This window comes from Oryctolagus cuniculus, chromosome 8 (genome assembly GCF_051225735.1).
Source record: "Oryctolagus cuniculus isolate XC-2025 breed Fujian yellow rabbit chromosome 8, ASM5122573v1, whole genome shotgun sequence".
NCBI classification, from domain to species: domain Eukaryota; kingdom Metazoa; phylum Chordata; class Mammalia; order Lagomorpha; family Leporidae; genus Oryctolagus; species Oryctolagus cuniculus.
Window position 1 is genome coordinate 120051898 of NC_142874.1, and position 72089 is coordinate 120123986.

The window sequence follows — 72089 nt, forward strand, 5'->3', positions numbered from 1 at the left end:
TTTTTTTTTTTTTGACAGGCAGAGTTAGTGAGAGAGAGAGAGAGAGAGAGAGAGAGAGAAAGGTCTTCCTTTGCCGTTGGTTCACCCCCAAATTGCTGCCACGGCCGGTGCACTGTAGCTGGCGCGCTGTGCTGATCCGAAGCTAGGAGCTAGGTGCTTCTTCCTGGTCTCCCATGTGGGTGAAGGACCCAAGCACTTGGGCCATCCTCCACTGCCTTCCTGGGCCACAGCAGAGAGCTGGACTGGAAGAGGAGCAATCGGGACAGAATCCAGCGCCCCAACCAGGACTAGAACCCGGTGTGCTGGCGCTGCAGGTGGAGGATTAGCCTATTGAGCCGCGGTGCTGGCCAGGCATGGTGTTTTAACCTTGCATCTCCATTCCCACATGAAAGCCAATCAAGGCTTGTGGGAAGGTCCTATGGAAACTACAGAATGTTGGAGCCTCTATGCCAAGGTCATCTCAAGATCCAAGATAGCTGCCCAAGCTTCAAACTCACATCCACATTCCAGCTTGCAGGAAGTAAGCGAAGGGCAGAAGAGGAAAAAGCAGATGCTGGGTAGTTTCTTAAGGATAATCCACAGGGGCTGCCTTATACTTTATCTGAAACTTCATCTCATTAACCCATTAACCAGAGTTTAGTCATGTGATTCCCTCCACCCCTAGCCATAAGGGAGTCTGGGAAATGTAATCTTTTTTTCTGAGTGACCACATTCTTAGCTATGAAAGCATGGATAGTGAGAGATCAAAAGGAGGAGGCTTTTCCATACTCACACTCCTCTCTGTGAGTGCGAAATGGACTAGCACTTTTATCACTATACTTTGTTCATGTTATTTGTTTATCATGGAATGTCCTTTTATTCCCCTTACATCTTAAACACCCCTCGAACTCCAGGTTGTCTACTGAAATTTTACTCACCTTCCAGCTTAATCCAATGCCTTTTCCTTTAAGTCATCTTCTTGGACTCTGGAGCTAAAATAACTTTTACTGTGCTCCATGGAACTTCTCCTCTACTCTTATTATAGCAAAGTGTTCATTCTGCTTCACATTAAGGGCAGTTGTTTATTCTTTTAGATTGTACATTTTTTGATGGAGTTAATCATCTCCAAATTCATACAGTGCCTACATGAAAGAGAAATAAGCTCCTATCTTATTCGAGCCAATGCAATTTTATACTTTTTATCATTCACAGCCAAGTGTAATCCTAACTAATGTAAGATCCTTATCTCTTCCCTTTACAGATATGGGTACCACTCTATTTTTGAGCTGATGATTATATAGATAACATCTAAAAAGGGTTGGAACCGTAATGAATGTTAATGAATGGAAAGAAAAAGATTGGAAAATATTCTTAAACTTGTTCCATAGTATATTCTCAATGTTCAGTGTTGGAGGGGCTAGTGGGATGTGGAGGAAGGATGTGTGCTTTGAAATCTGCTGTTTTTGATTTAAAATGCTGGTTGAGTGACTTGGAGATGTGTGACCTTCGTCAAGGAGATTATTTTCCCCAAATCCAAGTGTCCAGATAGGCATAATGGAAATGGGAGTATTGGCTTAGTAGAGTTATTTTGAGGATTAGATAAGATGTCTGCAAAGAGTCTGACACTTAGAAGGTACTGAGTTCTCAGTCATTATCATAATTATCACATCATAGTCTGGAAATAATTAGAAGAACTCTGCATTGCCTTTCCCCAGGGTCACAAAGCCGGTTACACAGAGTTCAGGGCTTCATGGAAGGAGATTTTCCATGGAAGTCAAGAAATGTTATTATTGGGGACAGAAACTGAGGGCATATCATTTATATCTGTGTGACTGAAATGAAATTTGGCATGCTGACCTGGACAATAGTCCTCCAACATCCACTTAAAGTCTCCAGAGGAAAAACCGAGATACAAAGTACAAGCGCTCATTGATGTTCTTGATAGTCACAGCGACGTGCGGGGTAATAGTAAAAGTGATGAACGTGGCAATTCCATTGAAAGGTGGACCGGAGCATGCCTATTAAATGGGATTCATGGCTAACACAGCCCAGGCCTTTCATAGATCTCTAAGGAGGAGCATTTAAACACCAGGTTTTGTCTTTATTGACAGCAATATAGAAGTTATGCATATCACAGACCAAAGGCAATCAGTGACACAGCTGTCAGAATTTCAAGGTCAGAATAAAGGAACAGATGCTGTAATTTTGAGGAAAATTGGAAAAGTTTATGTGAAGGCTTGGCTGAAGAAAATGACTTTTGGATTCCCCAAAGCATAGGAGTAATTTCTTTTGGTTTTGTATGATGTAAAGTCACCATGAAGCTTCTGGAATACTTTGAGGCTCAGCTCTAACATGTACATGGTACTTTACAGTTTATAAAATACTTGTGCATGTATTTATCCATTTCATGATTGTGTTACTTTTCTGCATAACACATTGCTTCAAATGTCACAGTTTAAAACAAGATGTTTATTCTCTCACAGTGTCTGTGGGTCAGGAATCTGTCTGCAACTTAACTGCTTAGGGTCTCACAAGCTGTAATAAGGCATCAGCTGGGCTCTGTTCCCATCTGGTGGACTAACTAGGAAAGCATCTGCTCTCAAGCTCCTGCAGTTTATTGGCAGAGTTCATTTCCTTGTGGTTGGAGGACTGAGAGCCCTGGCTTCTTGCTGGGCCCTCAGTTCCCAGAGACTGCCACATGCTCTTGGAGGCTGCCATCAATACCTTGGCATGTGCGCTGTTGACTTCGCTAAGCCTGCCAAGAGACTGTCCAGAGAGTCTTCAAGATGGAATTATATACATTGTCCCATGGCATCCATGGGGGTTGGTTCCAGGACGTCTTGTGTACCACGTCCTCAGATGCTCAGGTCCTTTACAGAAAATGTCATAATATTTGCTTATAACCTATGCACATCCTCCTTTATACTTTAAATCATCTGTAGATGTTCTATATAACTAATACAATGTACATATTATGTAAATTGTTAGACTATATTGTTTAGGGAACACTGACAAGAAAAAGTCTATACATGGCCAGTGCAGATGCAGGTTTTTCTTTCTGTGGTGTGGGATGGATAATTTCCATCCATAGTTGATTGAATCTGAGGATTTTGAACCCAAGGATACAGAGGACTGATTGTGTAATGTAATCATGTGAGCGACCTTCTGTTACTTTTGTCATATTCTATTGGATAGATGCTGGTCACATGTCCTGTCCACACTGAATGGGGGAGGATTGCACAAGGTGTGGATATCAGGAGACGGGGACAAAGGGGCCACATAGGGTCTGTCTACCACAATTTCAATCCCTTCCTTTGATGGGTACATGTTTGTTCTTAGTTCTGTTGTCAGATGCAGACATTGATGTTCCATTAGAGAGGTTATGTGGACTGATGCTCAAGACTACATGCTTAAAGGGAGGTTAGAGTGGATCCAGGTTCCCTGACTCCTAGTTCCATGCTCCAAACAGGAGTTTCTACCCATCTATCGTTCATTCATCCAACCGTCCTAGACAAATGTTCTTTTCATTTCTTTAAGATACTTCTTGTATAAATATGAGCAATATTTGGCAAACTCATCTCCCAAACCCAGCAGAATGACCCTTTTGTTACTGTATTAAATAGGATGCACTAGATTGTCTGTGGTAACACACAACTCCAAACCTCAATGCCTTAAACAACAAAGGCTTATGTCTTACTCATATAACACATTCAGTAAAGATCAGCTGAAGGCTTCGTTTTACACCTTTTTCCTTCAGGACCCAGGCTAATGATATGACCACCACATTGAACATTGCTAAGTGCTATTCCAGAAGGGAAGGAGAGCTCTGGTAATATTTCAGTGGCAATTAAATGCCATGACCTGGGAAGGATATGTATGCCACCTGCTTAATAACTCACTGGATGGAACTACTAACACAACTCTACCCAACTATAAAGGAGCCAGCAAGTCCAATCCAACACTATCCCTAGAAGTGAGGAGACCCAGAAATAATAATTAATTACTATCACAGTCACAAAATTAGCTGCAGTGGACTGACTGTTCTCTTTCAACCTCAATAAATTCATATGTTGAAATCCTAACACCCAAGCGTTGGTCGTTGGTACTAGGAGGTAGGGCCTTTGGGAAGTGGCTAGGTCAGAAGGTAAGAGCCCTCAGGAATGGATTACTGCCCTTATGAAAGTGATGGCCCTTACACTTCCACCATGTGAGAATTCAATGAACCAGAAGGTAAGCTTTCACCAGATGCTGGATTTTGCTGGTGCATTGGTCTTGGACTTCTCAGCTTTCACATCTGTGAGAAACAAATTTCTATTGTTCATGAACAACTCAATTTATGATATTTTTGTTGGAGTAGCCCAGATGGACTAAGACACTGACCTACTTCAATAAGAGCCTATAGAATGTTTGTACTGCTCATGGCCTTGGCCCCAAATCCTTTGGCTGACCTATCTTACACTTGGCTCACAGATTTGCTCTTAAAAGCCCCCAGCTTTGGACCTCTTGACTGACTTTTTCAGACTTGTATCTCTCTCTCTTTTTTTTAAAATTTTTTATTTATTTATTTTTTGACAGGCAGAGTGGACAGTGAGAGAGAGAGAGAGAGACAGAGAGAAAGGTCTTCCTTTGCCGTTGGTTCACCCTCCAATGGCCGCCGCGGCCGGCGCACCGCGCTGATCCAATGGCAGGAGCCAGGTACTTCTCCTGGTCTCCCATGGGGTGCAGGGCCCAAGCACTTGGGCCATCCTCCACTGCACTCCCTGGCCACAGCAGAGAGCTGGCCTGGAAGAGGGGCAACCGGGACAGAATCTGGCACCCCGACCGGGACTAGAACCCTGTGTGCCGGCGCCGCAAGGTGGAGGATTAGCCTAGTGAGCCGTGGCGCCGGCCAGTATGTCTCTCAAATATTGCGGCTTGTAAGTACTTCACCAGGTCTGGGTTCTACTCCCCTTCTTAGTAGCAATTTTTACTCTGTATTCCTTTTTTTTAAAAAATAAATTTTCATTTTATTTGAAAGAAGAGAGAGAGAGACAGAGACAGAGAGAGAGAGAGAGAATCTTCTACCCACAGAATCACTTTCCAAATTCAACAATAACTATATAACTATGGCTGGGCCAGGCTGAAGCCAGGAGACTGAACCTCAATCTGAGTCTCCCGCATGGGTGCAGAGACCCAAGTACTGGAACCCTCATCTACTTCTTCCCAGGGTGTAGATGAGAAGGAAGGTAGATCAGAAACAAAGGAGCCAGGACTTAAGAGAATAAGGAAGATTATGGGTTAGAAAGAACAGAAATTCTGGCAAGCAACTCCTTTATTAAGGCAAAATACACTACCTCTATATTTAGCTCCAGATGAAGTTTTTTTTTTTTTTTTTTTTTTTTTGGTGAGGAGGGGACTGGATATCTGCCTCTGTTGTGTTCCTAATGTGATGTTTGTGATTCTAGCAGAATTATGTGTGCCATCCGTTCAAATGCAATTCCTTATTGGTTCTTCTCCAATGTCTTCTCTTGGAGTTATACCTGGTTTTATTACCAGTTTTCATCCAAATCCACTGGGTAGTGGGGGTAGTTTTGTTTCTTTTCTTTTTTTTTTTTCCAGGAATCTCTTGATTCTGAAGGTCTTGTGAGGACATGGTGTGGGAGAGTCAGGTACACTCACCATAATGGTGGAGGAAAGGAGAAAAAAAGGGGGCAGTGCATGATTTCTAGGAAGCTCCAGAGGGCAAAGTGCACACATCTTTGCCACTGAAGAAGTAGAGGCTTCTGGTCCTTTCTGCACAGTGAGGAAGTAGGGAAGGAGGTAGGTAAGTAAGTGGGAGGTGTTCAAGGAGTCAGTGAAAGGGTTCCCATGTGCACTGTGGGGTTTAGTCCCACTGCGGACCCTCTGAGACAGTGTGGAACACACATTGGAAGTGTCCCAATGAAGGGAGAGGACAGCAGGATGTTTATCCTCTAACTCCCAGCCTTCCCTGCTGGGAGTGCTGGTCTTTGGGCTGTGAACTGTCCAGCACTTCCAGGTGGCCCTGCAAGGGTGCTGAGCCCATTCCTTGAGAAAGCCTTCCACAGAGCTGGAGGTGCTGACGAAGGAAGCCATCAGGAGATGTGTGGGAATGTTCTACTGAAGCTGTAGCTCACCTCCCGGTGGGCCCAGGGGACATAGTCAGCTTTAAAGAACCCTAGAGGGCTAGAGAAGCCCCTGCAACCTCTCCCAAAGATTTTTCACTGCCCTGCTCCTGGTCTCTGTTTCCACATAATACTCTCTCTCATCAGAACTGGTCTCTGGCAGCTGTAGTTCTTAAAGAATGGTTCATGCCCCACTGCCCTCCTCACACCCCCACAACTTTGCAGAAGTAGTTTGTGGGACACCTGAGATTTTTTGTTTCTCATAATTTCCCATTTCCCTTGCTGTTAGGAAGTATCTTTGATATGCCATCATAGTGAAATTTACTCCTGCAAACACTGCCACAAATATACAGAGTACAAAACAAGTAATGCATATGAGCAAAATCGACATTTTGAGGTTTGAATATTGTTTATAGTCCTTATCTACGCTCCTGAGGAACAGTGGCTTTCCTACTTACGACCTGTTGAATTCTTTATTTAGTGGAGGGTTAAGCTTGTGATTATAAAGCAAATTGAAAGTATGTTACTGTACAAATTAAAAGAAAAATAAGAAAGGAAAGAGATTGAGAGTGAGTGAGAGCAGGAGGGTATGGTGGAAAGTATCATTATGCTCTTAAAACTGTACATATGAAATAAAGATATATTATAAAAATTAAAGGAAGAAAGAAAAAAGAAGGGGATGGTTTGAGGGAAGGAGGAATGGAGACAAGTATGGTTAACTTATGAAATATATGAAATCTATTCTCTTTCTATTAAAAAAGTAAACAAAAACAAAAACTTCAATTTAAAAATGAATTTCAGAAGTTACTTTCTGTTTTCTGCTTGCATGAAGCTTGAGAAAAATATTTTTTTCTCATTTTCTCTAGGACTCTCCAAATTGTTTACGTATGGTTTAACTTTATCAGACTTTTCCAAGCAATGTTGAATGTAAGCTGTTGACAATAGACTTATATTGAACAATATTAGACATTCTGGTTTCTTTTTTCCCCCCAGAAATATTTTATTTAAGGTGTACAAACTTCATGTATTTCACAAATACAACTTCAGAAACGTAGTGATTCTTCCCACCGTACCCACCCTCCCATCTACTCTCCCACTATTTGTCCTCCTCCCTTTCCCTTTCCTATTCCCATCATTTTTTACTAAGATCTATTTTCAATTAACTTTATACATAGAAGGTTAATATATACTAAGTAAACAGTTCAACAGATAGTATGAAAAAAATTAACTGTTCCTCACCAGCTTTTTGATTTCTCTTTTGATTTCTTCTATGACCCTCTGTTTATTCAGGAGCATGTTGTTCAGTCTCCATGTGTTTGCATAAGTTCTAGAGATTCTTAAGTTGTTGATTTCCAGCTTCTTTCCATTGTGGTCAGAGAAGATACATGGTATGATTTTGAAATTTTTGAAGATTCTGAGGCTTGCTTTATGGCCTAGCCTGTGGTCTATCCTAGAGAAAGTTCCATGCACTGATGAGAAGAATGTGTATTCTGCAACTGTAGGATGAAAAGTTCTGTAGGTACTTTTGGTCTATAGTGTCAATTAACTGTTGTTTCCTTGTTGACTTTCTGTCTGGTTGATCTGTCCATTGCTGAAAGTGGGATATTGAAGTCCCCCATTACTATTGTATGGGAGTCTATGTCTCCTTTTAGATCCATTAACATTTTTTAAATAACCAAATGCCCTGTAATTAAGTGCATATACGTTTATTATAGTCACATTTTCATGTAAAATTGACCACTTAATCATTGCATGGTGCTGTTTTTTGTCTCTTTTAACAATTTTGGTGTGAAAGTCTATTTTCTCTGAAATTAGGATGGCTATACCAGCTCTTTTTTGGTTTCTGTTAGCATGGAATATCTTTTTCCATCCTTTCACTTTCAGTCTGTGTGTATTTTTGTTGGTGAGATGTATTTCTTGCAGGCAGCAAATAGATGGACTTTGTTTTTTTAATCCATTCAGCCAGTCTGTGTCTTTTAACTAGAGAGTATTAGATCATTTACATTCAGGGTGACTATTGATAAGTAATGACTTAGCTCTGCCATTTCCCCATAAATATTCCTATTGTTTACTTTGGATTTTCTTTGTACTTTTACTGGGAGATTTTCTGCTTTCACTTTTTTGTAGTAATGACCATGTTTCTGTGTTTCTGTGTGTAGTACATCTTTAAGCATCTTTTGTAAGGCTGGATGAGTGATGACAAATTCTTTACATTTCTGTCTGTTATGAAGGTGTTTATTTTGCCTTCAGTCCTAAGTCAGAGCTTTGCAGGGTACAGTATTCTGGGTTGAAAGTTCTATTCTTTTAAGACTTGGAATATATCTCACCGTTCTCTCCTAGCCTGTAGGGTTTCTAATGAGAATTTAGCTATGAGTCTAATTGGAGATCCTCTGAAAGTAATCTGGTGTTTCTCTTGTGCACATTTTAGAATCTTTTCTTTATGTTTTATGTGGAGAGTGTGACTACCAAGTGTCATGGTGAAGATCTTTTCTGGCATGTCTATTAGGAGTTTTATGTGCTTCCTCTACTTGGGTGTCCCTTCCTTTCTCCAAATTAGGGAGTTTTCTGTAATTATTTCACTAAAATCCTTCTAATCCATTCTCTTTTTCTACACCTTCAAAAACTCCTAGAATCCATATGTTAGGTCATTTGATAGTATCACATAAATCTCCAACACTGTTTTTTAGTTTTCTAATTTATTCTTTTTTTTTTCTGGTCTGACTGAAATATACAGGGATTTGTCTTCTTTTTCTTTTTTTTAATTTATTTGACAGAGTTAGACAGTGAGAGAGAGGGACAGAGAGAAAGGTCTTCCTTCCATTGGTTCACCCCCACAAATGGCTGCTATGGCTGGAGCTACGCCAATCTGAAGCCAGGAGCCAGGAGCTTCTTCCTGGTTTCCCACGCGGGTGCAGGTACCCAAGCACTTGGGCCATCCTCCACTGCCTTCCCAGGCCACAGCAGAGAGATGGATTGGAAGAGGAGCAACCGGGACTAGAACCCGGTGCCCATATGGGATGCTGGTACTGCAGGCGGAGGATTAACAAGTGAGTTATGGTGCTAGCCCCAGGGATTTGTCTTCTAACTCAGATATTCTTTCTTTTGCCTTACTGAGTCTGTTATTAATTTTTATTTGATCTATTGAATTCTTCATTTCCAATATTTCATTTTGATTTCTCTTCAAAATCTCAATTTCATGGGAAAATTTTTCATTCATGTCATGTATGGATTTCTTTAGTTCGTGATTTGCTTCTGATTACTTCTAAGTAATACTGTGATCAATTTTTTGAATTCCATTTCTAGCATTTCTTCAATCTCTTCATTTTCATATTCTAGTATTGAAGTGTTGTTGTGTTCCTTTGGAGGTGTCATGTTGTCTTTCTTATTCTTGTTTCTTGGATCGCTGTGTTAATTTTTAGGCATTTGTGGAGGTACTTTCTTTCCCCCCTGTGATGGCTTTTATCTTTGGACTATGTAACTCTGTGGCTTAGTAGAATGTCTTTTCTTTCAGTGAATACCCTGAGGCACTTGCTGGATGTAGCCAGGGAACTCAGTTCAGTGCTCCATGGTGAGGGGAGTATCAGAGGTAACACTCAAGTTAGGTGTGGTAAATCTTTTAATTATTATTATTTTTTTTTAAATCAGAGGGAGTGTGTAATATGCTCTGTTGGCAGTCTAATGCTCACCTCCTCTTCTCCAAGGAGACTAATGCCTGATCACCAGCTCCAGTGGGTACAATATTCATCTGCACTGCCACAAGAACCACACAAAGGATCCATGCAGTCCTTGATGTGAGCATGGATCCCACTGCAATGACCCTCACCAGGGAACCAGGGAGCCCTGAGCATGTGGAGCTGCCCACAGTGACTGCCCAAAGACTCAGCCACACCCTGTACCCTCCCATGCAGCCACAGTGTTTTCACAGTCCCAGCACACAAGGCTCCCACAGTCATGAGCACTCAGTCCCCTGTCAATTCTCCCAGCCAGACTCAGGCATTTCCCCTTAGCTGGTTGTTGGGTGCTCAGACATGAGCTGGCACAGCATTATGTATGTCAAAATGGCACCCACACCCTCTCATCTAGTTACAGGATGCCAGTGCCAGGTGGTTGGAGAGAGATAAATGTGCCCCCCCCCCTTTCCCTCTAGGTTGGCAGGTACACTGTCTCCCACAGGGCTCCAAGCCTGACTCTTGACAAGCACTTCCCACAGCTTTATTGCTAGTGACTTGGGCTGCTGTAGCCTGGTCTCACCTCTCTCTCCAAAGCTGGTGCTGAGGCTCTCTGCTGCTGGGGTCCTGAGTTGTGTGCACCGACATCCTCCACATAGGTCTGTATTGTCTCCATAATTTGTAAGCAGTTTCCTCTGTGGTTTTCTCCCTAACTCTTCCCTGAGACTGCACTCTCTCCATGGTTTTTTTTTTTTTTTTTAACTGTCATTCCCTAGACTAGAGCAGTACACTCCTTCCCTATTCTGCCATCTTGGTTTCTCTCCAGGAATGCTGGTTTCTAAACTTAGCAAAGTTTCACAAGCCAATTTGAATTATACTCAGATATTAACTATTTCAGCAAAATACTGGCTAATGTTAAACAGAAAATTTCCTGTAGATGAAACTATCAGGCTAGGATGCTGCAAGCACAGAGGTTTTTGCTCGTGATGTGGTTGAACATTTTCTTTACACTACAGGCACAGAATAAAGAAGACATATAACTGACCCAGTGGTCTTCCCAGATCCCTTACCCTACTGAGTAGTGACTGAAAGCTTAATTGTACTGATAGAGGGAGTGGGAGATGGGATGGCTGTGGGTGGGAGGGAGGTTATGGGGGAAAAAGCCACAACAATGCAAAAGTTGTACTTTGTAAATTTACATTTATTAAATTAAAAAAAGACAAAAAAACTGATAGTGTGCTCAGGCTAAGCATCTGATTTAGTCTCTTTTTTTAAAAAAATTCTTTTTAAAGATTTATTTTTTTTTGGAAGTCAGAGTTACAGAGAAAGAGAAAGAAAGAGAGAGAGATATTTTTCATCTGCTGGTTCACTCCCCAGATGGCCACAATGGCCACGAGGTGGGCCAGGTTGAAGCCAGGAGCCAGGAGCTTCTTCCACATCTTCCATGTGGATGCAGGGGCCAAGCACCTAGGCTGCCTTCTGCTGCTTTCCCAGGCTGTTAGAAGGGAGCTGGATCGGAATTGGAGCATCTGGGACAAGAACTGGTGCCCATATGGCATGCTGGCATTGCGAGTGGTGGCTTTACCCACTACACCACAATGCTGGCCCTTAAACAGTCTCTATGGGTGATTCAGAAGTTCAGAATTTCCTTGTCTGCCTTGCACCTCTTCAAGATGGAACCCAAGGTGACTTTATGGTATTGGTGGCTCATGGTGGTTCATGCTATGCTATAACTGCTGTCCTCTGACAGGTGGTTGATCTTATCCTGTTTCTGGGTATCCCGCCAGTTCTGTTTCTTATATTATCCATTTTTTTTAAAAACAAGTCAGCTTTGTAGGCATCCAGTCATTGTCCCAGCTGTGAGTCCCACCCAGTTCCTGGCTCAGATCATTCACCCTACTGCCCTCCACTGAGGGTCATGCTGCTTTGTCATGCCAACCTTGTTGGGAAGCTGGCCTGTTGATGCCACTAGTACTACCCCCATGGGGCAGGTGGAAACTTCTGTGGACCTTCTTGGCACCTGGGATCTGTAGGAGACTTTGAATTCCTCCCCCAGGAACTCCCTTTGCATAGCACGCTCTACTGCCCAATTTGTACTCTCTAAATTCCACTTGAGCTGTCACCATGGAAGATAATGGACAAGAAAGAATAGACTCTCCAAGAAGGAAAACCAGAGGCAGTGAGGACTTAAAGAAGAGAACTCCTTTCAGAGAGCAGAAACAGGGGCTGCTAGGGTTGCCAACCAAGGAAGTCAATGCATGCCAGGGCAGGGACCACTTCACTCCTTCTCAGGGAGTGTGACAACTGTGGCATTTATCGCCAACACTGCACACTGGGTATGTTGGGACAGCTCGCTTGCTTTTCACTTTGGATGTTGCCAGACCTGGAAATGGTATTCACACCTAATGGAGATGCAGCACAGCACCAGGAGATCTTGTAGGTTGAGGTGGATGATAACATGTTCAGATTTGGGGGTGATCGCCCTTGGATGCTCAGGTGCTCATGGATATTTGGGTTGTCAGGGGGAAACTGGCAGAGTTTGGGTAGGTACCTTGTTGCTATGGCAACCATGTAATTTAGGGTCTGAAGTGGGACACTGGTGAGAGTGAAAGGAGGTTCTCAAAACGATGAATGTTGCATGAATGTAAGTAATTCAGAATAAGAAAATAATCACTAAAAATGACATCAATAGTTGTAGATATACCCTAAACATAAAATGACACAACCACTGTAGCGAGAGAATTGAGACCACCTCTTGTAGACTCCATGCTGAGAATGTTTCTTCCACATTTTACCCCTACTGGCTGGTGGCCTGGATGGAGCCTTTGTGTAGCTCACAGCCTATGGCACGGGCCACAAAATTGCTGGCTGAGCCACCACGTGGCTGGCAGGGCCCAGCATCCCCTGGAGGAGTTGTCTCTCAGAGCTGCTTTTTGCTGGACACATCCTGTTTCACCCACGTGCTCCCTGCACGTGGAGCCCCTGCAGGCTGGTACAGCTCTGTCTGGAAAGGATCAAGAAGAAAGAAGCGAGTCGTTGCCACTCGTCTCCTGGATTTAACCACGCGTTCGTGTGAGACTGCACAGACCTCTCACGCACTGCCAGACAGATCCACAGCATGCAAATGCAAAGTGGAGGTCTGCAAAACCCTTCGCAGGTTATCTTAATGCAACATTTTGATAGCAATTACATTTTGTAAAAAAACAAAAAATCCAGGACCAATGTTCAGCTCTTTGGGATATTGGAACAACAGGCAATGAATGGCACCTGGCACAGTCTCCTGCCAGCTGGGGCCAGTTGCCCCACCCAAATCCATTCTCCTCTCATTCTTTAGTAATAGAGTCCCCACTTTCTAGCTGAACACAGGGCCCACCCAGGAAGAATTCTTCCTATTGAGGATGGCGACCGAGACCCGAGCCATCTGGTTTCCAGGTGCAGGGTGGTGGTGATGCCAGTGGGGACGGCCAGGGTCCATGGAGGGTAGCAGCTGCAGTAGCCAGTGTTCAGCAGTGGCTCTCCAGCCTGATTTTATCCCTGACTCTGGGTGCTTCTCTTGTTTCCTGAGCCTTGTTCTCTGGCCTTCCTGGCTATTCTGCTAACTTTCTAATGCTCTTTGAATAAACTTCTTTCTTCCTAGGCCAACCTCCTCATTTCTGTCCCATTCATGTAAGAACATTGACGGGTTTAGGAAGCTTACTATTGCCAGGGAGAAAGAAACTTTTCCTAACATGCGTTAAATCTGAAATCAGACATTGGTTGTTTTGGTCTCTCAATGTCTTTTTATTTTGGGAAGCACACCTGACTTTGTGTAGTTCAGGAGGCCTTCTTGGCAAATAACCCAGGTCTTCCAGTCACATGATGTACTCCAGTCTCTGACCATGGGCTTTGACTGTGAGGGAGACATATCTGGGTCAGACCAATCCGTGTCTTCCTTGGGTGCACTGGGTTAAGCTGTTACTCACAATGTTCGTATTCCATATTGGCGTGCCAGTTTCAGTCCCAGCTGCTCTGCTTTTTTTTTTTTTTTTTAAGATTTATTTATTTATTTATTTTGACAGGCAGAATGGACAGTGAGAGAGAGACAGAGAGAAAGGTCTTTCTTTGCCGTTGGTTCACCCTCCAATGGCCGCCGCGGCCGGCGCACTGCGGCAGGTGCACCGCGCTGATCCGAAGGCAGGAGCCAGGTACTTCTCCTGGTCTCCCATGGGGTGCAGGGCCCAAGCACTTGGGCCATCCTCCACTGCACTCCCGGGCCACAGCAGAGAGCTGGCCTGGAAGAGGGGCAACCGGGACAGAATCCGGCGCCCTGACCGGGACTAGAACCCCATGTGCCGGCGCTGCAAGGCGGAGGATTAGCCTAGTGAGCTGCGGCGCCAGCCTGCTGCTCTGCTTCTGATCCAACTTCTAGTTACTAAGCACCCTGGGAGGCAGCAATGATGGCCCAACTGCTTGAGTTTCTGCCACCCATGTGGGAGTCCTGGCTCCTGGCTTTGGCCTGGCCCAGAGCCAGCTGATGTGGCCATTTGGGAGGTGAATCAGTGGATAGAAGACTTTCTATTCTTTCTTTGCCTGTTACTCTGCCTTTCAAATAAATAAATCTTCAAAAAATGTCCTAGGAATTGGGAATTTCACCACTGATTCCTGAAAATATGAGCACATGCTCTCTTTTCTCAGTTGTGAGCTGTGTGGATGCAAGTCTGGAATGTTGGCAGCAATGTCTCTGCCAGCCTGTTTTCCAAGTGACTGACCCTTTGACATCCCTGTCAGCAGTGTATGAGGGCTGCAGTTTCTCTACGTCCTTGCCAGTGCTTTTCCCTCATATTTTTGGTTCTAATTTTCTGAGTGAATGTGAAGTGGTTCCTTGCTGTGGTTTTGATTTGCATTTCCCTGTGGCTAATGATGTGGAGCCTCTTCCCACTGCCTGTATCATACTTGCAGAAATGTCTGTTCAGATCCTTGGCCCATTTTATAACAGGATTACTTGCCTTTGTATTATTGAGTTGTAGCAGTTCTTCGTAGACCCTGTATACAAGCCTCTTGTCGGATACGAGATTTGAAAATATTTTCTCCCATCTATATGTTGGCCTTCCACTAATTGATGATGTTCCTCATTCTTCAATTCTTTTTTAGTATGATGAAGCAGAGGATGATTTTATGTCTTTTTTCTCTCTCTTTTTCTGCACCCATGGAGTCTCAAGTCAAACACAAGCCCCCCCCCCCTTTTAAAAAGATTTATTTTATTTTATTTGAAAAACAGTTACAGAGAGAGAGAGAGAGAGAGATATGTCTTCCATCTGCTGGTTCACTCCCCAGTGGCCACAATGGCCAGAAGCCAGGAGCTTTTTCTGGGTCTCCTACACGGGTGCAGGGGCCCAAGGACTTGGGCCATCCTCTACTGCTTTCTCAGGCCAGAGCAGAGAGCTGGATCAGAAGTGGAGCAGCTGGGACTCGAACTGGTGCCCATATGGTATGCTGGCACTGCAGGCCGGGGCTTTAACCACCTATGCCACAGAGCTGGCCCCAAACACAGGCCTTTGGATCAGAAAGTACTTAATTAGGGGTGGGCATTTGGTGCAGTGGTTAAGCTACTGCTTGGGAGGCTTGGATCTCATATCAGAGTACCTGGGTTCAAGTCCTGGCTGTGCTCCCAATTTCAGCTCTCTGCTAAATGCACACCCTGGGAGGTAGCAGATGAGAGCTCAAGTACTTAGATGTGGAAGACCTGGATTGATTTCACAGCTCCTGTATTTGCCCTGGCCCTGCTCTGACTGTTGAGAGCTTTTGGGGGAGAGAACCAGCAGGTGGGACATCTCCATCTATCTGTCTGTCTGTCTCTCTGCCTTTCAAATAAACAAAACAAAAATAATAAAAAAAACCTTACTTATTGTGAAAAAAAATTGCTCCGGGTGCTTTGCTTTGGTCTTCTAGGTTAGGAAGAGACACGATAGGAAAAGAAATGCTATTTCCCAGTGTCCTTCACAGTTTATCTTTATAACATGACACAAGTTTGGTTAGCAATTCCCAGAATATTGAAATGAATTTTATAAGTGGTATTTATAAAAGTATGGTTGTTAACAGATTAGAATGGACAACCAACCCTTGAAACATGAGCCAAGAGGAAAAAAGAAAACAAGTCTCTTGATACCCAGGCTAAAGGAGTGAACCCAGCTACTCAGTCCAGTGTCTGGAGCTACTTCTGCAGTCTAGAGAGTGATTCTGTGACCAGCTGTGGAGCACTGTGATGTGAAAGACCCCGTAGGGGAAAGGAGAAGAATACACCAGACGAAGCCTGCACTTGGTGGATTGCTGATCACCAAGGACATCAGAAGAGAACTGAGGGAAGGAGCATGGAGTTACAATGTTCTAAAGGCAACAAAAGTGATACAAACAACCTGGAGCCCCAGTGCTGGGATGTCGCTCCCCCTCTTCGTGGAGGAACGACACTAAGCCCTGCCTAGGCTTCATATCCGAGTCACGGCACCATTATGTCGCTCCCCCTCTTCGTGGAGGAGCAACACAGGACCCTGCGCTGTTCTTTTCGTCTGCTCGGCCCTCCCCGGGTTTGCTGCTGGTTCTTCCCGGGTTGGCTACTATCCCTTCCACCTCCGTGGAAGGGCAGTTCCCCCTGGCCACATTCCCCACTTCCGCAGGGGAGCGGCACACTGCCGGCCGGCTTTCTCGGGGGCTGCACAGGTGTTCCTTCAGCTAGATGTTCCCCTTAGATGTTCCCGGTGCATGCCGTCTCTCTCCTCCTTTATAGTCCTCCTCCGCCAATCCCAACTCGGCTGCCCACACGCCGAGTACGCTGCTCTCCAATCAGGAGCAAGTCCTACAGTTAATTGGTTGAACTGGAGGCAGCTGTGCGGAAGCTGTTTACTTCTCTCCCAGCGCCATATTGTGGGAGAGCAGATGCATAGAATAAGTCTTAATTCTAGTAACTCAGTCCAGTCCGGGCTGCTCCCCACACTGGGACATGAAGGAGTTCTGAAAAGATTCAGGATTTTAGACTAGTCTGGAGCCAATGTGGGGACTTTCCCAGAGGGAAATCAGGAGAGCGCCGCCAGCGCCTGTGGGGCTGGAGGGAGAATTGGAGTTGGTTTGGCTGCAGTCCTGGTGTGTGCATGGGAGATGCTGGACATGTGGCTGGCAAGGGTGCTTTGTCCCAGGGTAAAAACTAGAGGGTAATGGGGCATCACCACCTATCATTTATGATATCAGGATTGGCCCCCTAAAATATGATATCGGAATATCATATAAAGTTCCCCACAAGTCCCCTCTGAGGTGCCATATGAAATCGGAATTTGGGGTGCCGTACAATGTCACTGTGTGCTTATTAATAAATTTCCAATATTAATAAGCCTGTGTGGGTTCTTGCCTAATATTCAGAGAAGAATTCTGAATACCGGCATAGATAAATGAGGCAGCATGGTACATTTACAGCTTATTTAATGAAAGAAATGCATAGAAGAGGGAGGGCCCTATCTATAGAAGAAAGGTAAGTCTGGGTTCATACCAAGCACTAGGAACCAGCCACGCGGAGGAGCATCTAGGCCAGAAAGCATGGGGTGTGTGGCCCAGGGCCGCAGCAAGCCCCGTACTGGCAAAGGGCCAAGGAAAGGAGAGGGAGAGCACACCCTGTCCCAGACTTTTAATCCACTTCCAAAGGAGAGTGGTTAATTAACCTGGTTGGCCAGTGGATATACAGGTGTGGCCAGGTAGGTGTATGAAGTCACACAGGGGTGTGGTGAAGGGTGGTCTTCCAGCTCACAAACCTAATCAATTTTATTCTCTATGCCTGCCGACAACATTAAGACAGTGAGGAGCCATTGACAGCTGCTGACAGGAGAGTGTGCTTGGAACAGGTGCTTAAAAAGATGCATTTGACAACTTGAGGTAGGTGGGGTGGAGAGAGCAGTGCAGGATTCTCTGGGAACAGTATGTGTGACCCATGTGAGTCTGTGTGGTCCGTGTGAGCTCAAAGGGTGTCCTGGTGGAACAACAGGCTGCTTAAGCCAACAGCAGCCACCAGGCAGTCCTCCCTGGCTGCAGCGACCTAATCAGGAGGATGACAAGCTCAAAAGACAGGATTCCAGCAGCCATCACCCCCACACTCAACGTTCACCAACCACAGAGTCCCATGGGAGCCTGACTGCTGGAGCTGGGGAGTTGGAAGTACTAGAGGGCGAAGCCCAACAGCGCATGGGATGAAAGACTGTGGAAATGTTCACCTCCCAGGAGGACATGCCCAGGGAAGTAGGGGCTGCGGGGGAGTCAGGGAGCCCTCCTGCCATTTATGCTGCAGGCACATCACATCAGAGCTGTGTGTGTGGGAGTGCAGTGTGGCAACTCTGCCACCTCTCTGTGATACAGCCACAGAGCAGAGCCCCGGGCTCTTCCCCTGTGAAGCAGCAGGCATTTTGAGGATTAAAGTAAATGATTCACAGGCAGCGGGGGACAGAGGGCCCGGAACATGGCAGGCTGTTGGCACTCCCTGAGACAGTGTGCCTGTGGAGCCATGGCAGGAGGACCTTTATTTCAGAGCCCTGTCCCATGTCCCTGGCAAGTGAGGGGATGGCTGGGGTCTGCCTTTGAGGGGCAGCCAGGGGAACCAATTGGATGCTGCCTCTTCCGAGTTCTGGCACAGCACTGTTGGGCAAGTCCCTTATCTGCTGTGAGGACTTCCCACTCCCTTCCCCACTGGGCTGACCCTCCCTGTGTGCTTCTGCCCTGTTTTCTGCCTTCTCCTCATACCTTGGAGCAACTCTGAATTTATGATGAAGGCTCAGGAACCCGATGATCCATTCTGGGACTGTCTGTGGTTCTAAAACAGGGAGAAGAAGGTAGAGAGTATAAGAATGCATCATTTGGGGCCGGCGCCGCGGCTCACTAGGCTAATTCTCCGCCTTGCAGCGCCGGCACACCGGGTTCTAGTCCTGGCCGGGGCGCCGGATTCTGTCCCGGTTGCCCCTCTTCCAGGCCAGCTCTCTGCTGTGGCCAGGGAGTGCAGTGGAGGATGGCACAAGTACTTGGACCCTGCACCCCATGGGAGACCAGGATAAGCACCTGGCTCCTGTCTTCGGATCAGCGTGGTGCGCCGGCAGCAGCGCGCCGGCTGCGGTGGCCATTGGAGGGTGAACCAACAGCAAGAGGAAGACCTTTCTCTCTGTCTCTCTCTCACTGTCCATTCTGCCTGTCAAAAAAAAAAATGCATCATTTGGGACAGACGTGGAACATCTTACACCTGCATGAGGCCACGCAGGTGTCAGGCCACTGCCAAGCACCCTGCTTCCTTCTCTCGCTCCCCTCCCGGACCCAGCCCTCTCCCTCTCTTCCCTTCCTTAGTATGACAAAAAACACAGACCCATGAGAAGGAGAGTGACAATCGCATAAGTGACCCCTGCTGGGAGTGACAGGTATCCTAGAAGAGGCTCAGATCCTCTTAGTCTGTTTTGTGCAGTGGTAACAAAATTCCCAAGATGGGGTGACTTATTTGCTCACAGTTCTGATGGCTAGGAAGTCCAAGATCAAGGTCCCGGCAGGTTGCCTATCTGCTGAGGGCTGCTCACTGCTTCCAAGATGGACCTTGTTGCATTCTCCAGAGAAGAGGGCACTGTGTCTTCACATGGCAGAAGGGCAGGGCACGAGTCCTGTGTGAAGCCTGTTTTAGAAGGGCCTTAGTCCTACTCATGAAGGGGGAGTCCCTCAAGGACTAATCACCTCTTCAGAGTCCCACCTCTTCATAAATCACATTGGTAGCGCCTGGATTTTGGAGGGGGTACATTTAAACTATAGCACAGATGGTGCACTCCGTGAGTTCAGAGTGGGAAGCAACAGCTGTCTATGGTGCCTCTAGAGGTCTTTAGGTTGCTGGGGGACTGACGTCCTGTCTGTACTCTCTGCCTCCTGGCTCACCATGGAGCCTTCCTCTGCGATGCTCTGGTCCAGTTCAGGACTCTGCCATCCCCAGATGCAGACACAAAGGGGTCTCCTGATCTTGGACTGTGACCTTCCAAATCATGAGCAGAATTAAACCTTCCTCCCTCCTAAGTAGCTGGTCTTGGGTATTTTGTTGTAACGAGAAGCTAACAGAGAAAGAATACAGAAAGCTTCAAGGAGTAGATGGCAATGAGGCTGGTTTTGAAGGATTGGCAGGATCTGGACGTTTGTAACACAGGGGAAAATGCGTAATTTCAAACATTATTTTTTTCCATGGTGGGTGGAGGGAGTCTCAGTCTCAGCCTGGCTCTGTGGCTCTGCCCCACGCATCTTGCCTGCTTTGCATCTAGGCCACGAAGCTGCCCTAATCTTGGTCCTGTGCAAAGGAAAAGAGCAACGAGAGAACTAAACATTGGACTCAGAGTTTCTGCTCATGGTCAGACAAATCACTTCAAAGTTTCTTTTTTAAAATTTATATATTTTATTTAAGAAATACGAGTTTCATATATTTCCTTTATACCGTTTTAGGAACATAGTGCACTCCTCCACTCACAACGCGATCCAACCCTTCCTTCCCCTCCTTCTCGGATTCCCACTATTAATTTTTAGAATGATATTTTTTCAACAGTAGACTGGATAAAGAAATTTTGGGGCATGTACTCTATAGAATACTATACAGTAGTCAAAAACAATGAAATCCGGTCATTCACAACAAAATGGAGGAATCTGGAAAACTTCATGCTGAGTGAATTAAGCCAGTCCCAAAGGGACAAATATCATATGTTCTCCCTGATCAGTGACAACTAACCAAGCACCAAAAGGGAAACCTGTTGAAGTGAAATGGACACTATGAGGAACAGTGACTTGATCAGACCTTGTCCTGACTGTTGATGTACAGTTTAATACTTTATCCCTTTTAGTTCTTTTTTTTTTGTTCTAGTTAATACTATTGGTTGAACTCTGTAATTAACACACAATTATTCTTAGGTGTTTAAATTTAACTGCAAAGTGGTCCCGGTTAAATATAAGAATGGGAATAAGAGAGGGAGGAGATGTACAATTTGGGACATGCTCAAGCTGACTTGTTAGAAATGTGCCAGGGGATTCCAATACAATCCCATCAAGGTGGCATGTACCAATGCCATCTCACTAGTCCAAGTGATCAATTTCAGTTCACAATTGATCACACTGATAGGTCTAAGAGTCAAAGGGATCACACAAACAAGACTAGTGTCTGCTAATACTAACTGACAGAATCAAAAAAGGAGAGAACGAACCACATGGGAAGTGGGATACACAGCAGACTCGTAGAATGGCAGATGTCCTAAATAGCACTCTGGCCTCAGAATCAGCCCTTAAAGCATTTGGATATGGCTGAAGAGCCCATGAGAGTATTTTAGGCATGGAAAGCCAAGACACTCTGGAAAGAAAAAAAAAAAACTAAATGAAAGATCTCTGTGAGTGAGATCCCAGTGGAAAGAACGGGGCCATCAAAGAAGGAGGTACCTCTCTCTGAAGGGAGGAGAGAACTTCCACTTTGACTATGACCTTGTATGAATGAGATCGAAGTTGGCGAACTCAAAAGGCTTCCATAGCCTTGGCAACTCATGACTAGAGCCTAGGGAGATTACTGATGCCATAAACAAGAGTGTCAAATTGTTAAGTTAACAACAGGAGTCACTGTGTACATACTCCTCATGTGGGATCTCTGTCCTTCATGTGTTGTCCAATGTGAAGTAATGCTATAACTAGTACTGAAACAGTATTTTACACTTTGTGTTTCTGTGTGGGTGCAAACTGATGAAATCTTTACTTAATATATCCTAAATTGATCTTCTGTATATAAAGAGAATTGAAAATGAATCTTGATGTGAATGGAATGGGAGAGGGAGCGGGAGATGGGAGGGATGGGACTGGGAGGGAAGTTATGGGAGGGGGAAGTCATTGTAATCCATAAACTGTACTTTGGAAATTTATATTTACTAAATAACAGTTAAAAATAAAAAAATAAAAAAACAAAACAACAGAACACTTTTCCTCAATGAAAGAGACAAGGGTTATAAACAATCATTGCTTCTCAAGATCAAAGTTTCTTTTTAAAAATTTTAGTTTTTGACTGACACACATGTATACACAGAAAAATAAAGGCCGTCGAGCTCTTGCTAGAAAGTACACAATTCAAAAAACAAATGAGGCTTCAATTTCTTTCTTTCCTTTATTTTTTATTTGACAGATAGAGTTAGACAGTGAGAGAGAGAGACAGAGAGAAAGGGTCTTCCTTCCATTGGTTCACCCTTCAAATGGCCGGTACGGCTGGAGCTACGCCAGTGCTTCCTCCTGGTCTCCCACATGGGTGCAGGCACCCAAGCACTTGGGCCATCCTCCACTGCCCTCCCAGGCCACAGCAGAGAGCTGGACTGGAAAAGGGGTAGCCGGGACTAGAACCTGGTGCCCATATGGGATGCCAGTGCTGCAGGCAGAGGATTAGCCAAGTGAGCCTCCGGTGAAAATGATAACATTTTAGACACTAATCAGCTAAGTAATTGTGGGCAAAAGGTTTTTTTTTTTTTTTTTTTTTTTTTTTTTTTTTTACAGGCAGAGTGGACAGTGAGAGAGAGAGACAGAGAAAGGTCTTCCTTTTGCCGTTGGTTCACCCTCCAATGGCCGCTGTGGCCGGTGCGCTGCGACCGGCGCACCGCGCTGATCCTGATCCGATGGCAGGAGCCAGGTGCTTCTCCTGGTCTCCCATGGGGTGCAGGGCCCAAGTACTTGGGCCATCCTCCACTGCACTCCCTGGCCACAGCAGAGAGCTGGCCTGGAAGAGGGGCAACCGGGACAGAATCCGGCGCCCCGACCGGGACTAGAACCCGGTGTGCCGGTGCCGCAAGGTGGAGGATTAGCCTAGTGAGCTGCGGCACCGGCCTAAAAGTTTCTTGTTTTTAGTCTTAATTTTCTAATTAATCAAATGAGGATAATAAATCTTTATCATTACTTTATATATTAAATGCGACATTATATATGAAATTTTTTATGATCCTCAAATTTTAAATTTGTTGATCAATACAAGATTGAGTTTTATTTTGGGCTGGATTAAAAAAAGTGTCGTTACCACCTGTCACCTGGTCCAAAAGACAATGCCGCATGTCGTAAGTCTCTGTGTGTTGTTCCAGTGGTGGACCACATTTGTACCTGTCAGCACTCCCCAGGTTATGCTATGGTAGAAACAACCGTCACGCCTCAGTGGAATAAACAGTAAAGCTGTCATTCTCGCTCTACACTATGCCCGGCTGACTTGCCAACAGGATGGCTCAAAGGTAGCTCTTAGTTCGTGACTCTGTTCCAGTGTCTTCCTCACTCTGGTGCCTCTTTCTTGGGCTCTTGGTAGAAGATAAAGAACCTCAGACTTATTATTTGGAATAGAATTGTTTGTCCGAAGTGTGGTAAGGTCCAGTTTTCATCTCCTCCTAGCTGCTTTCTTTCTGAGATCTCCATCCCAGAACCTTGGCACAAAGCAGACTGGGGTCATGGAAAAGAGTGAAAAGTGTTGGAGCCTCTCTTGGCATGACAATGCCTTTGGTTTTGCTGGTGCTAGCATACAGCCAGGTTTCAGGTTTCCCTCGGGACATTTCTCTTGGAGACTGGTAGCAGAGTTCTTTGCTCTTTGTCCTCTCTGCCCCAGAAGGACTACATGTGCAGGGACTGAAGCGTCAGGAAGGAAGTAGGTTGAAAAGATGGTGGGATCATGGGGAGAGACAGTAAGAGGGAGGGAGCCCAAAGGGGCTGGATTTCTTGACGATCACCTCCGGAAGACTGAGGATCCAGGGGTCATGACAAAGCTACTCTGCCCAGCTCCTGGTCTGTGGCTTGTGTAGGTTTGATTAGCTAACCCTAAGGGATCTGGAAACAGTTGGACCTTGCTGTCTTTTTTTTTTTTTTTTTTTTTTTTTTTTTTTTTTTTTTGACAGGCAGAGTGGACAGTGAGAGAGAGAGACAGAGAGAAAGGTCTTCCTTTGCCTTTGGTTCACCCTCCAATGGCCGCTGCGGCCGGCGCACCGCCCTGTTCCGATGGCAGGAGCCAGGTACTTATCCTGGTCTCCATGGGGTGCAGGGCCCCAAGTACTTGGGCAATCCTCTACTGCACTCCCTTGCCACAGCAGAGAGCTGGCCTGGAAGAGGGGCAACCGGGACAGAATCCGGCACCCCGACCGGGACTAGAACCTGGTGTGCCGGTGCCGCAAGGCAGAGGATTAGCCTAGTGAGCCGCAGTGCCGGCCAGGACCTTGCTGTCTTACCAAGAGCTAAGGGCATAGGCCCACAATCCCAGATAAAAGTAGGGCTGCTTTGGTTGCGGATGGAAGACCCCATAATCTCTGGCTCCCAAGTGCCTCCGAATCCTGGGGCTCTGAGAAGTAAGTACAGAAACAGTCATAACTCTGTGGTCTAATATCACAGAGCGATTAAAAAAGACAAATATTGGGTTTTGTAGGCTGTGGCTGTGGAAAAATGAAGAGTAATTATAACATGAGTACTTGCAGAACTCGGGAAGAGGAAGGATATGGGCTAGAAGTCAAAGGTCACGTTACATGGGAGAGGTCATCTAAGTATTCATGGAAAATGCAGATGAGGGGAAAAAAACTATGCTTGGATTTCAAAAGTGTTTTGCACCGAAGCACACTTGTCTTTGACTTCCATTTCCCCATTAACTTCTTAAACTTCTTATTATAATTCATGCATTGGTAATGAAAAAGACATTGCTCAACACTAGAGAGGTTTTATTGTTTTTGTCTTTTTTTAAAACATTTATTTATTTATTTGAAAGTCAGAGTTATACAGAGAGAGGAGAGGCAGAGAGAGAGAGAGAGAGAGAGGTCTTCCATCTTTTGGTTCACTCCCCAATTGGCCACAATGGCTGGAGCTGTGCATCACTATCCGAAGCCAGGAGCCAGGAGCTTCTTCCAGGTCTCCCATGCAGGTGCAGGGGTCCAAGGACTTGGGTCATCTTCTACTGCTTTCCCAGGCCATAGCAGAGAGCTGGATCGGAAGTAGAGCAGTTAGGTCTGAAACCAGCGCCCGTATGGGATGCCAGTGCTTCAAGTCAGGGCGTTAACCCGCTGCGCTACAGTGCTGGCCTCTGTTTTTGTCTTATAAAGAGGAACTTCAGCCATTCAAAAGTTCTCACATACCTTGTGGACTTGCAGAGGCAGCCATTAGTGGAGGCAGTGGATTTGGGACAGAACCTGGAGAAAATCAGTTAGCAAATGGGATGCAGAGAGAGACTCTTTCCAGGTGAGGGAGGCTTGGTGAATGGGGGCAGTGAGGGAAACCAGCACCGTTGGCTTGAGCTTGTTTTTGTGGACTTACTGGACTTATTCATGAGGAATCCTCATGTTTGCGTGCAAGTGAGTAACTCAGGATTATGAACCTTGAATGTAGCAAACGGGTCAACCTGCAGCTGTGAAGAACTGAGGTCGTTCTTCACCCGGCAGGGGCATGGATGAGGCGTGCGGTCCCGGAGACACATCCGTGGCAAGGCAGCTGCAGGCCGGAAGAACTTCCTTTGCTTCCTGCCAGTTGCCAACACAGGGAAGCCAGGGCTGGTTCTGCCCGCTGAGTTTCCTTCAGGGAAATACACACAGAAAGAGCATCCGTTTCCATCTCTTGCTTCCATGGAGATGTGTTAGCGGGAGAGGCAAACGGGGAGGCGCGCGTGCGCGTGCGTGTGTGTGTGTGTGTGTGTGTGGATTATAGTGGTAGTTCAGGGGCAACATGTAATGAGGGGTTTACAGGGTTGCTGTTGAAAGGTGTCGTCATCTATGCGTGCTGTTCCCAGGGAAGGGAAAGCCAGACCTCAGTGCACGAAGGTCAATGCCACGTTTAAATGCATCTTTCTTTTTGGAGATTATTTCCCTAAATTTTATTCAAAAAGCATTGAATGCCTTTCTGTTTCTCAGGAAAAAATAATCATTAGCATTTTTATTTATCACTCATAGGTTATAATTATGTTGTTATAAATATGGACACTTTAAAGAGATCCTGCTGAGGAAAAATGGGCTTTTAAACTCTCTAGTAATGAGGAGAAGACAAGGGTGACTGATCCCGCTCAACAATGGCTGCAAATAGTGGTCTTGGACTTGATGTGGGTGGAGAGAATTCTGTCCAAGAAATGTCCACTTAATAGAAGCTTGGAGCTATGAGGAAGTGACAGACACTTTGTTCAAACAAAATCATGTGAGAAAGGCAAACAGTCTAGATGGGTGAAGATGAGCCCTTGGGTGGGTGAGGGGCCTGGGTGCCCAGAGCCCACCTTGTTTGCCATGGTTGCTTGCCTCCCGAGTGACCACTAAGGTTCCTCTGTGAATCCGGGTTTTGAGGACTCCAGTGTGAACTCCATTGGTGAAAGGACAGGATTCCCTTGAATTCTGAGTCCAGAGGTTTTGGCCAACAGTGGCATGTGGAGGTACTCGAGCAAATTAGTGTTTGGGCCTAGCCAGTGCAGCTCTTCCTGCCCTGCTGGTGGGTGTCCTGGGCTCTGGCACAGCCTGGGATTCTGGAGTGGGCTCAGTGGGGCAGACCCAGAGTGATTGCTGGGGAGCAAAGAGGACCCCTGTGTGAGGGACCCCCAAGGGCCGACAGGAACTGTCCAAAGTACAAGTCCAAACGAGGCTGGCCATGGGGAAGGGTAGAGGCTGACGCAATTACTTCTGAGATCCCTGAGAGCAGGCTGGGGCCCTGGGAGCGGGCAGAAGAGGGAGATGTTGGGTTTGAGGATAGGAGAAAACCTTTATGGGGTGGGGTCCTGTGGGAAGGGAAGAAACTGTGACAACCTCCGTAGGAGTGCACATTACCGGGAGTTGTATCAGAAGCAGAGTAACTGGGATATAGGATGTAGACATCCCACGCAAAAGCTTAACTGCTACACTATAAAACCTGCCTCAGGACCCCGCTTTTAAGACACTTTCAAAAGTAAATAATTTGTAAACCTTAAGGGGAAAAAAATAAGGATTTGATTTTTTTTTTATTTGAAAGGTGAAGCTATGAGAGAGAGAGAGAGAGAGAGAGAGAGAGAGAGAGAGAATCATCTCTCTGCTGGTTCATTCCCTAAATGGCTGCAATGGCTGGGGCTGTGCCAGACCAAAGCCAGGAGCCAGGAGCCTCTTCTGGGTCTCCCATGTGGGTGCAGGGACCCTGGGACTTGAGCCATCCTCCTCTGCCTTCCCAGGAGCAGAGAGCTGGATCAGAAGTAGAACAGCTGGGACTCAAACTAGCACCCATATAACTACAGCTTTATCCATTACACTACAATGCTGGCCCCAAAATAAGGATTCTTAAGCCTTTTATTTATTCATTTTTTGTTCTCTTCACCAATCGCTTGTCCCCTCTCTCATGTCTGTAGGTGACAGTGCTCCTGGCCACACAGCGGGCAGGCAGTTCCAACCTTTGCAGGCAGCCCTTCTCGTCCTCTCAGCCTCAGCAGGAAGCACAGGACTTTAGGCTGTGAGGTGAGTGGTTGCTCCAGAGCCCCAGGGCCACACCCAGCCCTTGAAATTATACGGGAAGGAACATTGCCAAAAGGTAGCGGGTTTACGAGGCATTAGAACAGACACGCAAATGTTTGCTCGATCAGTTGGGGGTTGTTAAATTATATGAACTTTTTAGGGGGGAAATCACTCTGTGTCCTTGTGTAAGGGAAGTTCTGAAGCTCATCCTTGATCAGATCCCCATCATCAGTCAGTGAGAGGAAGAAGGCTGTACTAGTGACGCAGGGATCCAAGGCCTCTCCCTCACACGCTGTCCTCGTTTGCATTTGAGCTGTGCTCCTGAGAGCGCTGATGAGGTCTAATTTTAGCTGCTGGAAAGATTTCAATTGGTACACTTATTTTCCACGTATGCAGTTGTGTGACTTTCTGTCTTACCCACCTTCTGTGCTGTCCTCAGTAGAGGTAGGCAGGGGCAAAGGGTATTTGGTGATGGAAGGGAGGCGAGAGAGAGAAGGGCTGAGTGGACGTAAGAGACAGGGCTGACTCCAGGGCTGAGAGTGTCCTGACAGACACTGGGAACCTGGGGCAGAACATGCTGGGCAGGGACTTAGTGTGGGTTTAGAGAACTGGGAAGGGCAAGCTGGAGCTACAGTTGCTAGCTAGGAAGGAAACCTAAGGCAATGGATAAAGTCAACTTAGGTTGAAGCCAAGTCTGCAGCAGCCAGGGGAGTGCATGGGCCTGAGTGACAACATTGGGGAAAGATGGACCTCAGGGAAGGCTTCTGTCTCACTGGTGGATCAGGCAGATTCGGCGCCCGAAGCCCCTGGGTTCAGGCTTGTGGAGCAGAACACACAGTTGGTCCATGCAGCCTCAAAGCTTTCTGGTGTTGCCATGGAGACCGACTTACTGAGAAGGAAATGTAGACGGCGATTTTGGGGAAGGCATCAATCCCACGAAGTTATTTTTGCCTTCCTGCTCCCTGACTGCACAGGCAAAGAGGAAACTCTCATGGGCATTTTCCGAGGAAAAATTCCAAGCCACTTGCACAGGTGATGGAAGAGCAGATGCTAAGCACAATAGCCTGCCTGCAGTTTGAGAGCTTTATTAAAAAAATGAAAGATTGCAATCATATCCTCCTCACATAATAGAAAAGTGTGTACAAGATAATGTGATGAACGACGCTCATCAGAGAGGAGCAGTGAGGCAGATATCTCATTAGTCTTGGCCCTTGGGAGCTGGGGGTGACAGCGTTCTTCCACAACCCCAGGCCTTTTAAATATCATGTTTTTTGTATTTCCTACCCAATGCGGAGTAGAACCCAGGAATCCAGAGCCCCAAGTCTAGGGCAGATTAACTTGCTTGTTTGCCGAACATAGTTTCTACACCTAAAAGCTGGGTACCAGGAATGCCGATGTGACTGTGACTCTGCTCTTAAAGAGCCTATGGTCCAGGCCAAGAAACAGAAATGCACTTAGGAGAAGGTGATCCTTAAGCTGACAGATTGGAGGATGTCAGACACATACAAAGGGGACAGTATCCCAGGTAGGAAGAAAGAAACCTGCCAAGACAGAGAAGTGGAGAAAGCAGGTCATTTCAGGGAGCGTGGCATGACTGGGTACCTGGGAAACTGAGAACTGGGAAGGAAGTGGCTGCAAAGATAGGCCAGAGGCCAGTTCATTAAGGCTCTTAGGTTCCATGTTAAGGCGTTTGGATTATATTCTAATGGTCGTACGATGGACTCAATTGTGTGAGATGGGCCTTTAGGAAGTGATTGGGTTGAATGAGTTTATGAGGGTGAGGCCTCAAAGTGGAATTCGTGTCCTACAAGTGAGAAGAGGAGGGCCAAGGAGGTCACATAAAGGCAGTGGGAGAAGGTAGCGGAGTGCAAGCCAGGAACAGGGCCCTTACCAGAATCTGACTGTGCTGGAACCCTGATTTCAGATTTTTCAGCCTCCACAACTATGAGAAAGCAATGTCTGGTGTTGAAGCCACACAGCCAGTCTATGGTATTTTGTTCGGCAGTCCAAGCAGGCTAAGAAAGGTCAGCTGGCTTAAAACATTTTTAAAAAAAGTTTGTTTGGGGTACTATGTTTACTTTTGAAAAGCCTCTCAAAACATGTGCAAAATCTTAATGTATAAATTTAACTTAATTTGCAAGTCTCTCTTTTGTCTAAATTGCTCATAAAGGCAAACAATATAATGGGAAGAGTAGGAGAATCAGTTCTTCGATTATCTAGTAAGGACCAAGGGCCTGTTTTGTGCTGGGCACTCTTTACAGTGCTAGAGTTACAATGGTGACGGAGAAAGACCAAGATTGTCCTCGTGCGGCAGACCTCTAAGAGGAAACCAAACCATCCTGGCAAGATGATTTTAGGCACTGAAGGAACCATGCAAGAAACACCAACAGACACACGGGTGTGGGGTCTGGTTCTCAGTGGGTGGTCAGGGGAGGCATCTCTGAGGACAGAACCTTGGAGTTGAGTAAGAAAGGGCTGACAGCTGAGGACCTGGGGAGTGGAAGGAGTTGCAGGTGCCACAGATGGGAGCAGGGCTGGAGCTAAGGGGCCACTTCCGTGGTCCCAGGAAGAAATGAAGGTAAACAGGACACGGATGGGAGATGAGGATTTGGGATCAGGACGAGGTATATTTGGGATATATTTGAAAGCCGAGCCCACAGGAAGATTGGTTGGGTGTAGAAAAAGAAGAGTTAAGTGGGCCACTGAGTTTTGGGCTTGAGTAACTGGTAGATGATAATGCTGTCACTAAGGAAGCAGCAGTTAAATCAGTTATTTTATTAGGGAAATAAAGTAACTAGTTGGTACATTCAATGACTTAAAAAGGTCCCAACATTTGCTTGGATGTGGCTTTAAAAGTATGAACTCCTCCCATTTCTGTGGTCTCCATTCTTCCCTCCTGTAAGAAACAGCAGCCAAGTGATTGTGTGAGGAGCCCTGAGAGCTCGCCCATAAGGTCTGTCACACCGATTGCACATGAGGGTCCTCCCTCTAGCTGTGTCCTCGAGTTGTGTGTCCAGACACATGGACTCATATAGACAGGAAAAGGCTTGGTGGGAGGTGCATGGTTAGACCCAGTAGGAAAGGGAGACTCCCCTAATTCACTGAGAGTTGATTTACGTGCCTGACATTCGCCTGCTTCCTCTCAGATCCATTTCCCACCCTTCTGCTGCTCTGTTCTGTATCACAGACAATTACATTCCCAGATAGATCTGGGCAATGAGAGACACTGGCAGCAGATTGTAAGCAAGGAGGAGGAGAGAAGCCAGATGTTTCTCCCTCTCTTGTCCTGTCCTGGGTGAGGTTCATCTCCCATGAGACAACTGTCTCTTATGATGCCAGCTTCTGCATGGTGACCCCTGCCTGCCTGTCCCTTGTTCAGTGGCCTGTGCACATTCTGGGCTCTGATGATGTCACTTCCTTGTGTAATTCTTCCTGCTCGAGGGAGGGAGGGAGTGGATTCATACTGTGGCCTTGCCAGCTCTTCACTGCTTTCCGAGCTCTTCTCTTAATGATTTAATCAATTTCCCGAATTTAACTGCTGCTATTCTTTTTTGTAAAGATCTTGAGTGGTTTCTGGTTTCTCAAGAGGATGCTGACGGGAAGACTGGCACAGTTTGTATTTTTTTTCTGTTGGGTTCTAAGAACTTCTAGATGTGAAGTGATCAGCTCATGCAGTCCTGCATTCTGATTCTTCCCTCGTTCTATGATTTTGTCACCATAATTTCCCTCTTGCGCTCTCCTGTCTGGAGCACTAATAGTCTTCTTATTTTACTTTTAAGCATAGAGTCTTACCTTGAGAACAAATGCTATGGATTCCTACTTCTTATCCACCACTGTATTATTTTTTAAATGTCCATTCATTTTCATCTACTTGAAAGGCAGAACAACGAGGAGGGGGAGAGAGATCTTCCATTTACTCATCATTAGGGTGGGCCCTCATCCAACAACTAACATCCTTATTAGAAGGGAAAATAAAACAGACACACAATGAAAATTGTCACACAACAGCCAAGGCTGCGCCAGCAGAAGCCAAGAGTTTGGAACTCCATCTGGATTGCCTATATGTCTGGCAGGGTCCCAAGCACTTAAGCCATCATCTGCTGCCTCCCAGGGTGCTGGATTGGAAGTGGAGTGGCTGGAACTCAAACCTATATTGGATGCTTGGTGTCCCATTGTGCCACAGGGCCACAACATCCACCCCAGTCTTCCTTATTCTGTAAGTAAAACTGACTGCATGCTCAGGACATTTGCACTGTTGTATTTGCTTTGAAAGCCATGCCCGGGTCTGCATGAGGAACCCAGTCCCAAACCACCTGGATGTCTAGCTTCACAGTTTCAACGTGTCTCCATTGGTTTGTACAATGAAGAATTTCCCAGATAAGCTTCATTGCATATCCTATTTCCAAAAAGAGACCTTGCTAGCATTTCCTTATTGAGAATCCACTAGGGATAGGTGAGAGAGTTCTGTTTAGTTGTAGGGCCCTTTAATTACATGGGCCTTTGAAGTTTATATACCAGAAGGAGCTGTCACATTTCATGTAGGCATTAGCTGACCTTGCTCAGCAGTTAGGGGAAAAAAAAAAAACTCTGCTTATAATATTTTCTAGGTGTATTGTGGGATGTTTTTGTTTGAGTCAAATGCCTTAGTTGGAAAACACTGAAAACAGTTGACAGCACTTATAAAACGAGTAGGGAAAGCTATGATTAGAGGAGGCCAGAAGGGGTCCCCTGATAGAGCATATTTTGCCTGAAGTTCTACTATTAGATTTCCATGTGTCTGGAGTAAGACATGTTTTAAAATGCAAGGGCTCTTCGGAGAGGTCTCCTCAGTAAGACAGTTCAATTAACTTTCTTTCCAGCCCGTGGATTGCACAGATTCTGAGGACACTAAGAGTTTGGAGGGAGTGGTCCATGGAAGCAGGGTTGATTTTTTTGGGGGACAGGGATTTGTGCAGAGGAGGCTGAGGACAGCACAGTCTGTGTGTGTGCACGTGCACAGGCGTGTTTGCCTGCTCTTGAGTGAATAGGACAACAGGACAACAAAGGTGGTGGGAAGAAATCAGAGCTTTGCTTTCAGTGTCCTGCCCAGATCTGTCTCCAAATGACACATCTCCAGAGAAGCAAACATGTGGTCCCTGGAGGACGTGTTCTCTTTTATAATCTCTCGTCCTCCTACCCAACCCAAAACCCAATTTGACAAATCTGTAACTTTAATAAAGAGAACAACTTCCTGAAATGAATGGAGTTAGATTTTTAACCTCATTTATATGTTCCAAAGAAACATTTACACCCACTAATATAGCAGTTTAATCAGGTGGTTGATTGAAAATGTAGCGTTAATAATAAATATTCAGATCTCCTTTCTGCACTTATAGTTAAGGGCTAACCTAGTTGTCTAGGACAAAAGAACCTTCACTCCCTTATGTTTGGTGTGCATAAGTAAGCTTCTATGTACTGTCTTCCATAAGGATGCTCAGATATCATCAAGCCCCAGACCAGCTGCCTGTTTCAATACTGAGCCTGTTCACTTTGGGGAAGGAACAGCTGTTCATAAAGCAATCTACATTCAACAGGTGCACCATGGCTCTAAGTAATTGATGTGAAAGGTACAGTGGAAGTAATCTGGAGACAATGCCACTCTGCTGTTGTGTCCTGGACCACCCAAAATTTCTAAAGGAAATGCCAGTTTACAAATCATTTTTAAGATGTTTTGCATGTTTAATGGCTGTTTGCTGGATTTTATGGAGCTAGGAAATGATTTACATCTAGTTGGTAGCCTAGACTGCATTTTAATTTTTCTTGCCAGCTGTGTGATGGCCTGATGGGGAGAGAATAGGCTTGTTCATTTTTGGTACTTATCTTCCCTGTTGGATTAGCCCATTTCATATAATTGCTGATTTTTCAAATATTAGGAGACTCATTAGAGTAATTGAAGAATAATGACAAATAAGATTTCAATCAAGTAGCTGATATGTATACCCTAGAATTGGCAGCCACTGTTCTTGTTTCCATTTTTAGAATGTGCAGTTAGAAGCTATTGGTCTAAAAACTATAGCCTTCCATATTAAATTTTCTTTTGTATCCAGGTTCCATTTAATAATTGAATCAATAATTATTTATTGAGTTTTCGATCATGTCCTTAAGACTGTATTAGGAACTCTAGGGTTTGTCAGTCTTTCAGCTGTGATGAAGTATCGGAATTGTGTAGAGAAGGTGGTTGGTTGGTTTAGAAGATCCTCAAAAGTTGGGGTTACATTTGTGAACCTCCAAAGCAGAGGGAGGCTGAACCTTAACTTTTGTGGGCCCAGAACTTTATTTTGTGAGTGATTGGGTCTTTTGGGTGATTGTATCATGCTAAAAAACTACCAAAAGATTGTTCATGTGTGTGTGTGCATGTGTGCATGCATGCTGATGTATACATTATCTGTATCTGTACTGATACGTCTTTATCTTCTGCTCTCATGTTTCTTTGAGCACAAGATTCACATATCCAACTACTTACTGAGAAATTTCAATTGAATATGTTGTCTGTGGTCAACACCTCTCAACCCCTTTTAACATTTTCTAAATAAGTCTCTGGTCCTTCTTGCTCGAAGAAACCATGCAACTTGGTGGTAGTTAATGAGGTGAAATGAGAGGCTTTCCGAGGACTTCTGGGAAAAATATGATCTTCCTGATAAAAGGAACAAATGAGGCTGTTACCACCTTTATCTCCATCTCTCCTGAATGCAGTGTGCTGCCTAGAGCTGTGACAGCCAGTTTGTGAGTATGAAGGAAGAAGCACAAAGGCAGAAAGGTACTATGCCAAGGGTGATGAAATTAAGGATAGACTGAGCCTGGATCCTGATGATGTTGTTGATTTACCAAACTGCCCTGGAATGGTTTCTTCTAGATTTCATGTTGTAGTAATTTATTTTATTTTATTTTTTATTTGACAGATAGAGTTAGACAGTGAGAGAGAGAGAGAGAGAGAGGTCTTCCTCCCAAAGGTTCACCCCCAAAATGGCCGCCATGGCCAGCGCTGGACCTATCTCAAGCCAGGAGCTAGGTGTTTCCTCCTGGTCTCCCACATGGGTGCAAGAGCCCAAGCACTTGGGCCATCCTCCACTACCTTCCCGGGCCACAACAGAGAGCTGGACTGGAAGAGGAGCAACTGACTGGGACTAGAACCCAGTGCTCATATGGGATGCTGGTGCTGCAGGAGGGGGATTAACCAAGCGAGCCATGGCGCCGGCCCCCATATTGTAATAATTTAATGTCTGTTGCTTCAGCTCTGCTGGTTATTTCTGATAGCCAAAAGTATTCGTAACTGATCCCATGTCCAAAGTGAAATTCCTTTTTTTCTGTATGTTATTCCATCTGGTTTCTCCTCTTATAATCTCTCAGTGGCATCCCCTTAATTGCATGGAGGGGGCATCTTTCTCAAGACTTTTCTCTCGATGACACTCACTGTTATAGGTTGAATATGATTTGTCTTCCCCAAACTCATGCAGACACTTAAATTCTGCTGTCTTAATGTTAAAGGTTGATGAATTAAGGGTGGAAACTGACCTAATTATGACATCAGAGAGGTGGGTTTGGGGAGATCTTTAGGTAATAGGGAGCCTGCACTAGGAGAGTGGATCTTGTGTATTGGAGCTCAAGTGCTGCTTAGCTAGTCTCTGTCTCCCGGCTCACCATGTGATCATTCCTCTGCACCTGTCACGACCTGCCTCCACAGATGCTGGCATTTGGGGCTGCAAGATCCTGAGCTGTAACCTCCAAACTGTCAGCTGAAATACGCCCTTTCTCTTTCCCTCTTGGGTATTTTAGTTAAAGTCATGAAAAATTGTCAAATGTGTCTACTTTTCAATATATGGACTGTTTCTCACTCATCTTTCTTCTCTAAGCCCTAGTACAGTGCCTGGTACACTCAAAACATGTGTGATGAGCTAACAAAATAGAGTGGCCAGATATTGAATGTCATGAATGAGCACATGGCTACCAAAGGAAGTGAGGTGGATAATCTTGCGAAATCTTGTGTTTAGCTTATAGTTAGTTTTGATAAACCAGTCTGGACCCTCATCAAATCATCTTTTTCCTGCTGACCAGACTTCTTTTATCCCCTTGGTTCTGTATTTCTTTCACATAGACGTGGTTGGATGGGCATGGCTGTATTTTTCTGCTGAGAACTTTGTTTCACAATTTTTTATGTTGTAATTTCTCTTTCATGACATTTCTTCTCCACAAATCAATATTATTGCTTAGGATATAGTCAGTGATGCTTTCCTACTTTTATCCTGGTAGACAACTGCCTCTCTAGAACAGTTTTTTCTGATGTCTGAATATAAGAATGTAGGCTGACTTATATTAGTCTTCTCAGAATCTTGGGTGGTTTCTTTGTTTTTCTATGCGCATAGTGGAAACATAATGACAAATCCAGAGGTATGCAATTTTCTGGGGGAAATGAAGTGAACATCAGATTAGAAGTCAGAAAAATCTGGGGTTTCTTGTAGCAGCTCTTTCTCCCTCCTTTGTGTATTTTAATCTGGTCGAGAAACCCAGTCAGTCAGTTTTCTTAAACCTCAACTGGGAAGCAGAAGCAGGATCCCCTCTCCTAGCCACCCCCCAAAAGACTGCCATCTCCAGATATCATCACACTGGAGGTGAGAATTTCAGCTTCTCCCTTCTGGTGACACGCAGACATTCAGTGCATAGTACTTCCTCAGACTTCTCAAGTTGCAGTGAATAAACTGCGATTTAGTGGAGGGAAATGACTTGCATCAAGTGAAAGGACTAATGGATGTCTGATGGGAGCCCAGAACCCAAGCCCCTTAGCTACTCTGCTGACACAGCTAGCCATGTCACAGTTGGTTACAGTATGTTTCCATGTAATTCATTACTCACAAGTGTCCAGGAACCCAAACTTTTGAATGACTTACTTTTTTGTTTTTAAGAAGCAAGAGCACATTCAAGATTACTCATGATCATACCAACGTCCTCTACTTACGTTCTCTTATTTCTTGGAGAGGAGAGAAAGTGGAGGGGGTTTCACTCAACCTTGAATATGTTCATGGGAGTGTTTTGCATAGGGGAACATCATCTCTGTCCCAATAGAAAGAAGTGTAACTACCAAATAAAAGTTTCCCTTTAAAGGAAAAAAAAATATGGCTTGATTTTTCCTAGCCACGATGTTGGATAGAGGAGGACTCTATGTCCTTGAATACTGCTCAGGAATTTCAGCTAGTTTTTAAATCTCCTTTGTATTCATTTGCAATCTCAGATCTCACTGGATATTTTGCTACAAATTTCTCTGATACTTTCATTTAGTTAGTAAATATTTAGAGGACCTCTGTGTGTCCTACGTTAGAAGGTATGCATCACCAAGTAAAGGGATATTTGCTGTTGTTTATACGTCCATGCTATTAGGTTCCAAAAGTGAGTAAATATTACTTTTGTTTTTTTACAAAAGATATTAAGACAGTTGTAAGACTCTGGTGTGCTATTTTCATGATTAGACTTCTTCAGCAAGCTGTGCTGTGGAACTCATTGGAGCACTTAGTGGAGCAGAGTGCATTTAAGTGGGCTTTCAATAAATATTGATAATGATGATGATGGTGATCACAGTGACAAGTGTGAAGTAACCATGGCACCTGGCAATTTTTAGTAAACAGCAACAATTACATAGCAACTTCTGCTGTTGTCTTTCTGACTAGTGCCTGAAAACATTAATTAACTGGAGAGATAGCTGCAAAGTCATTTTAAAAGGCAATGGGCTGCCTTTAATCTAGCCAAACAGTGGAAATTGACTGTGGCTCGATGTCTAGAACAAACCATTAGTTGTATGAATTATAGTGTTTCATGGCAATTATAAACCTCCGAAAAGATACCTCTTGGGAAATGAATATCTTTGGAGGTTTTCAGGATGACGTCAACATGTGATGAGGCTGGATGGGGTCAGTGTGGACTCTGGTGTCTGACTCAACCATTAAGCAGCATCTGTGCCGACTCATGATGGTGTTGAGATGCAGGGGTCTCACTGCTTTTCTGTTGTTGTCTGTCAAGTACTCTGAGGCCACAGGTAACTGATAACAGGACTGTGAGGCAATTGCAAAGAAGATTAGCTGCTCTAATAATATTACTCATAACCCTGGATATGTTGTGAAATCTGGTATTTGTTGTGTCCCTATGTCACATCATAATAAGGGTAAATGAATGCTTGCTTCTCACATCACTTGGGTAATAGAATCCTGGGCCATTGTAATAGAGTCAGGTTTTATACATAAATCTAAAACCCATTCTGTAATGGATCCTGACATGGCATTTTTGCTAAGCCCACTTTCTCTGGTTTTTACATTATTTCACACAAGGGGTTACCCTAAATCATAAGTCAAGGAGAACAAGATTACCTGATAAGACTTTGTCCTCCCTCGGTCTGGGCAAGAATCTACCCTCCTCAAGCTGAGCCTTTGGATGTATTGATTTCAACTTAAGACTTGCATAAAGATATAAAACATGATCTGTGTGGGGCAGCCAGGGCAAGTGAAAGTGAGGGTAGAGGTAAAAAAAAAAGCAGCAGGGAATGATAAGCTGTGTCTGGGCTGTGGGCAGGATGCAGGCAGAGGTCTAGGTTGGCATGGAGTCAACTGGAGGTAGTGGAAATGGGGCAAGGGTCCACCAGGAGGGGAAGGAAAGATAAGCAGACACAGAGTGCAACATAGTATTTTTATTTTTCCTAGAAAAAGAAAAGCACATCATTTTACAGATAGGCCACACACTCTGCGGGATCTCAGGGGTCAGACCTAAGCCCTGCAGCTCCAACACACCCTGGAGAAGGCAGCTGATCGTCACAACCTTGTGAGGGGTGAAGGTTTTTACTCCCTTCCAGAGATGCTAATGATAGCTAAGGGGCTTCACAAGTCTCTGACTGCATGGTGATCTCTTTGACGCCTCCAAGCAGACCTGGGAGGTGGATGTGTTACTATTTCCATTTTAGGCTGAGAGTTGTTGTTATCGATTGCCGAGAGCTTCGCAGGTGCCCCAGACAGTCTTCCCTGAGCACTCACGCTTTTCTTGCGGATTCTTTGTTGATTCAGACTGGGGGAGTGAGGCTCCGAGATGGTTCAGTGAATATTCGATGTGGCAGTCAGTAGCAGGGTTAAGATCAAACTTAATGTCAAGCATTTCTAACTCTGAGGTGGCGGCATTCTGCCTTTTCTCATCCCTACACATCTGAAGGGTATCATTCGTCAAAGGGCTATCCATGGTGGTATCCTTAACATTTAAAACTCCGAAATGAGTCTGCGATACATCATCCTTTTTTTTTGACAGGCAGAGTTAGACAGTGAGAGAGAGAGACAGAGAGAAATGCCTTCCTTCCGTTGGTTCACCCCCCAAATGGCCACTATGGCCGGTGTGCAGTGCCGATCCGAAGCCAGGAGCCAGGTGCTTCCTCCTGGTCTCCTGTGCGGGTGCAGGTGCCCAAGGACCTGGGCCATCCTCCATTGCCTTCCCAGGCCACAGCAGAGAGCTGGACTGGAAGAGGAGCAACCGGGGCAGAATCCGGCACCCCAACTGGGACTAGAACGCGGGGTGCCAGCGCCGCAGGTGGAGGATTAGCCAAGTGAGCCTCGGCGCCAGCCTATACATCATCCTTTTCAGCTCACATACTCTCCAGAAAACAGAAACATATGCAAGGCTTTTGTGTAAATGCTTTTTTGGGAGGTGCAATTCCAAGATATCAAGAGTAAAGGAAAGGGGTGGCCATTTGGTACAGTGATTAAGATGCCACTTGGGATGCGTGAATCCCACAGTGGAGTGCCTGGGTTTGAGTTTTGACTCTGCTGCTGACCCCAGCTTGCTGTTAGAGTGCCTCCTGGGAGGCAGCAGGTGATGATCCAATACCTGGGTCCCTGCCATTCATGCGGGAGACTCAAATTGGGTTCCCAGCTCCTGACTTCTGCAGGGCCCAGCTGTGATCATTGTGGTCACTTGGGAGTGAATCAGCAGATGGCAGCACTCTCTCTCTTTCAAAATAATAATAAAAATAAAAAGAGCTAAAGAAAAAGGGAGGTGTGTCCCTGGAGTGAGGGGAAGCAGACACAAGGTGGTGCAGTACTGATCTTGCCGCATCTTTGTGAGCAAACAGGACTCGGTGCTTAGTGATGAGTTATGCCTCCAGCCAAGCTACAAAAATCCGCAGCACTGTGAGGTCAGAGAAGGGGAGGGGGTAGAAGTTTCTATTTTCTCCTTCTCTTTTCTAATATCGCTATCTTTTACTGTTTGCCCTAAGTCATTTGCAGTTCTTGGTTTGCTGCTTGGCCTCTGTGGGGAGCTGCTGGAGAAGCTACGGCTCTGTGGCCCTGGATGGGCCAGGCCTGGGTACCTGGTTGCTGTTTGCTCTTCCAGAGCCTGACCTTCACCCAGAGTAAGGCCAAGACAGCTGTTGAGGTTAAGGGGTGAAATGGTCCCAGGCCTGGGAGGCAGAGACTGACAGCTCTGGGAGTTGCACAAGCTGTGTCTGAATCACGGCACACCCCGTCCTCTGATATCTGGCTCTCCTTCTATGGTACTGTGCCTTCACATTTATAAGACCAAAGTACTGGGGCTAGCACTATGGCGTAGCAGGCGGGGCCACCAACTGCAGTGCTGTTTGAGTCCTGGATGCTGCACTTCCAAACCAGCTGTCTGCTATAGCCTGGGAAAGCAGTGGAAGATAGCCCAAGTCTTTGAGCCCCCGCACCTGGGTGGGAGACCTGGAAGAAGCTCCTGGCTCCTGGCTTCAGATCAGCGCAGCTCTGGCCGTTGTGGCCATCTGGGGAGTAAACCAGTGGATGGAAGACCTCTCTCTCTGCCCCTGCCTCCCTGTAACCCTGCCTTTCAAATAAATAAATAAATCTTAAAAAAGGAGACTAGGCCGGCGCCACGGCTCACTAGGCTAATCCTCCGCCTTGCGGCGCCGGCACACCGGGTTCTAGTCCCGGTCGGGGCGCCGGATTCTGTCCCGGTTGCCCCTCTTCCAGGCCAGCCCTCTGCTGTGGCCCGGGAGTGCAGTGGAGGACGGCCCAGGTGCTTGGGCCCTGCACCCCATGGGAGACCAGGAAAAGCACCTGGCTCCTGGCTCCTGCCATCGGATCAGCACGGTGCGCCGGCCGCAGCGCGCCGGCCGCGGCGGCCATTGGAGGGTGAACCAACGGCAAAGGAAGACCTTTCTTTCTGTCTCTCTCTCTCACTGTCCACTCTGCCTGTCAAAAAAAAAAAAAAAAGAAAAAAAAAAAAGGAGACTAAAGTACTGTCCTTTTTTTCTTGACAGAAGTGCACAGTCAACTGGGCACAGAACCTGCATCAGTTGTAGTCTTTTTGTAAAAGTCCTTTTTAAAGAGGGTGAGTGAATGAAGTCACGATTTCTAGTGCTCTAGCTAATCCCAAAACTTAATCATTACTCACCACCTCCCTCTTCAAACTCCCAGTTTAGATCTCTGTCTCCCTGGCCATGCACATTGGCTGGTGTTGGTGGCTAGGTAGTAGGAATTTCAAATCTTCATCCCTAAGTTGTCTGAATCCCTGATTGCTTGTTTTGTGATCTGTAGTGTTTGTTAACAGTTACCACTTAAGAAGTGTAAGCATTAAGTGATGCCCTACTGAATCCACTAGTTTTAAGTAATAAGTCTTTTCACCCTATGGAATGGTAGTAACCCAATCTTCTCATGGTAATCAGTATTGGTGACCTCAGCAGAAAGTAACATTTTGTCTATTTGTTGGTTTATGGGCATAGGGAGCCCAAGGTGGTAGCAATCATGGCTTTTAATTTAGTTGGCTCTTTATTATGTCACGTGGTGGAAGTGTTTTGTACCTGGCCCCACTCACCTCCCAGATGAGAGGTAGGGACTGTAACTTGGCAGAGCTGAACTTCTCAGTATGAGAACTAAATATTCCACTAGCAAGGCTAAGGGTGAATTCATTCCTTGGTTCTTACATCCGTGTAGTCTAGTTGTTGGAGAAACAGTCCCATATGTGGTCCTTTGGTTATGTAGATGTATCATATTCTGGAGAGAAGTGCTAGAACCCTATATGATGTTTTTCCCAAGCAGACTCTTTAGGTAGGTCTGAAGTAGGCACTTCCATTATTCTATCAAGTTGATTGCATGTGGCAATGGGTTCTATAGTAGGATCAGTGAATCTTATGGTCTCAGGCCCATTGTTAAACATCTGTAGCTTAGACTGGGTTCCTGTGTACAAGGCAACCTAGTGCAAAATACCCCAGATACTAGAAGTGGCAGAGGCAACACAGGCAAGGAAGGTATGGATTTTAATAAAAATGAGTTTCTATCTCTTTTAGTAAAACATGTCCAGGCATAACTCGTCATTCATTGCATTGAGGGCTCTGTATTGGTCTCTACATGTAGGGGTTGAGTGGTCAGCAGTGGAAGGGCACCTGTTATTAGGCCCATGTAGAGCAGTCATCCCTTTGGAGACTGGTTCATGGGCCTATCAAGGCAGCCCTCAGAGGATGGCTGAGAGACAGGGGGTGGCTGGCACTCTTAGGATGTGTCAACCTGTGTGCCTGGTCTTTTGGCTCCTCTTCTTCTGTAGATAATTTCCTGTGGGCAGTCACACAGGACTCAAACTTCTACATTTGACTTCATTGTATCCCATCTTCCAGATTTGTTGTCACCAGGGCTTTGAAAAATCAGCTGAGGCATTTATTGATGCTTAAGAGACTGTTAGAATGGGAAAAAATATTTGCAAACTATGCAATAGATAAAGGATTAATAACCAGAATCTAAAACGAGATCAAAAAACTCCACAACAACAAAACAAACAACTCACTTAAGTGATGGGCCAAGGACCTTAATAGACATTTTTCAAATGAGGAAATCCAAATGGCCAACAGGCACATGAAAAAATGTTCAAGATCACTAGCAATCAGGGAAATGCAAATCAAAACCACAATGAGGTTTCACCTCACCCCGGTTAGAATGGCTCACATTCAGAAATCTACCAACAATAGATGCTGGCGAGGATGTGGGGAAAAAGGGACACTAACCCACTGTTGGTGGGAGTGCAAACTGGTTAAGCCACTATGGAAGTCAGTCTGGAGATTCCTCAGAAACCTGAATATAACCCTACCATTCAACCCAGCCATCCCACTCCTTGGAATTTACCCAAAGGAAACTAAATTGGCAAACAAAAAAGCTGTCTGCACATTAATGTTTATTGCAGCTCAATTCACAATAGCTAAGAACTGGAACCAACCCAAATGCCCATCAACAGTAGACTGGATAAAGAAATTATGGGGGGCTGGCGCCACGGCTCAATAGGCTAATCCTCCACCTGCAGTGCCGGCACACTGGGTTCTAGTTCCAGTTGGGGCGCCGGATTCTGTCCCGGTTGCCCCTCTTCCAGGCCAGCTCTCTGCCGTGGCCCGGGAGTGCAGTGGAGGATGGCCCAAATACTTGGGCCCTGCACCCCATGGGAGACCAGGAGAAGCACCTGGCTCCTGCCTTCGGATCAGTGCAGTGTGACCTAAATGAAAGATCTCTGTGAGTGAGATCTCAGTGGAAAGAACAGGTCATCAAAGAAGCAGGTACCTTTCTCTGAAGGGAGTAGAGAACTTCCACTTTGACTATGACCTTGTCTAAATATGATCAGAGTTGGTGAACTCAAAAGGCTTCCATAGCCTTCGCAACTCATGACAAGAGCCTAGGGTTATTACTGACAACATAAACAAGAGTGTCAATTTGTTAAGTCAACAACAGGAGTCACTGTGCACTTACTCCTCATGTAGGATCTCTGTCCTTAATGTGTTGTTCAATGTGAATCAATAATGCTATAACTAGTACTCAAACAGTATTTTTCACTTTGTGTTTCTGTGTGGGTGCAAACTGTTGAAATCTTTACTTAATATATACTAAATTGATCTTCTGTATATAAAGAGAATTGAAAATGAATCTTGATGTGAATGGAAGGGGAGAGGGAGTGGGAGAGGGGAGGGATGCGGGTGGGAGGGAAGTTATGGGGGGGGGAAGCCATTGTAATCCACAAGCTGTACTTTGGAAATTTATATTCATTAAATAAAAGTTAAAAAAATAAATAAATAAGAGACTGTTAAATCCATGTCTCAGCCCAACTCTCCAGTCAAGTGCACTGCTTGGAAATCTGCCCCTCACCAGTGTTTCCTAGGGCAGTCCTAGAGTGGGATTGTAATGTAGCAGCGGTACTTCCTCAGTTAGACCCTACCAGATATCCTGCGGTTCCCAGTTATCATGCCAGTCCACCTGTGAGCCGAGTCTAAGTCTTTCTGTCATTCATAGGGAACTCCTTATGAAGCTGTAGGTGTAGGTGGAGGGAGGCACATCAGTCCAACAGTAGCAAGTCTGGGTCTCCCCTGCCACTGAATTACTCACACTTTTTGACTCTGCAAATAGCCCTGACGCAAACAGTGCTTATTATTGGCAGCTTAGAATGGTGGGTGCTCAGCCTCCCCGCAGTAGACTGTCAAGAGCTCTTTCTCACACCAGAAGCAGTTCTCCGCCAGTGTGGTCTTACTGCAGGAGTGCAGGGCTCTGTCCAGCAGTGCCCAGGAATACAAACCTGCTCTCTTTCACCCTCTCTTAGATTTTCCTAATAGTGCTTATAACTGGGTTGCTCCCCTGCCCATCATCATTGTACATGACATTACAGTTAAGTCCTGGAAAATCCCACGACTTTTTTTGGTGACCATTTACAGGGTTTATTCCCATATGGTAGTATGCCTTATAATGTTCTTAATGTTAGAGGGTTGGAGTAATGGAGTGCATTAGAGGGGAAAAATCCTTTTTTAGCTTATATAGATGAGGTGTAGGTGTATTTTTACTCAGGCTAATGTCAGTAGTCATTCATGTTAAGATCCTCGTTGGGTGGAGGAACTACAAGTGGTTCCCTAATTTTATCCGGCTTATTCTGTGTCTTGGTGGATGCGTGCAGCATCCTTCATAGATCCTGTGTGATTCTGAGGCTGTTTCTTCATCCCATCCCCTCTGGGAGTGACTCCCTTGTACTCTCTTCGCCTTGATTTACGTTGCCTCCCTGAGGCCCTCTTCTTTCTATGACCCCAGTAGTAATCCCAATCTTTACTTTGACTGTTACTGAGTTGCATTTGGTTTTCCCTAGGATGAAACTGAAATAAAAAAGGGTGAATGGAAGTGTTGCTCGTTAGTCCAGCCCCAGAAACAGGTGTTTACAACCAGCTGCTTCATAGTCTCTATGTGTTTCCTGGGCGTTTTTATGAGGAGGAGGCAGAGGGTCATGGTTTAATTGGTGAGTTCTAGAACCGGATCACCTGGACGAAAATCCCAGCTTTCTTGCTTATCTCTGGGAAAGCCTTTAACCTCTCTGTTGCTTGTTTTTTTCATCTATAATATTAGGAAAATATTTTATATAAGTTCTTTTATCAACCCTATATTGTAGAGATTTTGTAAGGACTAACAACATTTTTTTGTCACCAGCAGATAACTTTATTGCTACCTGAAAATGAAATTATTTCAGGAATAAACAAACCCCTCTAGAAGGAATAAAATGATACATACCAGGCTTTAAATAAGGATGAGTGATTCTTCCCTTGAAGAGGGTTTGAGGAAGTCACAGGTGAAAATATGCATTAGAAAACCTGCAAAACATTCATCAAGAACCTTATAAATGTTTCTGTCTTTTGATATAGTAATTTCACTCCTATGTATCTGTCCTAAAGAATTAACCATAGCTATAGACAAAGATCTGTGATAGTCCTCCCTTATCCATGAAGCACACATTCTAAGACTCTCAGTGGGTGCCTGACACTGAACATAGTATTGAATCCTAGCTATACAATGTTTTTTCTATATAGGCATACCTATAAGACTAATAGCTTAATGTGTGTAAACTGCTTGGAAGAGTGCCTGGTACACAGCTGGATAGGACATAGAATAGCTAGGATTTGAACTGGCACTTTAAACTGTGCCACAACATTGGCCTCTGTTTCTATTTTTAAATGGAGGAAAAAAAGTCGTTACTATTTTGTTTTTGAAGATAATGTGCTTGGTAAATTGCAACGCTTCATTTACTACATTGTGAAGGTATTTATGACAAGTTGAAAAATCAGGGCATAAAATTTCCTTTTCTTTTATGCATTTAAAACCAAATTACAAGTTTATCTTATCATTTTATTTCAAGACAAATTGGAAGTGAAGAGCGTGCTGCATTAGTTAGAAAGAACTGAGGATCCACCAGCAGGATTTGGGAATCTGTCAGGCTGAAGATGTACACTTGCTTGTCCGCCCAAACAGATAATTACTAAAAGTAAAGGAATTTATTTTTCTTTTCAAAAGGTTTTGAGGGTGGGGGCAGTGTGGTTAGTGTTTGGCCTTGTAGTTAGGGTGCTTGCAGCCCACATCAGAGTGCCTGGCTTCGAGTGCTTGCTCCATTTCCCACTCCAGCTTCCTGTGAATGCACGCTCTGGGAGGCAGCGGGTGATGGGATAGGCAGGCAGCCAAATTAGGATCACTGAGCTGAAAGTCTCAACTTGCCTCCCTCCTGCCCCTAAGTGTGATTCTATCCTCCTACTTGCCAATCAAAATGCTGCCCTTTCTGGGATTCATCTGGGACTTGGCAGGGAAATACCATCCAGGTCGTAAAGGTTTTAGGGAAATGGGGATACAGAGTGGACCCAACCAAAGTCAAATTTCTAAACAAGAGGTTAACTACTTAGGATATATTCTGATCCCCAGGAAAGCATGCCTTCACTCTAGAAAAAGTCGGCTAAATTATGTATAGTGCCGCCCCAGACAAAGAAACAGCTAAGGATGTTCCTGGGAAGGGCAGGCTTTTGTGGAATGTGGATTCCGTGACGTGGTAGACTTTAGATCATAGGACTGTTAGGAAACTACATGACTCTATCCATCTGAGAAGAGGAGTTTTAATGCAAATTATTTCTCAGTTATTTGGAGGGAAAGGACTGCATACTGTAATAAAGATAGTAACTTGCTCCTGTCTCTTCTGTTTACAAAATAACCCCAGTGACACATCTATCCATCTCCTTTACTCACTCCTGTGCAAAGGAGCGTCACATATCCAGGTGGAGACTGGCAAACAGACTTCACTAGCATGCCCTCAGCAAGTAATTGCAAATATCTACTAGTCTTCATCAGTACTTTCACAGAAGGGATAGAAGCTGTTCAACTTGAACAGAAAAGATGATGTCCAAAACCCAGCTAAAGGAAACAATTCCTTTTTTTTTAAGATTTATTTATTTATTTGAAAGGCAGAATTACAGAGAAGCAGAGACTGAGGCAGAGAGAGAGAGAGAGAGAGAGAGAGAAAGAGAAAGAGAGAGAGAGAGAGAAGTCTTCCATCTGCTGATTCACTCCCCAGAGTAGCGCCAATCTGAAGCCAGGAGCCAGAAGCTTCTTCCAGGTCTCCCACATGGGTGCAGGGGCCCAAGGACTTGGGCCATCTTCTACTGCTTTCTCAGGTCATAGCAGAGAGCTGGATTGGAAGTGGAGCAACCGGGACTCGAACCAGCATCCATATGGGATGCCAGCACTGCAGGTGGTGGCTTTACCTGCTGCACCACAGCACTGGCCCCAGGAAACAATTCCTTGGTTTGGCCTTCCAAGATCATTCCAGAGTGACAATGGATCCTTGTTTGTGTCTAAAATAAATCAGCAGGTGGCTACTGCTCTAGGGATTTCTTATCTCTTAGAGACATCAGTCACCAGGTAGAGATGAAAAAGTTAATCCTAGTCATAAGAAAATTCTGGCTAAGCTTTGCCAAGAGACCTCAAAACATAGCTTAAATCATTCGCTATTGCTGTCCTCGGGATGAGGATGGCATCTGTGTCTGTTTTGAAGCTTAGTCTGTTTGAAATGCTATGTGGAATGCCCTTTCTTACCTCGGACATACCCTTCCTCACAGAGATTCAAGATCAGATAAAGAATACTATCAATCCAGGTCAGATACAAAAGGCTCTGATAGAGTATGGTAACAAAATTCTCCCAGTGCCACATCCCAAAAGTCACGACCAGCCTATCTCCCCAGGAGAGCTAGTTTTATTACAGACTTGGAAGGAAGGATCCCCATCTGACCAATTGCAGCCTAAATGGAAGGAACCTTACCAAGTGCTACTTAGCACTTCTACTGTGGTCAGTTACAGGGTATTCCAAGCTGGGTACATTTGTCAAGAATTAAACTTACCTCTTGAATCTTCACAGGTGAGCACAGAGGACAAGTCTGCCCATTCTTGCCAGCCAACTGAACCTCTTCAAATGGCAAAATGATTAGTCTTTGCTTTTATCATATTAAGGCCATTGCACTTTATCACAGATGTGTTTTTCCTACCTTTTCTGATTTTCTCAGGAAATGCTGCAGGGAAACTCCTTAGAGAGTTCTTCTATCATAGTGGTAGAAGACCCTACTGGTCTCCTGAAGCCATTTTTAGAAATCTGCCTATTGCCTGGGGAAACTTAGCCTACCCTTCAGGCCAGCTTTTACAGGACTATTCAAGTCTGTGTGGATGCTCTGTCTCAGGTAGTCATGGAGAAGTGACTAGCCCTAGAATATTTACTGAAAGAACAGGAGTAGCATGTGCAGTGATTAATGGAATCTGTCACATCTACTCTAACAGCAGTATGTTCACTGAAAAAAACATTACAAATCTTTATGCCCAGGTAGATGGCTTTATGGTCTGTGTATAGATAATCTATCAGTGCCAACTATTCTGGAAACAATAGAATATACTTTCCCATTCTTAAAGGGGGTTTCACCTGTGATTTATGTTTCCAATTATGCTCATCCTGTTTTATAAACTTGGTCTGTTTTAGGATTCAACAGCTTCGCAGAGTAATGATGACCATGTGGGGGTCATAGCCGTTGGTAGTGACTGAAGATCCTGTGATCATGAGACGTTCAAACCATTAGATGAGATAGGAAGAGGTTTTCAAACCCAGGATAGGCAGGGACCATGACCTCGATCACCAGGAAGTAGATACAGAAGATAGAAGTTTGACACTCAACAACCCCTTAAGATTTTTTTTTAACTTTTATTTAATGAATATAAATTTCCAAAGTACAGAATATTGATTACAATGGCTTCCCCCCATACCGTCCCTCCCACCCACAACCCTCCCCTTTCCCACTCCCTCTCCCCTTCCATTCACATCAAGATTCATTTTCGATTATCTTAATATACAGAAGATCAGCTTAGTATACCTTAAGTAAGGATTTCAACAGTTTGCTCCCACACAGAAACATAAAGTGAAAAATAATAGATGATTTTTTTAAATGATGATGAAATCAGATCAGACCTATTGTCATGTTTAATCCCAGTGAGAGTCAAGTTGGGAATTGATAATTTTTTTTTTTAACAGAAGATCAGTTTAGTATGCTAAGTAAAGATTTCAACAGTTTGCACCCCCATAGAAACACAAAGTGAAATATATTGTTTGAGTACTCGTTATAGCATTAAATCTCAATGTACAGCACATTAAGGACAGAGATCCTACATGAGGAGTAAGTGCACAGTGACTCCTGTTGTTGACTTTACCAATTGACACTCCTGTCTATGGCATCAGTAATCTCCCTATGCTACAGTCATGAGTTTCCAAGGCTATGGAAGCCCTCTGAGTTCTCCGACTCTTATCTTGTTTAGACAAGGTCATAGTCAAAGTGGAGGTTCTCTCCTCCCTTCAGAGAAAGGTACCTCCTTCTTTGAAGACCTGTTCTTTCCACTGGGATCTCACTCACAGAGATCTTTTGCCAGAGTGTCTTGGCTTTCCATGCCTGAAATACTCTCATGGGCTTTTCAGCCAGATCCGAATGCCTTTAGGGCTGATTCTGAGGCCAGAGTGCTATTTAGGACATCTGCCATTCTATGAGTCTGCTGAGTATCTCACTTCCCATGTTGGATCACTCTCCCCTTTATTTATTCTATTGGTTAGTGTTAGTAGGTACTAGACTTGTTTATGTGCTCCCTTTGACTCTTAGTCCTTTCATTATGATCAATTGTGAACAGAAATTGATCACTTGGACTAGTGAGATGGCATTGGTACATGCCACCTTGATGGGACAACCCCTTAAGATTAAGGGTCAGAAATCTCTGAAGAGGGCATGATATGGAATGGGCAGGCAGCTGGTTTGGAATCACTGAGCTAGAATTTACAGCCTCCTCACCTCCCCATGAATAATTTTATTCTACTTCTTGTTAATCCAAATGTCTCTTTTCTTGGTATTCATCTGCTTCATATGGGACCTAAGGGAAAAGATGCCATAAAAATATACATATTGAGCTCCACATGGAATTTTATGGGGGTAAAATTTATGGAACTCCCAGGTAGCTTCATGCCTATAGAGGCACCTCACCCCCTGACCTCATAAAGAAGTAAACAACTGGGGAGAGGTCTCTCTTCTGGCAGAGATCATGACAGGAGGAGTTGCTGGGGTACCCTCTCCACCACTCTCACCAACCCCTTTCTTCTTGTGGTCCAGTGCCCACTCATGATGGGTATCTCTCTGCATGAGGCAACACATGTTATGTGTGCATGTTTGCTGTCTTACCTTCTGTGTCTGTACTTAGAATGCTTCTCTAGATGCAAGGCAAGAACCTGGAAAAATAAATTCACTCCCCCACTTCACTGCCACCTATTTGGGAGACCTAGGTTGAGTTTCTGGCTCCTGTTTTGGCTTAGCTCAGGGCATTGCAGGCATTTGGGGTATAAACCAGGAGATAGGAGCTCTTCCTGTCTGTTGTCTCTCTGCTTATAAAGTAAAATAAAGTAAAATAAAATAAAATAAGGCTTCTGCTCAAATAAAGTTTAGCCCTTGTCCTGACTGTTGATGAACAGCTTAATACTTTATCCCTTTTAGTATTTTTTTGTTCTACTTAATACTATTGGTTGAACTCTGTAATTAATACACAATTATTCTTAAGTGTTGAAATTTAACTCAAAAGTGATCCCTGTAATATAAGAGTGGGAATAAGAGAGGGAGGAAATGTACAATTTGGGACATGCTCAATTGGACTTGTCCCAAATGGTAGAGTTAGAAATGTGCCAGGGGATCCCAATTCAATCCCATTAAGATGGCATGTACCAGTGCCATCTCACCAGTCCAAGTGATCAATTTTTGTTCACAACTGATCATAATGATAGGACTAAAAGTCAAAGGGATCGGCTGGCGCCGCGGCTCACTAGGCTAATCCTCCGCCTAGTGGCGCTGGCACACCGGGTTCTAGTCCCGATCGGGGCGCCGGATTCTGTCCCGGTTGCCCCTCTTCCAGGCCAGCTCTCTGCTGTGGCCAGGGAATGCAGTGGAGGATGGCCCAGGTGCTTGGGCCCTGCACCCCATGGGAGACCAGGAAAAACACCTGGCTCCTGGCTCCTGCCATCGGATCAGCGCGGTGCGCCGGCCGCAGCGCGCTGGCCGCGGCGGCCATTGGAGAGTGAACCAACGGCAAAGGAAGACCTTTCTCTCTGTCTCTCTCTCTCACTGTCCACTCTGTCTGTCAAAAAAAAAAATAATAATAAAAAGAGTCAAAGGGATCACACAAACAAGACTAGTGTCTGCAAATACTAACTGATAGAAAAAGGGAGAGAATGATCCAACATGGGAAATGGGATACACAGCAGACTCATAGAATGGCAGATGTCCTAAACAGCACTCTGGCCTCAGAATCAGCCCTTAAGGCATTTGGATCCTGCTGAAGAGCCCATGAGAGTATTTCAGGCATGGAAAGCCAAGACACTCTGGTAAAACAAACAAACAAACAAACAAACAAAAAACCTAAATGAAAGATCTCTGCGAGTGAGATCCCCAGGGGGAAAAATGGGCCATCAAAGAAGCAGGTACCTTTCTCTGAAGGGAGGAGAGAACTTCACTTTGACTATTGTTATATATTAATGTTAGCTGTTACAAAACACACCGAACACTGGAGTAAGGGAAAGGGTTTACTGGGGAACACCCAACAGACCAGAGTGAAGGGGCGGTGAAGGGAAAGAGAGAGAGTATAAGAGAGAAACAGAGAGTAGAGGAGCTAGCGAGGAGAGAAGATAGAGCAGAGCAGACAGGAGGAGAGCAGAGAACAGAGAGCAGAGCCAAGAGAGAAGAACCAAGAGAGCGCAGGAGAGAAGGGCCAAGAGAGAGGAGAGAGCAGTGAGGATCTGAGAGACCAGAGGAGGAGGCTAGAGAGAGCCACGTGTTCAGGAATAGGCCCTTTTAAAACTTTGCCTGAGGGCGGGTAGGGAAGCAGGAGCAGCAAATACCATTAGGATGGGGGTGGAGCTTGGCACAGGTAGCTGGGCCATGTGGCTACCTGGCTTCCAACGATGGCGGCGGGAACTGGGGTATAGATCGCGCCATAGATATAACTGTGCCAATTTCCTAACAACTATGACCTTGTCTAAATAAGATTGGAGTTGGCGAATTCAAAAGGCTTCCATAGCCTTGGCAACTCATGACAGGAGCCTAGGGTGATTACTGATGCCATAAACAAGAGTGTCAATTTGTTAAGTCAACAACAGGAGTCACTATGCACTTACTCCTCATGTAGGATCTCTGTCCTTAATGTGTTGTACATTGTGATTTAATGCTATAGCTAGTACTCAAACAGTATTTTACACTTTGTGTTTCTGTGTGGGTGCAAACTGTTGAAATCTTTACTTAATATATACTAAATTGATCTTCTGTATATAAAGAGAATTGAAAATGAATCTTGATGTGAATAGAAGGGGAGAGGGAGCGGGAGAGGGGAGGGTTGCAGGTGGGAAGGAAGTTAAGTGTGGGGGGGAAGCCACTGTAATCCATAAGCCATACTTTGGAAATTTATATTCATTAAATAAAAGTTAAAAAAATAAAAAGAAGGCAAAGTCTTTGAATTTAGTTAAGTGTTTTCATACTTATTTGATATTTAAATTAAGATATATTATTGTAATGTGGATTGTGTACATAAATGACTGCAATTTTTCTTCTTCCTCATGTACACACTCCTTCACAAAAGGACTCTGTAAACTCCTCCCATCAGGAACTGGAAACTATTTCCCTACCCTTTGAATATGAGCTGATCTTAGGACTTGTTGTATTGTTTTCGCTAAAATACAGTGAAAATGAACTGTTCCTCACTTTAGTCTTTTTTGGGACCTTGTTGCTACCATGTGAAAAGTCAGGCTGGCCTGGTGGGGACAGAGGCTTAGGAAGTACCCTATGTCCCAGTTCTTCTGGTGACAAGAATTAACTGCCAGACATATGATTGTGACTATCCTGGACCAAGCTACCTAGAGAATCAGAACAACCTAAACCTAATATGCAGCTGTTTGCAGCTGTATAAGCAAGTCTGGCCAATATTGGAAAAACCATCTTCTCTGGCCTCAGCCAAATTGTCAACCTGTAGAACACTGAATAACTGAATAAATGAGAGCTGACATCAGGTTTGGAACAAAAAACTAACATTGCTGAGCAATTGCTAGATGCCAGGTGCTTTCTAAGTGTTTGCAGTTTTACTGAATTACCTAATCCTGGTAACAACCCTGTGATAAGGTTACAGAAAAAGTGGCCTGAGGCTACCTGTTAGCCCCAGGTAGGAGTAACATCTCAGCAATATGCATTATCCCTGTCCACTGGTAATGAGGCAAAAGCCAAGGTAGACAGAGCCAAATCTCTATCCAGAATTTCTCAGCTGAGTTTTCTCTAGAGTTGACGAACATTTCCTGTAATGGCCAGACAGTAAATATTTTAGGTTTTGAGGACTAGATGGCCTTGGTTGTAGCCATTCAACTCTGCCTTTGTAGTGTGAAAGCAGCCATAGGCAATATATAAACAAACAAACCTGGAGTTCCAATAAAACAGATGGTGGCTGGATTTGACCTGTGGATTTGCCCCACCCATGCTACTCAAGAAATTAAGCTCTAAGGGCACAAGACATTCATTGGCTGCAATAAATTAACTTCTCTCTATGCATCTAGTATGGTATCTAGCTCTGTGTCATGTTTGGGAAGACAATAGTTACACAAGTCCTTTTCAGCCGGCCTAATTCTCCTGCAGAAGTTGAGAAGTATGGGTGCCAGTTTTATCCTAAATCTGGTTCCTTTTGTGGCTGGGGGCTGACTACTGAGCAACAGAGAATATGTGTTCATGCTCCGTGCAGTGGGAAGGAGAGGTCCAGGAGAAGCAAGAGGAAACTTGCAGAGGCCCAGCAGATGTCTCCCGGCGTCTCAGCGGGAATGTGTCCCACTTTCACTTCTGGGAAAAGCTCTATCAAGAGAGGTCGATGGCTGGAGAGGCTCATTAGGTCCCGCTCATGAGGTTGCAATTAGATTCATCACTAACCTGTTAATTGACACCGTTTTGATTTTTCCTCTCAGTTGCATAATTCAAATTAATTTTATGTTAAATCTTTGAGCCTGTTGTTCCATTGTCTTCTTGTCAAAAGTACTGCTGTTGTGAAGTTGAACGCTAACCTAATTTTGTGTTTTCAAGTGTAAAATAGTTTTGAAAGCTGGAAGAGATTTTGTCTTTATTCCTTTTGTCAAGATCTGAACAGGATTGAGTCTTTATCTCACTCCGTTTTCAGTGGATTCTTCCTACATGTGGTCTCCTGCCATTCTTCAGCTCAGGGAAGTACTCTACCATTATTTATTTTAAAATATATATTCACTCTTCAATTCTATCTTTTCTTTTCTTTTAGAAATTTTATGACATAGATGTGCTCGACTCTTCTCTCCTTGTCTGTCACTGCAGTTATGAGCTGAGTTGCATCCCCTCCAAATATATACAGTGAAGTCCTAACCCCTGGAGATCTCAAAATGGAAATGGCATAACTTAATTTGGAAGTTGGGTTGTTGAAGGAATAATGTGTTAAGTACAGGTCACGCTGAACCCTAAACTGTATGACAGGTGTTCTTAGAGAAGGAGGAAATCTGACATAGACATACCAGGAGAACACTATGTGAGCAAGGATGCAGAGACAATAGGGATGCATTTACAGGGCAAGAGATGCCAAAGGCTGCAAGAAAGCCACCAGAGCCCAGGAGAGAGAGTTCCACAGAGCAGCAGATACTCCCCTGGACCCCTCAGGAGGAATCAACACTGCGCACACTTTAATCTCGGACTTCTGGCTTCCAGAAGTGAAACGATCAATTTTCCTCGTTGTTGAGATACTCAGTTTGTGGTACTTTTTAAGCCAATGAACAAATGAAGGTTCTGGTGGTAAGTGAAGAATGAATAATGGGCTGGTGAGTAGCATTGTCTGCCGCGGTCGTGCATATGTTCTTCAATTTGCAGAGTGATTTGCTCCCTTCATGGTGTTTATTTTCCTTAGATTATTGGTGATTCTTGGTTGTATGAGTCCTCTTCTTTTAGTTGCTGTACTCATTTCTGGACGTGGGTTTCCTGTGAGCACATCTATGAACGTGGCATTTGCCTACCTCCAGAGTCTTCAGAGGAGTGGGAGCACTGTCTGCCAGTCAGTGTGGCCAGTTCCATGGGTATGGAGACCTTGCCCTTCTACCTGAGTCCTACAAAAGAGCCCATGCTCACTGCCCCTCCCTGGGGGCTAATGAGTCCATGTCTACTACTTGCCCGTGGGGGAGAAGGACTGATCTCTAGGACTGACCTTTACTGGTGTCTTGACACATCACCCCAACAGTTCATCGTCGGGCCCCTTTAAGAACCTTCTTATCCACTATACTGGAACTAGGAGCATCCCTGGAACAGCTGCCACTTTGTGCAAAAGTTCTCTGATGTATAGGTTTGGAGCTTTGCTTTAAATTTAGAATGGGATGGGAGAGGGATTCGGAGATGGGATGGTTGCGGGTGGGAGGGAGGTTATGGGGGGAAAAGCCACTATGATCCAAAAATTGTACTTTGGAAATTTATATTTATTAAATAAAAGTTGAAAAAAATTAGAATCTGGTCACATTTGTCTTTTTTTTTTTTTAAAAGATTTGTTTATTTATTTGAAAGACAGAGTTACAGAGAAGCAGAGGCAGAGAGAGAGAGAGAGAGAGAAAGCTTCCATCCACTGGTTCACTCCTTAAATGGTCACAATGGCCAGAGTTGTGCCAACTGGAAACCAGGAGCCAGGAGCTTCTTTGGGGTCTCCCATATGGGTGCAGGGGCCCAAGGAGTTGGGCCATCTTCTACTACCTTCCCAGGCCATGGCAGAAAGCTGGATTGGAAGTGGAGCAGCTGGGACTCAAACTGGCACCCAAATGGGATGCTGGCACTGCAGGCCGTGGCTTTACCCACTCTGCCACAGCTATATACACACACACACACACACACACACACACACAGAGAGATGTGTCTCTTACTGCATAGCCCTCTGAGAGTGTCTTTATCATAGATAAATGCAAGACAAGAGCTTTCCTGTTATTTCCAGGATTCAGAGCAGTTCTGCTTCTGTACTCAGCCCAGCCACCTTTTTCTTTTTTTAGTCAGGTGCTTGATCCAAGGCCCTGATAGAATTCTCTATTGTACATTGAACAACAGGCTGAATATAAAGTTAATGTTAAAATGTGTGTATTAGTTTCCATTGGATGCTGGAACAAATGACTGCAGACTTGGCTTGGATAGGTGAAATTATTTCCTGACAGTGCTGGAGGCTGGAGTTCTCAGATTCAGGTCATGCTCCCTCTGAAGACTCTCAGGCACATACTTTCTTGCCTCTTCCAGAGTCTGGTGGCTCCAGGGGTTACTTGGTTTGTGGCCACATCACTATAATCTTTGCCTTTGTATTCATGTGTGTTCTCTTCTGTCTCTTAAAAGAACACCTATTGGTTTTAGGGCCCATCTGGGTAGCCCAGAATGATCTCATCTGGTGATCCTTAACCTAGTTAAATCTGCAAAGACCCCTTTCCAAATTCGGTCATGTTCACAGGGTTCGGGCATTACGATATGTACATATCTTTTTGAAGGCCACCATTGAGCCTGCTGTACAGTGGGTACTCCTGGTACCCACTGAACATTTGGACATTTGGAAAGCAAGGTTAGAGATAGTTCTGTGTTGTAAATTACAGCATGAATTCTCTTTCGGAGCAGGCAAACATAGCATTACATATCATGTAATGAATATCAGCTTCCATGAGTTCTTTAACACTTCTCCAACGTCTTTCACCTGCAAACTTATCTGCAGAAGGAGCTTATATAAGAAAAAAAGTGTATGCTGTGGGCATGCTCATTCACCTTCTAGGGTCTTTGACTGTCACTATTTGTAGTACCCTTGTGTCCTGCGAAGAGATCATAGTAATCAGAGTTGTTCTTTCCCTCCCATGGACTTTAAATCCTATACCAGCATTCGCTCAGTGATCATATACAATTTTCTCTTGTGAGACTAGGGAGAAAGCCACATAAGGAATTAAATAACAGTGAACCCAAGTGGGACCTTAGCCATGCAGGGGACTCAGTTACAAGAAAGGCTTTTCAAACCCTTGAGACCACGTGTGAGGCTGGCATTTGACTTCAACAACCGATTCTCTCAGCAGCAGGCTCTACGAAGCATTGGTGTAACCCAACTTGGGGTCATGCCTTTCTTTTCTAAGGGACACTCTGCATCTTGCGGTGAGAATTGCTCTTGGATGGTTAGGATTCTCTGCTCTCCTCACAGACCATCCCACCAGGTGCTGCTTCCCATGCAGGTGACTTGCAGATAGAGGGACAGGGATGGTGGGGAAAAACGTGGCGAGATGTTTCAGAGGCAGATTTGTGAGTTTTCTAGTTTCTACAGGAAGTGCTGGTAAGAAAAACTTCTCAGAGACGTATGATGTCCACTGGGGAATGGGAAAGTGGGGTTTAGAATGATGAGACTTTTCCTCCCCAGTCTTGATGCTTCTGCCCTGCTAACATGGCAAGAAACTTCTTACAGCCACCACTTCAAAGGCAGTAATGGAATGGTGGGGTCCAAAGAAAGGCAGAGAGAAAGAGTGAGAGTGAGGGCGAGAGAGATCTTCTCTCTGCTGGTTCACTCCCCAAGGGGCCATGATGGCCAGGGGTGAGCCAGGCTGAAGCCAGCAGGCAGGAACTTCATGAGGGTCTCCCACATGGGTGGCAGGGTCCAAGTACTTGGATAGTCTTCCACTGCCCTTCCTAGGCCATGAACAGGGAGCTGGATGGGAAGTGGAACAGCAAGTGGAGGTTTTACCCTCTCTATACCACAGCACATACCCCTAAAATGCCATCTTAGCAAGATGTTGTGGTGCTCCTTTTTCAGGAATACTACCTGGTAGACACAAGGGGCACAGGGACTCTGAATGCTGACAGTGCACAAGGGTTGGTACACCTCCCAAGAGAAACTGGGAAATGGGGTCTTTTTAAAAAAGTTTTTATTTAATGAATGCATTTTTCATAGGTATAACTTTAGGAATATAGTGGTTCTTTCCCTATACCCACTCTCCCATCCCAACTCCCATTCTACCTCCCTCTCCCTCTCCCAACCCCTTCTTCATTATAGTTCATTTTTAGTTTGATTTTATATACATAGGACCAACTCCATGTTAAGCACAGATTTCAACAGTTTGCACCCCCCCCACAACGTATAGAGTACAGTTTGAGTACATATAGAGTACACAACATATAGACTGCAGTCGGTTCTCATATTACAACTCATTAAGGATGGAGGTCCTACATGGGGAGTAAGTGCACAGTGACTTCTGTTGTTCCTTTAACAACACTCTTATTTATGACGTCAGTGATAGGATCTTTGGTTAATTTGCATTGCTCAGGGCTAATTGAATCTTGAATTAGGGGAGAGAATCAAAGAGTGGTAACTCAGGATTCAGAGAGAAATAGTCATATACTTGTAATTGGATATTGAATGGGACATTTCCCTTTGATTTGGCCAAAGCCAAAAGCAGAGAGAATTATAAAAAGGGCAACCAGGGCTGGTGCTGTGGCATAGTAGATTAAGCATCCACCTGTAGTACTGGCATCCCATATGGGTGCTGGTTTGAGTCCCGGCTGCTCCTCTTCTGATCCAGCTCTCTGCTTATTGCTTGGAAAAGCAGTGGAAGATGGTCCAAGTGCTTGGGGCCCCTGCACCCACTTGGAAGACCCAGAAGAAACTCCTGGCTTTGGACCAGCCCAGCCCCAGCCATTGCAGCCATTTGGGGAGTGAACCAGCAGATGGAAGACCTCTCTCTCTGTCTCTCCCTCTCTGTCTGTAACTTTACCTTTTAAACAAAAAAGGGCAACCTGAGAAATGTATCCTAATATGTGACGTAGCTGGTTCAGTAGCATCGGCCACACACCACTGCTCCCCTCAGACTAAGAGGAGCACTAGGGAAGAGAGAGTGTCCTCTGGGAACTGGGTTTTTGGCTGATGTGGTGTTTATGATGATGAATTCCAGAAGCTCAGGGGTGGGGACAGTGACGCAAGGCCTGTTCTTAAGGATTAGGAGGTCCCTGAGAATGGGAGACACTAGCTCTTTCCCAATGTGGACATGCCGTTTGGCCATGGAACTGATGACCTGCCCATGTTCCTACCTGAGTGGAGGAGGGAACTGGAAAGAGGTATAGGCCTGGGTGGGCAGTGCATTTGACAGGTGGAAAGCTATCTCTGGGTCATCTTGACCTTGGGTAGGGTGCCTCAGCCATTGGCTCATACTTCACTCACTTGGGAGGTCACCATCTAGACCTACCTTTCAGAATCATGGCAGCAAATGCATTGGATGGGTATCTGATGGTAAGTCAGCCTGTGAAGAAATTGGAGGCAGAGCTGGATTTCTCACATCATGAAATCTTGAGGGAAGGGGAGGGGGAGGCCCTTGTTGCATTTGGGTGGACCAGAGGAGTGTGACAATTGACAATCAGTTAAGAGACAATCTCGGCCAGTGCTGTGGCTCACTAGGCTAATCCTCTGCCTTGCGGCACCGGCACGCCGGGTTCTAGTCCCGGTCGGGGCGCCGGATTCTGTCCTGGTTGCCCCTCTTCCAGGCCAGCTCTCTGCTGTGGCCAGGGAGTGCAGTGGAGGATGGCCCAAGTGCTTGGGCCCTGCACCTGCATGGGAGACCAGGAGAAGCACCTGGCTCCTGCCTTCGGATCAGTGCAATGCACCGGCCGCAGCGCACCGGCCACGGCGACCACTGGAGGGTGAACCAACGGCAAAGGAAGACCTTTCTCTGTCTCTCTCTTACTGTCCACTCTGCCTGTCAAAAAAAAAAAAAAAAAAAAAAAAAAAAAGAGAGAGAGAGAGAGAGAATCTCCACTTCCCACAGTCCTTTTTCAGCACAGGAGGAGCTAGAACCTTTAGGTGGGGAAGTAGAACATGTGAAGAGAACAGGCCATATCCCTTGCTGGTTCCAAGTTCCAGGAGCCTCAAGTCCAGCATGCTTTGGAAAAAGTGAAACCTTGAATTATGTATGAACTGAAGCTTTCAATTACACTGGAATGATGTATTTAAAAAGTAAAAATATTTGGAAACAAGTGGAATCTGACCGAGATGTCATTAAGCACCATTAGTGGGGAGTCCACTTAACAGGTTAAGGGAAGTGACTAGAACTTCCCTTAACAGGTTAAATTTAACCTTCCCTTAGGAGGTTAAATTGCACAACTTCCTACTGTTGTTCATTTCCAGGATTTATTCAATAGTGGGGTTGAATCGTGGCCAAGGCTCGTAGTCAAAGCTCTTTGACAGGCATAGAGCAGATTTCAGCTGTGTTATGACTGAGTGACATGAATAATAGTATTGATACAGGGGGCTAGAATTGCTGTTCACTTGTTTCCTGATGTTTAGAAATAATACAACACTTTCAAAACTCTTCTATGACTTCTTTGTCATTTTTTTAGAAAATTACTAATCTGTAGTTTAAATCTTGGACTTGATAACATAGTTGTACTGGGTAACAGTTATATATATATAGTTATATATTCTGTTATTTATGTATTTGTAGAAGTAATTCTTGCAATTATTGATTGATTTCACTATTTTGCTAATTCATTAATTTCTATTGTTTTAGGGAATTCCTCACTTTTTTTCTTTTTTAAAAATTTATTTATTTGAAAGGCAGAGTCACACAGAGAGAGAGAGAGAGAGAGAGGTCTTTTTTTTTTTTTTTTTTTGAAAGGCAGAGTGGACAGTAAGAGAGAGAGAGAGACAGAGAGAAAGGTCTTCCTTTGCCGTTGGTTCACCCTCCAACGGCCGCCATGGCCGGCGCGCTGTGGCCAGCGCACCGCACTGATCCGAAGGCAGGAGCCAGGTGCTTCTCCTGCTTCTCCTGGTCTCCCATGGGGTGCAGGGCCCAAGCACTTGGGCCATCCTCCACTGCACTCCTGGGCCACAGAGAGCTGGCCTGGAAGAGGAGCAACTGGGACAGAATCCGGCACCCTGACCGGGACTAGAACCTGCAGTGCCGGTGCCGCAGGTGGAGGATTAGCCTATTGAGCCGTGACGCCGGCCTGGAAGCCTTTTGACTCCACAAACTCCATTAGTATTTAGACATATGCAAAGTGGAAGTTCTCTCCTCTTTGGAGAGAAGTACATCCTTCTTTGATGGCCACTTTCCACTGGGGTCTCACTCACAGAGATCCTTCATGTAGGACATTTTTTTTTTTTTTTTTTTTTTTGGCCACAGTGTCTTGGCTTTCCATGCCTGAAATGTTGTCATGGGCTTTTCAGCCCGACCAGAATGCCTTAAGAGCTGATTCTGAGGTCAGAGTGCTATTTAAATTGATTATCATTCCATGAGTCTGCTGTGTAGACTGCTTACTATGTTGAAACATTCTCTATATAATAACAACATATAATATCATAACATATCTATTATTATTACCAGACACTTGATATTATTTATATGATCCCTTTAACAATTAACCCTATAGGATCACTTTAACACTTAATATGATCACTTTAACACAGTTTTTTAAATCTTTTTTCTTTTTTCAACTTTATTTAATAAATATAAAATTTCCAATGTACAACTTTTGGATTATAGCTGCTTTTCCCTCCATAACCTCCCTCCCACCCGCAACTATCCCATCTCCCAGTCCCTCTCCCATCCCATTCACATCAAGATTTATTTTCAATTATCTTTATATATGGAAGATCAGTTTAGTATATACTAAGTAAAGATTTCAACAGTTTGCACCCACACAGAAACACAAAGTATAAAGTACTGCTCGAGTAGTAATTTTACCATTATTCGCAGAGTACAACACATCAAGGACAGAGCTCCTACATGAGGAATAGGTGCACAGTGACTCCTGTTGTTGATTTAACAATTGACACTCTTATTTATGATGTTAGTAATCACCCAAGGCTCTTGTCATAAGCTGCCAAGGCTATGGAAGTCTCTTGAGTTCACAAACTCTGACCTTATTAATCCTCCGCCTGCGGTGCCAGAACCCTGGGTTCTAGTCCCAGTCGGGGCGCCGGATTCTGTCCCAGTTGCCCCTCTTCCAGTCCAGCTCTCTGCTGTGGCCTGGGAGTGCAGTGGAGGATGGCCCAAGTCCTTGGGCCCTGCACCCGCATAGGAGACCAGGAGAGGCACCTGGCTCCAGGCTTCGGGTCAGCATGGTGCGCCAGCCACAGTGGCCATTGAGGGGTGAACCAACAGAAAAAAGGAAGACCTTTCTCTCTCTTTCACTGTCCACTCTGCCTGTCAAAAAAAAAAAAAAAAGCCATAATCAAAGTGGAAGTTCTCTCCTCCCTTCAGAGAAAGGTACCTCTTCTTTGATGGCCCGTTCTTCCAGATGGGATCTCACTCACAGAGCTCTTTCATTTAGGTCATTTTTTTTTTTTTTTTGCCAGAGTGTCTTGGCTTTCCATGCTGGTATGGAAGCTCTCGGCTTCTGGGATCCTGAGTTGTGCATGTCCACGCTCTCCAGGTAGGTCTACTGTATCCCTCCAATTTGTATAGAGTTTCCTCTGCTGTTTTCTCCCTAACTCTTCCCTGAGCCTACAATCTTTGCACATTTTAAAAACTATCTTCTTGACTAGAGCAGCAAGCTCCCTCCCTACTCTGCCATCTTAATCCAATCTTCTCAAGCATTCTTTCATGTATTTGTTGGACTTTGCTATTTTTTTTTTTTTGAGTAGTGTCTATTGAGGTCCTTTGCCCATTTCTTAACTGGATTGGTTGTCTTTTTGTTGTTGTCGAGTTTTTAAAGTTGCTGTTGTAGTCTCTATATTAATCTTTTGTCAGAATGGTAGCTTGAAAATATTTTTTTCCTTTCTTTTGGATGTCTCTTCACTCTATTGATTGTTTCCTTTGCTGTGCAGAAGTTTCTGAGTTTGATATAATCCCATTTGTTTAGTTTTTGCTTTTGTAGCCTGTCCATTATCTAGTATTAACTACTATGGAAAGATTAATTTTCTTTTAGACTTAAGTGTTAACTTTTGTGTTTTTAAAATTTTTTCTAATTAATAAAAAGAGAATACATTTCTTGTATTTTATAGGTACAGTTCCAATAAGATAATACTTCCCTCCCTTAATCCCTCCTTTCTTTTTTTTTGTTTAATTTTTGCAAAAAACTTATTTCAGTTCAATCTATAATCACAGGCTTAAAGCTTGAATAATTGTTCTCTTAATGCCATTCCAAAGTTCCCATAAACTTTCTTCATTCCTCCTGATTTTTTCCCTTACAACTACATATTTTCAAATAGCCTTTCATTAGACTCACTAATTCTTTTTTATCTATTCTGTTATTGATGCCTTCTCTATGGTTTTAGTTTCAATTAAAGTAATTTTCAGCTCAATGATTTCTGTATGAATTTTTTCAAATTGCTTCCATCTTTCTGTTAAATCTTTATGTTATAATATTAAACAATCCCTTTGTGATTTCTTGAAGTTCATTCAGGTTCCTTAAGGCAGCTATTTTGAATTCTTCACCCATGCATTTACAAATGTCAGTTGTATCCTATTGGTTTCTGATACCCTATTTTGTTCATTAGGGGAAATCGTGGTTATCTGAATGTTCTTGATGCCTGTTGGCTATGACATAATCTGCACATTGAACACATACGTGTTCTTTCTTTTCAGTTTAGATCTTCCTAACCTGAATTTATTGTGGCTGCTCTTCCAGAGACTCTAAACAGTCTGCTTATTTTCTCTGAGCCTATGGGCACTTCTGCTATTTCAGCACTAGATGGCACCCCAGGTTGAGATATGCGGCAAGTCATAAATCTATAGTTGGTGTTTTGTTCAGAATAAATTAGGAAAGTGTCTTAAAACAGGTAGTTTGTTCCTAGAAGCCTTTTCCTGAGGCTATAGCTGTCCCAGACACCTAGTCTAATGGCTACAATGTCACAATGCCTGACTACCCTCAGACTTCATAGTCCAGCAGGGTCAATGCTTCATGGGGGCAAAACCAAAGCCCACATTTCTATAAGCTATCTGTTGCTAAAGTGGACTTACAGCCTGAAGCCATTGAAGCCAGCCACAGGTAATGCTGGCTGTGATATAAGTCTGATCAGTTGAGCTACAGGAGCCCACTTATCAGTAGATCAGATCCAGAGGCTCTGTCCACAGCCACTGACCTGGGGTGACATGGACTGTTAGCATATGCTTAGTGTTGGGCTTTAAAAGATTGGCCCTAAGTCCCAGGACACAGTCCTGTTGTTCCTTTCTGACTGCCCAATGTTGGTAGAAGCCTGGTACTAAGCTGGATCATATGTGAGTCTCACAGTCAACAGAACTTGCACAGTCTTAGAGATACATGCCAGGCCCAACCAAAGTTGGTAGTGATATATGATAAATCAAGTCCATTCCACGGAGGTACATGTTTCTACCTTATGCCAGGGAAAATTTAGAGATTCTGCATGCCAGCACTGGCCTGGGGGTAGTGGCATTTAGGTTTTATGAGTTGTTGGATCTCACCCTAGTTGTATCTAGCTCTGAGTTACAAGGCAAAGTCCTAAGTTCTTTGTAGTCTTACTCCTAAGAGGCTGGAGTCTTGATCCACTGTCTGCCATAGGTTGGGGAGGAGTGGCGGAGAAGATCCCTCAGCTACCTGGCTGTGAGTGATCTAAAGGCTCAGTCTGCAGGTGCTGGCCTGGGGATGTGGGGCTGTGGGGTATGTCTAGCACTGATTTTTCTTATGGTAATCCTGAGACTGGGCTTAAAATCTTAGATCTTAATTCTCCTCTTCTCCCCCAGTTTGGAGGCATTGTGCCTCTATCCACATTGAGCTGAGAGAGAGATTACATAGTCAACTCTTTCCTTCTTGCTTTCTGCAATGCATTTTTTTCTTTGCATTATATTAAATAGGCACTGTGGTCTCTTACATGACTTCTTTAGCTCTTCTGAAGTGACTTTCTGCCTGAGTAGCTGTTCAAATTTGTGTCTCTGTGCGGGGATGACGGCTGAGGTATCTTAATCAGCTTGAACTGATTACTTCTGGCTTATTAACCTTTTTAGAGATGCTTAGATCTCAAATAGCCAACAATAAGGCAAATCTGATTGAATAAATATTCTTAGTAAAATAAATTAAAATGTGTTTTCACTGACAATGGGAAACATGATGAAGGATCTGAGTAACTTAAGACTTAGAAGATATGATGCTATGTTCACATTCTTTGCTCATGTGTTCAGAAGGGAGTATAAAATGAAATACCATCATAGGATTGATTGCTGGTTGCAAGGTAATTGGCCACCTATTATTCATTCTTAGTTAAAGACAAACATTGAGACATCCAAAATATTTAAGAATCACTTTTCCAAATATTAATCAAGATAGAGGTTCAAAGATGACAGAGTAGTGGCAAATACATGTTTAAAAATCTGCCTGAACATGTAACAATGCCAAGAAGGAGAGCTTATAATGAATGGTTTTCTTGAAAATAAAATACTTCATTTACTGGAACTTGCTAAAGAAGTAACCTGACCAGTGTGCTCGAGACTGCAAGTATTTCTCATGTGATTCTTGCTGTAAAGATTCATTTCCTATTCTGCTCCAGGGAAGATCCTGAAATTGCTGTGCATCCAATGAAAGCGAAAAGGCAGATGGAAACAGACTATTTTGTTATTGTGAAATTCAATTATAGTGTTCTCTTGCCACATTTCTCTATCCAGGGTTTAAGGGAAAATTAAAGAAATAAGTTCATGCATAATATCAAAAATAAAAAATACCAGTGAGGGCAAAAAAATTGGTTCTGAAGATATTCATGAAGCATGTCCTTCAAGCAATGCATAGAGATTCTGCTTGTGAAGCTGCTTCAGTGAAATTGAATAATCACTATTGACCAAAATTTTAAGTCCAAAAGGTGCAGAGGGGACAAGATTTTAATTCAGTTGTTACTAGAGTGGAAGGGTAACATTACCACCAACAATAACCCATTATGACTAGAGGTGTTAAAAAAACTTCCTCTTTTGTTGACTTCAGTTGAATATGAGGGTCTATCTCATATTTGAAACACGAATGATCTTCACAAAGTTCATGGAAATGTGTAGTAAACTGCAAGGATTTCAAAATTTTCTGTTCCAAAATAAGCTTATCATTTAATTCCATTTTTCCATGAACTTTTTATGTATCCTTATATGTGGTATGTCAACCACAGGAGCCATTTGGTAACCAAAAGAGCTGAGCGATTATTCTTTCATTGTAATGACAAAATTAAACATTTGAAAAGTAGTATTTTAAGGAATATGATGAAAATGAAGATTAAATATATTATGAGAAAAAGCTCATATTTGTCTTTGTTTTAAGAAGTTCATTCTGTGATGTTGACTTTCTGCTTTTGTTTTTAAAGTTATCTCAATGTTGAGTTCAAACCTGATATTTTGTCATTGGTCTAATATATGCATTTATTAGATTTATATTAACTCTTGAATAGACACAAAAGAATGCTTATAAAATAAATGTAGGGTAAGTAATAAGAATACAAGGATCAGCCTACCATCCAGTTTAAGAAAAAGAATAAAGCACCATTATCATTAAATTCCTTTTTTGTTTTGCTCTCCCTCATTCTACCTTTTTCACTCAGCTGTAGCCACTCACTTTTCTATACTTTGCACTAATTTTCTTTATAGTCACATGACATATCCATGTTTTCAACTCTGAATAATATACTTTTAGTTTTATGTGTTTTTAATTTTGTAAATTTTAACATTATTTGCCTGAGAGTTATGTTCACTACACAACAGTATTTTATTGAATAGGTATTTCACAGTTTATTCACTTAATTCATTATGAACATTTGTTGGTTCATTTAAAAAATATACTCATACATACAGTGCTTCTATGGATATTCCTGTGTCATGTGCTCAAATGCTAAAACACAAGAGTTTTTATAACATGTGTAAGTGTAAGGAGGGATCAGTGAAGCTTGAAATAGAATGTCAGATTGGAAGTCAAATTTCACTTTTTCTTCATATGTGTATCAATTATCTCAGCCATCTTATCTCCACTCTTCTGAGTGTACTTTTAGTGCTACATCTATAATATAACCAGTGTACATTTATGAATAAGTCTTTCTATTATGTCCTATTGGTTTATTAGTATCGTGAGACAATCATACAATGATGAGTCTTCCAATCCATGAATATAGTGTATCTCTCCATTCATTTAGGTCTCCTATAACATCTCTTGATGAAGTTTTATAAATTTTCCTATCAGAAGTACTACACATTTTGTCTTTCTGGCTCTATGAAGATGTCAAAAGCACTGCTTAGCTTTCAGTTACCTCTTATAGATTGGACAATATATCAGTGGAAAATGCCATGCTAACATTTTTGGATTTTCATTTTCTTCTAGAACCTAGCCCACTAATTTCACACTCCTTTTAGCATTGTGATACTTTTTAAAAGATTTAGTTATTTATTTGAAAGGTAGAGTTACACAGAGAGAGAGAGAGAGAGTCTTCCATCTACTGGTTCATTCCCCAAATGGCCACAATAGCTGGAGCTGTGCCGATCTGAAGCCACGTGCCAAGAGCTTCTTCTGGGTCTCCCACGCAGGAGAGAGAGAGAGAGAGAGAGAAAGAGAGAGAGAGAGAGAGAAAGAGAGTCTTCCATCTACTGGTTCACTCCCCAAATGGCCACAATAGCTGGAGCTGTGCCGATCTGAAGCCACATGCCAAGAGCTTCTTCTGGGTCTTCCACGCGGGTGCAGAGGCCCAAAACTTGAGCCATTTTCCACTGCTTTCCCAGGCCATAAGCAGAGAGCTGCATCAGAAGAGGAGCAGCTGGGACTTGAACCAGTGCCCATATGGGATGCTGGTGCCACAGGTGGATACTTAACCTTACTATGCAATAGCACTGGCCCCAGCATAATGATAATTTTAAGAAAATGATTTTTATAGTTTTCCCATATATTTTAATTTTTTTCAGCAAGAGAGTTGGGCCCAATTACCAGTTTGCTGCATCTGGGAGGAAGTCCCCAGATCTTCCTTGTATTTTCATCCTCCAAATCTTTCTATTTTATCTCTTTTCTCTCTCCACCCTTTCTCTCATGTTTTATTTCTTCAGCACCAAGCTTCATTTTACTCTTTGCTTCTTTCTGTTTACTTCATATTTCTTTCAACTCCTCTGATGGCCTTTCCTTCCCCCTCTCTTTGTGTTTTAACTCAAATTTAGGCCTAGTTCATCACTAAGACAAACAGAAGGCTGGCATCGCGGCTCACTGGGCTAATCCTCCGCCTTGCAGTGCTGGCACACCGGGTTCTAGTCCCGGTTGGGGCACCGGATTCTGTCCCGGTTGCCCCTCTTCCAGGCCAGCCCTCTGCTGTGGCCCGGGAGTGCAGTGGAGGATGGCCCAAGTGCTTGGGCCCTGCATCCGCATGGGAGACCAGGAGAAGCACCTGGCTCCTGCCATCGGATCAGCGTGGTGCGCCGGCCGCAGCGCACCGGTTGCGGCGGCCATTGGAGGGTGAACCAACGGCTAAGGAAGACCTTTCTCTCTGTCTCTCTCTCTCACTGTCCACTCTGCCTGTCAAAAAATAAAAAAAAATTAAAAAAAAAAAAGACAAACGGAAATGAGCTTGGGAGAAGCTAAAAATATGAGCACATGCCTCAAACCAAAACAATGACAATTGCATGGGAATTCAGCCTAGATAAGCATGTTTCCTTATCTGAAATTCATGCGTGACTCAGGTGAAAACTCACGGAAAATCAAGAGGGCATGTGGTAGTGCACAGACACATTGGACTTCTGAGGACAGACTTGGACTTCAGTCTCCATCTCTTGATAGCTGTAAAAACGTGGGAAATTTAAGGATAGTTACTAATCAACGTGAGTTGACCCTTTGCTTTCTTTTTGTGGGTTAAGAGATCTATGTTTTCTCTATCTAAACTGCACAGCAGCCCCAGCACTCTTTATATTACACAGTGATCAAATCAGTTAAATTTTTTTTTTTTTTAAGAAGGAAAGGATATTGTAGATGCATTGCTTGAAGTCACAACCAATAAATGTTATGGGCTATCATATATTTCAGGTCCTTTGAGCTAATTTGAAGTATGAAATGTCCAATTTGCTGGATTGGTTGACAACACAACATTATCTAATTAGTAAACGCCTGTGCTTTGTTGTTTCTTTGGCTGACTCTAGGAAAAAGAGTTATAGCTTCGATTTAGGAGCCTCATAGGAGAGGTCAGTGAAGATTAATAACAGGATTTAGGTGGGGAACACATTTCCGGAATTGAAAATGAATATAGCCCTTGATAGACAGGTGTATCTCAATTTATACAAAAGCTGAATTTATGAAATTTGTGTATGCATTAACTTTTAATAAGTATAAGCACATTGGAATCTCCCCAAAGGGCTTAGTACATAATGAAACCTGGTTGTGAATCCTTTTGTAAAGTGAAGTCTGTTCTTCTTTTCCAAATATCAAATTTTATTAAAAATAAATGTTTTATGGCTTCAAATGTTAACTGTTAAAATATACTAGCAGTATAAACATAGTATTCATTTACCAAGAAGAAAATACCTCTAAAATAGATCAGGATAAAAGTAGCATAATATCACTAACGAATCTGAGCAAATGTATTTTTCTAAGGACTATATTTCAGGTCAAAATCTTACCAGACTGGGTATTTAGCTTCTCTCTCACTCTCTCCTTTCTCTCTCTCCTTAAGATAATGTTTAGCTTCTAAAACTGAGAACTGCTTCTTTCACTTGTACAATGTGTACATGTAGTACAATGGACAGTTAGCTACGTAAGAAACACTGCTCTCATTATAGTCTTACATAACAGTTTTTTTTTAATAGTCAATTGCTTCTTTCTTCAACTTTTCCCTAATATCACTGGGGAATTTGTGTAATCCTGACTAAGTAGAATACACGGACTTAAAGTATCCTTTGCTTATTTTTGAAAGTTTAGTTCCAAATCCTAACTTGGTTTCCAGTATCTTCTCTAGATGCTGTGTGCCAGTCCAGAAAACTAGCACCTTTTGTTCAGAGTCAAATGTAATGAGATGTGCTCAAATAAATTTCCACTCCTCTTTGCACTTCTTTGCACTCCTTCTGAGCTTCAACAGGAACATGAGATTATAAAATAATGGCAATAAGACACGAGGAATGAGTGGGGTGAAAGAATGAGATATATATCTTATTAAGAAAGGAGTACTGATGCTTCAGACTGGTTGAATGGTAAATGCTCTTCAAGTGGCCTTTGGAAATTTGGAATTATCTAGGAAAGAAACTATAATTCTGGAGTCCCTCTGTGGTAAAGTTAACAGATAAAGTTTTAGTCCTTCTAGGTGTTAAAAAAATAGAGAGATATTCATGTTTAATGGCAACTCTGTTTTAGGAGATCACTTCTCAAGTCGTCTTTCTCCTGGCAGGTGACATTTATCTTAGAGGAGTTTTATCTCCACAACACCGTCTTGTGTTGTCAGTCTGTTAAAGGTAGGAGCTTCCAATAGAAAGGTCCATTAAGAGAAAAATACAACAATGGTCTTGTAGCAAGAATAATGTTCATTTATGTATTTTCTCCTGAATACCTGGAATGCTAAATAAATGGGACAGGTTAGAAAAAGTGTGTTAATGTTTTCGGCATAAACTGAACTTGATGATAGGTGACAGTTTCCAATATAGCACCTGCAAGGCCAGTCCAGACAGATTTATCATATTTGGGGGCATTCTTTAGTATCATGGAAAGTTTATAGGCATTGTAAACCTACTTTTGGTGGGGCTGAATTGCATCCCATTTCTTTGAAGACAGGGAAGGAGTTTCAACTCTCACTGATCAGGGCACATCTCCTGCCTTACAGCAAGTGAATCTGACCTCTGAGATACACACTGTCCCAGAAATAAGGTGTGTAAGCCTGTTGAGTGGTGTCTTGGAGTCTTTCCAGACTAACAAGCAGACTGAGAGCAGGTAAGGGCCTGCTGTGTGCTGTAAAGCTCCAGGCTGTCCCACAAATGAGGAGTTCTTCCACCTGAAGTGCAGATAACGTTCCTCTTGAGAGAACTGTAGGGAAATTCAAGTCAGAACCACAGAAATTCTCTATGTGCACATTATCTCAGTTACTAATTCTGTGTCACAAACCACCCCAAAACTATGTGGATTAAAACAATAGTGCTTTGCTCTCACTCATTTGTGGAAGCTAAAAAATTTGATCTCAGAGCCATTGTCATAGTGCAGCTGGTTAAGCTGCTTCCTGCAACACTGACATCCCGTACGAGTGTGCCAGTTCCATTCTCAGCTACCCACTTCCCACCCAGCTCCCTGCTAATGCGCATGGGAAAGCAGTAGAGGCTGGCCGAAGTCTTTGGGCCCCTGTACCCACGTGAGAGAGCCCGATGGAGTTCCGGGTGCCTAGCTTCAGCCTGGCCCAGCCCTGGCTGCTGTGGCCATTTCAGGGAGCGAACCAGCAAATAGAAGATCTCTCTCTCTCTCTCTCTCTCTCTCTGCAACTCTGCCTTTCAAATAAAAAAAAAGTTGATCTCATAGAAGAAGTGAAGAGTAGAATTGTAGTTGCCAGAGGCTGGGAAGGGTAGGAGAGTACAACGGATAGGGAAAAGTTGGTAAACAGGCAAACAACTGCAGTGAGATAGGAGGAATCAGTTCCCGTTTCCCTATATCACAGCAGGGTAACCACAGTCAACAATAACAATTTGCTATATACTTCAGAATACCTAGCAGGGAAGATTTGGAATCCAACATGAAGAAATAGTAAGTGTTTGAGACGACAGATATGCTACCTACTCTAATTTGATCATCACTCATCACATGTGTGTCAATTAAAAACATAAATTGGAAAAACTCAAAGATGCTTTATTGCTTCTTTTGGTGCTGACAGTTGGCTGGTCTCAGTGGGGCTGTTCTGCTCCATGATGTGGTGCAGCTGGGAGACCAAGTAAGCTTGGGAGATTCACGATGTCCTCTTATCCTGCAGGGTCTCTCTGAGTCTTCTTATTCTCCAGTCCAGCCTGAGTTTCTTTATGGCATGAACCTGGTTCTCAAGAGGGAGTTTTCTGGAAGCACAAAATTGGAAGCTGCATGGACTCGTCTAGACTAACTTTATAAGCCACACATCACTTTTGCCATGTTCTGTTGGAAGGCAACTCGCAGGGCCAGCCTAGATTCAAGGGGAGAGGAAACATGGAAGGGACAGCAAAGTTGCTTTGCCACGGCCATGTGGATCTTTAGAAACGATCCTTACACGTATGGCATGGTTTATTCTCTGTGAGGTAGGGCTAATTGTTAGTCCCATTTGAAAGATGATAGAACCGAGGCTTTGAGATGGTGAGTGACATTGACATGCCTCAAGACCATAGCACTCAGGGTAAGGGGTGAGACCAAGGCCATGATACTTGATCCCAAGGACTTTTACCCTCTTGTTTTATTTTCTGAGAAGCCATTTCAATGGTTGGCAAAATCAGTGAGGCTTGTAAATTTGGTGAGGGCTTCCTTTTGAGTGGCAGCTGGAGCTCTTCTGGACTTCCTTCTTAAGGTATGCAAATTTCTGATAGTCCCTCTACTGTGGTTTCAGATTTAGATTTGCTTCCTGGGGTTGAGGTCCAGGCTTTGAAAG